The sequence below is a fragment of the Macaca fascicularis genome, chromosome 11, assembly GCF_037993035.2.
Source record: "Macaca fascicularis isolate 582-1 chromosome 11, T2T-MFA8v1.1".
In the NCBI taxonomy this organism is placed as follows: domain Eukaryota; kingdom Metazoa; phylum Chordata; class Mammalia; order Primates; family Cercopithecidae; genus Macaca; species Macaca fascicularis.
Genome location: NC_088385.1, coordinates 62263915 through 62336003, shown reverse-complemented (window position 1 = coordinate 62336003; position 72089 = coordinate 62263915). Strand labels below are relative to the sequence as shown.

Sequence of the window (72089 nt, the reverse complement as noted above, 5' to 3'; positions counted from 1 at the left end):
GAGGCCAAGATGGGTAGATCATTTGAGGCAAGGAGTTCAAGACCAGCCTGGCCAACATAGCAAAACTCCATCTCTACTGAAAATACACATACACACACACACACACACACACACACACACACACACACACACACAGAAAAAAGTTACCCAGCTACTTGGGTGGCTGAGACAGGAGAATTACTTCAACCCAGGAGGCAGAGGTTACACTGAGTCAAGACTGGGCCACTGCATTCCATCCATTAATCTGTTGATGAATGCTTAGGTTGATTCCATCTCTTGGCTATTGTAAATAGTACTGCAATACACAAGGGACTGGAGATATCTCTTTAACATATTAATTTCCTTTCCTTTGAATATATACCTAGAAGCGGGTTTTCTGGATTATATGGTAGTTGCATTTTCAGTTTTTTGAGGTGCCTTCATACTGTTTTCCATAATAGCTGTACTAATTTACATTCCTACCAACAATGTGCAAAGGATTCCTTTTTTTTTTTTTTTTTTTGATAGTCTCACTCTGTCACCCATGCTGGAGTGCAGTGGTGTGATCTCAGCTCACTGCAATTTCCACTTCCTGGGTTCAAGCAATTCTCCTTCCTCAGACTCCTGAGTAGCTGGGATTACAGGTGCATGGCTACCACGTCCAGCTAATCTTTGTATTTTTAGTAGAGATGGGATTTCAGCATGTTGGCTAGGCTGGTCTCAAACTCCTGACCTCAGGTGACTCTCCCACCTCAGTCTCCCAGTCCTGGGACTACAGGCATGAGCCACTGTGCCCAGTCCAAAGGATTCCTTTTATCCACATCCTTGCCAACAATTTTTATTTATCTATCCTTTTTGTTTGTTTGTTTGAGATGTAGTCTTGCACTGTTGCCCAAGATGGAGTGCAATGGTACAATCTTGGCTCCCTGCAACCTCTGCCTCCCGGGTTCAAGTGATTCTCCTGCCTCAACCTCCTGAGTAGCTGGGATTACAGGCACCCATTACCATGCCCAGCTAATTTTTTGTGTTTTTAGTAGAGACAGGGTTTCACTGTGTTGGCCAGGCTGGTCTCGAACTCCTGACCTCGTTATCTGCCTGCTTTGGTCTCCCAAAGTGCTGGGATTACAGGTGTGAGCCCCTGCACCTTACCTTTATCTATCTTTTTGATAATAGCCATTCTAGCAGAAGTGAGGTGATAATGTGATTTTAATTTGTATTTGCTTGATGATTAGTGATGTTGAACATTTTTTCATATGTTTATTGGCCGTTTGTATGTTTTTTTTTTTTTTTTAAAGAAATGTCTGCTGAAGACTTTTGCCTATTTTAAAATCAGATTATTTGTTTTCTTGCTATTCAGTTGTTTGAGTTACTTATGTATTTTGCATGTTAACCTCTTATCATATGTTTAGTTTGCAAATATTTTATCCTATTCTGTAGGTTGTCTCTTCACTCTGTTGTTTCCTTAGCTGTGCAGAAGGTTTTTAGTTTGATGTAATCCCATTTGTGTATTTTTGCTTTTGTTTTCTATGCTTTCGTTGTCATATCCAAAAAATCACTGCCCAGACCAGTGTTATGGAGCTTTCCCTCTTTGTTTTCTTCTAGTAGTTTCATAGTCTTGGTCTTACATTTACGTCTTTATTATGAATTGATTTTGTATATGCTATTAGATAAGGGTGTATTTTCATTCTTCTGTATGCCAGTATCCAGTTTTTCCAACACTATTTATTAAAAAGACTGTCCTTTCTTCATTGTGTGTTCTTGGCACCTTTGTTGACAATAAGTTGGATGTAAATACATAGGTTTATTTCTGGGCTTTATATTCTGTTCCATGGGTTTACATATATGTTTTCATGCCTGTATCATGCTGTTTATGGTTATCATAGCTTTGTAGTATATTTTGGAGGTGGGTGGGGTGGTGTGATACTTCCTTCTTTGTTCTTTTCGTTCAAGATTGGTTTGGCTGTTTGCAGTCTTTTGTAGTTTTATATACATTTTAAGAGTTTTTTTCAATATTCTTTCATGATAAAAACCTCTTAACAAATTAGGTATAGGAGAAAAGCATCTCAACAAAGTAAGGGCTATATACGACAAGCCCACAGCTAATGTTATGCTCAATGGGGAAAAATGAAAAGCTCTCAACATTTTTCTACTTATAATAGCTGTGGGTCTGTCATATATGACCTTTATTGTGTCGAGGTATGTTCCTTCTATACTGAATTTGTTTAGGGCTTTCATCACGAAGTGATGTTGAATTTTATCAAATGCTTTTTCTGCATCTATTGAGGTGATCATGTGGTTTTTATACTTCATTCTCTTAATGTAGTGTATCAGATTTATTGGTTTGCACATGTTGAACCATGATTGCATCCCTGGGGTGAATCACACTTGGTAATCATGAATGACCTTTTTAATATGCTGGTTGGATTTGTTTTGCTAGTATTTTGTTGAGGATTTTTTTCATCTATGTTCATCAAGGATACTTTCATGTAATTTTCTTTTTTTATGTTCTTATTGTGTTTTGGTATCAAGGTAATGGTGACATCCTAAAATAAGTTTGGAAGAATTTCCTTTTTAAAATTTTTTTGGAAGGGCTTGAGAAAGAATGGTATTAATTATACTTATTTATTTATTTTTATTATTATACTTTAAGTTCTAGGGTACATGTGCACAACATGCAGATTTGTTACATAGGTATAAATGTGGTGTGTTGGTTTCCTGCACCCATCAACTCATCATTTACATTAGGTATTTCTCCTAATGCTATCCCTCCCCCACACCCCACCCCTCAACAGGCCCCGGTGTATGATGTTCCCCTCCCTGTGTGCATGTGTTCTCATTTTTAAACTCCCACTTATGAGAACTTGTGGTGTTTGGTTTTGTGTCCTTGTGATATTTTGCTGAGAATGATGGTTTCCAGCTTCATCTGTGTCCCTGCAAAGGACATGAACTCATCCTTTTTATGGCTGCATAGTATTCCATGGTGTATATGTGCCACATTTTCTTTTTTAAATTTTTTTTATTATACTTTAAGTTCTAGGGTACGTGTGCACAATGTGCAGGTTTGTTACATAGGTATACATGTGCCATATTGGTTTGCCACACCCATCAACTCATCATTTATATTAGGTATTTCTCCTAATGCTAACCCTCCTCCAGCCCCCAACTCCCTGACAGGCCCCAGTGTGTGATGTTCCCTGCCCTGTGTCCAAGTGTTCACATTGTTCAATTCCCACCTATGAGTGAGAATATGCGGTGTTTGGTTTACTGTCCTTGTAATAGTTTGCTGAGAATAATGGTTTCCACCTTCATCCATGTCCCTGCAAAGGATATGAACTCATCCTTTTTTTATGGCTGCATAGTATTCCATGGTGTATATGTGCCACATTTTCTTAATCCAGTCTATCATTGATGGACATTTGGGTTGGGTCCAAGTCTTTGCTATTGTGAATAGTGCCACAATAAACATACATGTGCATGGGTCTCTATAGCAGCATGATTTATAATCCTTTGTATATATATCCAGTAATGGGATTGCTTGGTCAAATGGTATTTCTAGTTCTAGATGCTTGAGGAATCACCACACTGTCTTCCACAATGGCTTAACTAATTTGCACTCCCACCAACAATGTAAAAGTATTCCTATTTCTGCACATCGTCTCCAGCATCTGTTGTTTCCTGACATTTTAATGATTGCCATTCTAACTGGTGTGAGATGGTATCTCATTGTGGTTTTGATTTGTATTTCTCTGATGACCAGTGATGATGAGCATTTTTTCATGTGTCTGTTGGCTGCATAAATGTCTTCTTTTGAGAAGTGTCTGTTCATATCCTTTGCCCACTCTTTTGATGGGGTTGTTTGTTTTTTTCTTGTAAATTTGTTTAAGTTCCTTGTAGGTTCTGGATATTAGCCCTTTGTCAGATGGGTAGATTGCAAAAATTTTCTTCCATTCTGTAGGCTACCTGTTCACTCTGATGGTAGTTTCTTTTGCAATGTAGAAACTCTTTAGTTTAATTAGATCTCGTTTGTCTATTTCAGCTTTTGTTCCCATCGCTTTTAGTGTTTTAGTCATGAAGTCTTTGCCCATGCCTATGTCCAGAATAGTATTACCTAGGTTTTCTTCTAGAGTTTTTATGGTTTTAGGTTTAACATTTAAGTCTTTTTTTTTTTTTTTTTGTGAGACAGAGTCTCACTCTGTTGTCCATGCTGGAGTGCAGTGGTGCGACCTCGGCTCACTGCAAGCTCTGCCTCCCGGGGTCATGCCATTCTCCTGCCTCAGCCTCCTGAGTAGCTGGGACTACAGGTGCCTGCCACCATGCCTGGCTAATTTTTTGTATTTTTAGTAGAGATGGGATTTCACTGTGTTAGCTAGGATGGTCTCAATCTCTTGACCTCATGATCCGCCCTCCTTGGCCTCCCAAAGTGCTGGGATTACAGGCATGAGCCACTGCGCCCAGCCACATTTAAGACTTCAATCCGTCTTGAATTAATTTTTTGTATATGGTGTAAGGAAGGGATCCAGTTTCAGCTTTCTACATATGGCTAGCCAGTTTTCCCAGCACCATTTGTTAAATAGGGAATCCTTTCCCCTTTTCTTGTTTTTGTCAGGTTTGTCAAAGATCAGATGGTTGTAGTTGTGTGGTGTTATTTCTGAGGCCTCTGTTCTGTTCCATTGGTCAATATATCTGTTTTAGTACCAGTACCATGCTGTTTTGGGTACTGTAGCCTTGTAGTATAGTTTGAAGTCAGGTAGCATGATACCTTCAGTTTTGTTCTTTTTGCTTAGGATTGCCTTGGCTATTCAGGCTCTTTTTTGGTTCCCTATGAACTTTAAGGCAATTTTTTTCAATCCTGGGAAGAAAGTCAGTGGTAGCATGATGGGGATGGCATTGAGTCTATAAATTACCTTGGGCAGTATGGCCATTTTCACGATATTGATTTTTGTTATCCATGAGTATGGATGTTCTTCTGGCTTGTAGGGTTTGCTGAGAGATCTGCTGTTAGTCTGATGGGTTCCCCTTTGTGGGTTACCATACGTTTCTCTCTGGCTGCCCTTAACATTTTTTCCTTCATTTCAACCTTGGTGAATCTGACAATTATGTGTCTTGGGGTTGCTCTTCTTGAGGAGTATCTTTGTGGTGTTCTCTGCATTTCCTGAATTTGAATGTTGGCCTGTCTTGCTGGGTTGGGGATATTCTCCTGGATAATATCCTGAAGAGTGTTTTCTAACTTGGTTCCATTCTCCCTGTCACTTTCAGGTATACCAATCAAAGGTAGATTTGGTCTTTTCACATAGTCCCATATTTCTTGAAGACTTTGTTCATTTCTTTTCACTCTTTTTTTCTCTAGTCTTGTCTCTAGCTTTATTTCATTAATTTGATCTTCAATCATGGATATCTTTTCTTCCACTTGATCAAATCTGCTATTGAAGCTTGTGTATGATTCACGAAGTTCCTGTACTGTGGTTTTCAGCTCCATCAGGTGGTTTAAGCTCTTCTCTACCCTGGTTATTCTAGTTAGCCATTCGCCCAACCTTTTTTCAAGGTTTTTAGCTTCTTTGCAATGGGTTAGAACATGATCCTTTAGCTCAGAAAAGTTTGTTATTACCGACCTTCAGAAGCCTACTTCTGTCAACTTGTCAAATTCCTTCTCCATCTAGTTTTGTTTCCTTGCTGGCAAGGAGTTGTGTTCCTTTGGAGGAGAAGAGACATTCTGGTTTTTGAAATTTTCAGCTTTTCTCCTCTGGTTTCTCCCCATGTTTGTGGTTTTATCTACCTTTCATCTTTGATATTGGTGACCTACAGATGGGGTTTTGGTGTGAATGTCTTTTTTTGTGGATGTTGATGCTATTCCTTTCTGTTTGTTATGTTTCCTTCTGACAGTCAGGTCCCTCAGCTGCAGGTCTGTTGGAGTTTGCTGGAGGTCCACTCCAGACCCTGTTTGCCTGGGTATTACTAGTGGAGGCTGTAGAACAGCAAATATTGCCACCTGATCCTTCCTCTGGAAGTTTCATCCCAGAGGGGCACCTGCCTGTATGAGGTATCTGTCAGCCCCTACTGGGAGGTGTCTCCCAGTCAGGCTACATGGTGGTCAGGGACCCACTTGAGGAGGCAATCTGTCCATTATTGGAGTTTGAACACCATGCTGGGGGAACCACTGCTCTTCAGAGTTGTCAGGCTGGGACATTTAAGTCTGCAAAAGCTGTCTGCTGTCTTTTGTTCAGATATGTCCTGCCCCCACAGATGAAATCTAGAGAGGCCTTGCTGAGCTGCAGTTGGCTCCACCCAGTTCAAGCTTTCATGCAGCTTTGTTTACACTGTGAGCATAGTACTGCCTACTCAAGCCTCAGCAATGGTGGATGCTCCTCCCTCTGCCAAGCTCCAGCATCCCAGTGGATTTCAGACTGCTGTGCTTATAGCAAGCAATGTTTTGTGTGTGTGTGTCCTGCCGAGCCAGGCACAGGAGGGAATCTTCAGGTCCACTTGTTGTGAAGACCATGGGAAAAGTGCAGTATTTGGGCAGGAGTGTACTGTTCCTCCAGGTACAGTCACTCGTGGCTTCCCTTGGCTAGGAAAGGGAAATACCCCGACCCCTTGTGCTTCCCAGGTGAGGCGACATCCCGCCCTGCTTTGGTTTGCCCTCTGTGGGCTGTGCCCACTGTCCAACCAGTCCCAATGAGATGAACCAGGTGCCTCAGTTGGAAATGCAGAAATCACCTGTGTTCTGAGTCGGTCTCACTGGGAGCTGTAGACCACGCTGATCCTATTCGACCATCTTGGAAGGAGCAGGTATTAATTATTCTTTAAATGTTTGGTAGAAATCAGCACTGACGCTATCAGGTCCTGAGTTTTTCTGTAATGGGAGGCTTTCTGTTACTCATTCAATTGCTTTACTCGTTATTCATGTGTTCAGATTTTCTGTTTATTTATAAATCAGTCTTGGTATGTTGTATGTTTCAAGGAATTTATTTCTTCTAAGTTATCTAATTTATTGATGTATATTTGTTGCAAATAGTCTCTTATGATTATTTATATTTTTGTGGTATTGAGTGTTCCCTTTTTCATTTCTGATTTAATTTATTTGAGTCTCCTCTTTTTTCTTAGTTATTCTAGCTAAGGATTTGTTGATTTTGTTAATCTTTTAAAAAAAACTAACCCTTTGTTCACTGATATTTTTCTCATTCTTCTAGTCTTGATTTTATTTATTTTTCCTCTAATCTTTATTATTTTCTTCCTCTACTAATTTTGGGTTTAGTTTGTCTGTGTTTGTCCAGTTTCTTGAAGTATAATGTTAGGTTGTTTATCTTTTTTTGATGTAGGCATTTATTGCTCTAATGTTTAGTTTTAGAACTGCTTTTGCTGTAACCCATAAGTTTTGATAGGTGGTGTTTACATTTTCCTTTGACAGTCCTGTACTTGGTTATTTATGTCTTTCTCCAGGTTTGGAAATGTTTTCTTGCTATTATTTCTCTATGCAAATTTTCTACTTCTTTGTCTTTCTTTTTGCTTCCTTTAACTCTAATAACTGAAAACACTTGCTGTTTTGATGTGTTCCCATAAATCTTGTAATATTTTCTTTTTTTTTCTTTTTTTCTCCTCTTACTTTATACTTACATATAAACTGTCTTGAAGTTCACAGATATTTTTTCCTGCTTGATCAATTCCACTGTTTATACAATCTATTTTTATTTTATTACATCTTTAGCTCCAGATTTCTGTTTAATTTTTAAATTACTTTAATCTCTCCATTAAATTTCTTGTTCTGGTCATTTCCTGTTTTCCTTGTTTCTTTGAGGAAAATATTTCTCTGCATTTTATTCAACATTTTATCCAAGTTCACTGAGTTTCCTTAAAATAGTTATTTTGAGTTCCTTGTCAGGTCTTTCATATATCTCCATTTTTTTAGGGTTTGTCATTGGCATTTTACTTTGGCCATTTGGGGATTTCATGTTTTCCTGATTGTTCTTGAACCTTCTAGTCATGTGTTGATATCTGTAATTTGAATAAGTAGTTATCTATTTCAATGACTGCAAACTGGCTTTGTCTGGAAACTCCCTTTAACATTAAGCCAGTGCAGAGATTCTGGTCAGGGCATTTAGTGTGGTCTCCATGTCAGAGACTTTTGCAGCCATTGCAGTGCTAGGGGGAACTCTAGGCCCAGGACCTCTGTGGTTAGTATGGTGCTGGGCTGGAATCCTGTGGCCACTGAGGCTGGTGTAGCACTGCTGAATTCCTGAAGGTAGTGGCTGTGGAGGCCTTCCTGCCACGAAGAGCTGTCCAGAGCCTGAGACTATTGTAGTCAGCTAGCATTTATGAGGACTGGAGATCTAGTCTATGACTCAGGTGCCTTGGATTCCTGGATTTCCATCTGACACCAAGGCAGGTCTAGGGGCTTAATCTGTGGGTATTGGCCTTGATCCAGAAACTGTAGAGATTTGCTTGGTACTGAGTTTTACTGTGGCAACTGGTGTTATGGCCCAAGGCTTATTTTCTTCTTTTTATCCCAAGCAGGCTGTATTTCTCTCTGTGGTGTGCTGCCTGGTGTTGGGGGAGGAATGGGCAGATAATGTAAAATTGTCCCTCCTATCCTCTTCAAGTCTTTTTTCCTGTTATTATGCTCTAAATAGGTACTGCAATCTCTTACCTGGTTTCCTTAGCTCTTGTGAAGGCTTTTTTTATGCATGAATAATTGTTCAAATTGGTGTTTCTGTGGAGGAATGGAGATGTCTAATCTGCCATTTTGCTCTGCTCTCCCTAATTTTTATTCTATATTATCTTTCTTTTATCTTACTTTGGTCCTCCTTTGCAACCCTACAATGCATGTTTTCTAAAATTTTAGTTCTGTTTATGAATTACTTTTACTGGCAAAAACTGCAATTACTTTAGCACCATCCTAATAGATTTTTCTTCTTTGAGTGTCACTTTTTGAACAGACAAAATATATTATTTCCTTAAATGGGTTTTCTAAACTATTTGGTTTTCTTTCCCCTCAAGAATATTGATAATTCATAAATTCAGTTGCTTTAAATAGTTCTAATGCATTTTGAAGGCCTTGTTCATTTTTTTTTCTGTTTGTCTGACTGTATTATTTTTAAAGATCTGTCTTAAAATTCTGAAAGGTTTTCTCCTCCTTGGTCCAATCTGTTGTTAAAGCTTTCAAATGTAGTTTGTAATTTCTTCAACAAATCTTTCAGTTACAAATTTTTAAAAAATGTATCTCATTGGTAAATTTCTCATTCATATCCTAAAAAGCTTCTGCACAGTAAAAAAATTAATAGAGTGAAAAGGCAACTTGCAGAATGGGAGAGATTATTTGCTAACTATACATCTGACAGGGGACTAATGTCCAGAATTTACAAGGAACTCAAACAATGCAGCAACAACCAGAGTAAATAATCCTATTGAAAAGTAGGCAAAGGACATGAATAGACATTTTTCAAGAGATGACATACAAATGGCCAAAAAACTCATGAAAAATGCTCGTTGTTACTAATCAGATAAATACAAAAATTCAAGCCCAATGAAATGTCACCTCACACCAGTTAGAATGTCTATTATTAAAAAGACAAAAAATAACAGATGTTGGTGAGGCTGTGGAGAAAAGGGGATACATACACTGTGAGTGGAAATATAAATTAGTACAAGCATGATAGAAAACAGTTGGGATATTTCTGAAAGAACTAAAAATAGAACTACCATTCAATCCAGCAATCCCATTACTGAGTGGCTACCTAAAGGAAAGGAAATCATTATATGAAAAGATACCTGTACTTGTATGCTTATTGCAGCACTATTCACAACAGCAAAGATATGGAATCAACCTAAGTGTCCATCAATGAATGATGGGATAAAGAAATTTTATACACTACACAGCCATGAAACAGAATGAAATTATGTCTTTGCAGCAAGGTGGATGGAACTAGAGGTCATTATCTTAGGTGAAACAAATCAGACACAGAAAGACAAACATCGCATGCTCTCACTTATAAGGGGAAGCTAAATAATGTATATACATGGATGTAGACTGCAGAATAATGACAATGGAAACTCATAAGGGTGGGGGTCAGGAGGAGGGTGGATTAATTAAGGGATACAATGGATATTATTCTGGTGATGGATTCACCAAAAGCCCTGACTTTACCTCTATGCAACATATCCATATAGCAAAATTATGATTGTACCCCATCAATTTATACACAAAGGGCAAAAATATACTTTGTGTTTGATACAATTTATATTATTATTTAAATCTTTCCTATTATTTACATCATGCTTCTGTAGTTATTTCTGTTCTAATTTGTGTATTTCTTTTTAAAATTATTTGTAATTTGTTCTTTGTGTGGTGAGCCTTCTGAGGTGATCTTTTATTTTACCATCACATTTAAATGTCTGATAATCTTCTATTTTACCATCATATTTAAATGTCTGATTTTAGAGGTGCATATTTTCTCTATCTATTCTGTATGATATTTATGATATCTGCTAGTTGCTATCTTTCTATATTGTAGAAAATATATTATTTCCTTCTCTTTTTTTCCTTTTGTTTTCACTCATGGTTCCTATTGTCTATATTTATTTTGGCATTTGCATTTGTCTTTTGTTATCTATCTATCTATCTATCTATCTATCTATCTATCTATCTATCTATCATTTCTCCCTATTTAATCTTTTTATTGTTTTCTTTTGTCTTAATGGAGACTTTATTAGACCTGATCTTCTAGCTCATTATTTCTGCTTTCGTTCTACCTGTCATGGTATTATTCTCATTTGTTTTATTCTTTATTTCTTTTATTATGTTTTTTCTTTCTCTATTTCTCTTTTCCAACCTTTTGTGAATTTGGACACTTTTTATGTTTTTAAACCTCATTATTTTATAATGTTTTGTCCTCAATTTTACCAGTATCTTTTGTATCTTTTTGAAGAAATTATAATTATTTAAAATTCTTGATGTTTCTGCTTTAATTTTTTAGTATCATATATTGTCCAGTATGTAATCTTTTTTTTCCCCTCCAAGTATATCTGTTTCTCAGATGAGTGGTTGCTTTAGCTTTAGAGCATGTGACTCCACTATAGCTTTAGCTATACTATCTAATGATATGTATCAAAAAATGCTTAAGCTCTGGTTTTTGACCTTCAAGGTGAATTTAAAGAAATGGGTAAATATGATTTTCAGGCCAGAGAACCCAAGTCATTACAAACTGTCCCTAATCATCTCTATGTTACATCTTACTTGGCTTCCTAAAAAATTCTCTGTTAAAGATACACAAATGGCCAAGAAACATATTAAAAAAGTTCAATACCACAAATCATTAGGGATATGAGAATTAAAACAACAATGAGATACCACCATATTCCTGCAAGAATGGCCGTTATTAAAAAGTCAAAAAGCAATAGATGTTGGTGTGGATGTGGGGAAAAGGGAAAGCTTATTGATGCTGCTGGGAATGTAAATTAGTACAACCTCTATTAAAAACAGTATGGAGATTCGTTAAAGAGCTAAAACTAGACCTACCGTTTGATCCAGCAATCTCACTACTTGGTATCTACCCAAAGGAAAAGAAGTCGTTATATGAAAAAGACACTGGCATATGTATGCTTATAGAAGCATAATTCACAATTGCAAAGATGTGGAACCAACCTAAGTGCCCAATAATGAAATGGATAAAGAAAATGTGGTATATATACACCGTGAAATACTACTTGGCCATGAAAAGAAACAACATTATTTATTTATTTATTTACTTATTTTTTTATTATACTTTAAGTTGTAGGGTACATGAGCACAACGTGCAGGTTTGTTACATATGTATACATGTGCCATGTTGGTGTGCTGCACCCATTAACTCGTCATTTACATTAGGTATATCTCCTAATGCTATCCCTTCCCCCTACCCCTTCCCTGCAATAGGACCCGGTATATGATGCTCCCCTTCCTGTGTCCAAGTGATCTCATTGTTGAATTCCTACCTATGAGTGAGATCATGCGGTATTTGGTTTTCTGTTCTTGTGATAGTTTGCTGAGAATGATGGTTTCCAGCTGCATCCATGTCCCTACAAAGGACATGAACTCATCCTTTTTTATGGCTGCATAGTATTCCATGGTGTGTATGTGTCACATTTTCTTAATCCAGTCTGTCACTGATGGACATTTGGGTTGATTCCCAGTCTTTGCTACTGTGAATAGTGCCGCAATAAACATATGTATACATGTGTCTTTATAGCAGCATGACTTATAATCCTTTGGGCATATCCCCAGTAATGGAATGGCTGGGTCGAATGGTATTTCTAGTTCTAGATCCTTGAGGAATCGCCACACTGTTTTCCACAATGGTTGAACTAGTTTACCATCCCACCAACAGAGTAAAAGTGTTCCTATTTTTCCACATCCTCTCCAGCACCTGTTGTTTCCTGATTTTTTAATGATCACCATTCTAACTGGTCTGAGATGGTATCTCAATGTGGTTTTGATTTGCATTTCTCTGATGGTGAGTGATGAGCATTTTTTCATGTGTCTGTTGGCTGTATGAATGTCTTCTTTTGAGAAGTGTCTGTTCATATCCTTTACCCACTTTTTGATGGGGTTGTTTGTTTTTTTGTTGTAAATTTGTTTGAGTTCTTTATAGGTTCTGAATATTAGCCCTTTGTCAGATGAGTAGATTTCAAAATTTTTCTCCCATTCTGTAGGTTGGCTGTTCACTCTAATGGCAGTTTCTTTTGTTGTGCAGCAGCTCTTTAGTTTAATGAGATCCCATTTATCAATTTTGGCTTTTGTTGCCATTGCTTTTGGTGTTTTAGACATGAAGTCCCTTTCCATGCCTATGTCCTGAATGGTATTACCTACGGTTTTAGGTCTAACATTTAAGTCTCTAATCCATCTTGAATTAATTTTCATATAAGGAGTAAGGAAAGGATCTAGTTTCAGCTTTCTGCTTATGGCTAGCCAATTTTCCCAACACCATTTATTAAATAGGGAATCCTTTCCCCATTTCTTGTTTTTGTCAGGTTTGTCAAAGATCAGATGGCTGTAGATGTGTGGTATTATTTCTGAGGACTCTGTTCTGTTCCATTGGTGTATATCTCTGTTTTGGTACCAGTACCATGCTGTTTTGGTTACTGTATCCTTGTAGGATAGTTTGAAGTCAGGTAGCGTGATGCCTCCAGCTTTGTTCTTTTGACTTAGGATTGTCTTGACAATGCAGGGTCTTTTTTGGTTCCATATGAACTTTAAAGCAGTTTTTTCCAATTCTGTGAAGAAAGTCATTGGTAGTTTAATGGGGATGGCATTGAATCTATAGATTACCTTGGGCAGTATGGCCATTTTCACAATATTGATTCTTCCTATCCATGAGCATGGTATGTTCTTCCATTTGTTTGTGTCCTCTTTTATTTCACTGAGCAGTGGTTTGTAGTTCTCCTTGTAAATGTCTTTTACATCCCTTGTAAGTTGGATTCCTAGGTATTTTATTCTCTTTGAAGCTCTTATTCATGATTTGGCTCTCTGTTTGTTACTGGTGTATTAGATTGCTTGTGATTTTTGCACACTGATTTTGTATCCTGAGACTTTGCTGAAGTTGCTTATCAGCTTAAGGAGATTTTGGGCTGAGATAATAGGGTTTTCTAAATGTACAATCATGTCATCTGCAAACAGGGACAATTTGACTTCTTTTCCTAACTGAATACCCCTTATTTCTTTCTCTTGCCTGATTGCCCTAGCCATAACTTCCAATACTATGTTGAATAGGAGTGGTGAGAGAGGGCATCCCTGTCTTATGCCAGTTTTCAAAGGGAATGCTTCCAGTTTTTGCCCATTCAGGATGATATTGGCTATGGGTTTGTCATAAATCACTCTTATTATTTTGAGATACGTTCCATCAATACCGAATTTATTGAGAGTTTTTAGCACGAAGGGCTGTTGAATTTTGTCAAAGGCCTTTTCTGCATCTATTGAGATAATTATGTGGTTTTTGTCTTCGATTCTGTTTATATGCTGGATTACGTTGATTGATTTGTGTATGTTGAACAAGCCTTGCATCCCAGGGATGAAGCCCACTTGATCATGGTGGATTAGTTTTTGATATGCTGCTGGATTCAGTTTGCCAGTATTTTATTGAGGATTTTTGCATCGATGTTCATCACAGATATTGGTCTAAAATTCTCTTTTTTTGTTGTGCCTCTGCTAGGCTTTGGTATTAGGATGATGTTGGCCTTGTAAAATGAGTTAGGGAGGATTCCCTCTTTTTCTATTGATTGGAATAGTTTCAGAAGGAATGGTACCAGCTCCTCCTTGTACCTCTGGTAGAATTCGGCTGTGAATCTTTCTGGTCCTGGACTTGTTTTGGTTGGTAGGCTATTAATTATTGCCTTAATTTCAGAGCCCGTTATTGGTCTATTCAGGGATTCAACTTCTTCCTGGTTTAGTCTTGGGAGAGTGTAAGTGTCCAGGAAATTATCCATTTCTTCTAGGTTTTCTAGTTTATTTGCATAGAGGTGTTTATAGTATTCTCTGATGGTAGTTTGTATTTCTGTGGGGTCGGTGGTGATATCCCCTTTATCATTTTTTATTGCATCTGTTTGATTCTTCTCTCTTTTCTTCTTTATTAGTCTTGCTAGCAGTCTATCAATTTTGTTGATCTTTTCAAAAAACCAGCTCCTGGATTCATGGATTTTTTGAAGGGTTTTTTGTGTCTCGATCTCCTTCAGTTCTGCTGATCTTAGTTATTTCTTGCCTTCTGCTAGCTTTTGAATGTGTTTGCTCTTGCTTCTCTAGTTCTTTTATTTGTGATGTTAGGGCATCAGTTTTAGATCTTTCCTGCTTTCTCTTGTGGGCATTTAGTGCTATAAATTTCCCTCTACACACTGCTTTAAATGTGTCCCAGAGATTCTGGTATGTTGTATCTTTGTTCTCATTGGTTTCCAAGAACATCTTTATTTCTGCCTTCATTTTGTTATGTACCCACTAGTCATTCAGGAGCAGGTTGTTCAGTTTCCATGTAGTTGAGCCATTTTGATTGAGTTTCTTAGTCCTGAGTTGTAGTTTAATTGCACTGTGGTTTGAGAGACAGTTTGTTAAAATTTCTGTTCTTGTACATTTGCTGAGGAGTGCTTTACTTCCAACTATGTGGTCAATTTTCGAATAAGTGCGATGTGGTGCTGAGAAGAATGTATATTCTGTTGATTTGGGGTGGAGAGTTCTGTAGATGTCTGTTAAGTCTGCTTGGTGCAGAGTTGAGTTCAATTCCTGGATATCCTTGTTAACTTTCTGTCTCATTGATCTGTCTAATGTTGACAGTGGGGTGTTGAAGTCTCCCATTATTATTGTATGGGAGTCTAAGTCTCTTTGTAAGTCTCTAAGGACTTGCTTTATGAATCTGGGTGCTCCCGTATTGGGTACATATATATTTAGGATAGTTAGCTCTTCCTGATGAATTGATCCCTTTACCATTATATAATGGCCTTCTTTGTCTCTTTTGATCTTTGATGGTTTAAAGTCTGTTTTATCAGAGACTAGGATTGCAATCCCTGCTTTTTTTGTTTTCCGTTTGCTTGGTAGATCTTCCTCCATCCCTTTATTTTGAGCCTATGTGTGTCTTTGGATGTGAGATGGGTCTCCTGAATACAGCAGACTGATGGGTCTTGACTCTTTATCCAATTTGCCAGTCTGTGTCTTTTAATTGGACCATTTAGTCCATTTACGTTTAAGGTTAATATTGTTAAGTGTGAACTTGATCCTGTCATTATGATATTAGCTGGTTATTTTGCTTGCTAGTTGATGCAGTTTCTTCCTAGCATTGATGGACTTTACATTTTGACATGTTTTTGCAATGACTGGTACCGGTTGTTCCTTTCCATGTTTAGTGCTTCCTTCAGGATCTCTTTTAGGGCAGGCCTAGTGGTGACAAAATCTATAAGCATTTGCTTGTCTGTAAAGGATTTTATTTCTCCTTCACTTATGAAACTTAGTTTGGCTGGATAGAGATTCTGGGTTGAAAATTCTTTTCTTTAAAAATGTTGAATATTGGTCCCCACTCTCTTCTGGCTTGGAGAGTTTCTGCTGAGAGGTCTGCTGTGAGTCTGATGGGCTTCCCTTTGTGTGTAACCCGACCTTTCTCTCTGGCTGCCCTTAACATTTTTTCCTTCATTTCAACTTTCGTGAATCTGACAATTATGTGTCTTGGAGTTGCTCTTCTCGAGGAGTATCATTGTGTCATCCTCTGTATTTCCTCAATTTGAATGTTGGCCTGCCTTACTAGGTTGGGGAAGTTCTCCTGGATGATATCCTGAAGAGTGTTTTCCAACTTGGTTCCATTTTCCCTGTCACTTTCAGGCACACCAATCAGACGTAGATTTAGTCTTTTCACATAATCCCATACTTCTTGGAGTCTTTGTTCATTTCTTTTTACTCTTTTTTCTCCACGCTTCTCTTCTCACTTCTTTTCATTCATTTGATCTTCAATTGCTGATACTCTTTCTTCCAGTTGATTGAGTTTGTTACTGAAGCTTGTGCATTTGTCACATCATTCTTGTGTTATGGTTTTCATCTCTATCAGTTCTTTTAAGGTCTTCTCTGCCTTTATTATTCTAGTTATCCATTCATCCATTCTTTTTTCAAGGTTTTCAGTTTCTTTGCGCTGGTTACGTAGTTCCTCCTTTAACTCTAAGAAGTTTGATCAACTGAAGCCTTCTTCTCTCAACTCGTCAAAGTCATTCTCCATCCAGCTTTGTTCCATTGCTGGCAATGAGCTGTGTTCCTTTGGAGGGGGAGATGCACTCTGATTTTTTGAATTTCCAGCTTTTCTGCATTGATTTCCCCCCATCTTTGTGGTTTTATCTGCCTTTGGTCTTTGATGATGGTGACATACTGATGGGGTTTTGGTGTGGGTGTCCTTTCTGTCTGTTAGTTTTCCTTCTAACAATCAGGACCCTCAGCTGTAGGTCTGTTGGAATTTGCTTGAGGTCCACTCCAGACCCTGTTTGCCTGGGTATCAGCAATGGAGGCTGCAGAAGATAGAATATTGCTGAACAGCGAGTGTTGCTGTCTGATTCTTGCTCTGGAAGCTTCGTCTCAGGGGTGTACCCTGCCGTGTGAGGTGTGAGGTGTCAGTCTGCACCTAGTGGGGTATGTCTCCCAGTTAGGCCATTCAGGGGTCAGGGACCCACTTGAGCAGACAGTCTGTCCATTCTCAGGTCTCAACCTCCATGCTGGGAGATTCACTGCTCTGTTCAAAGCTATCAGACAGGGGCATTTACCTCTGCCGAGGTTTCTGCTGCTTTTTGTTTAACTATGCCCTTTCCCCAGAGGAGGAGTCTACAGAGGCAGGCAGGCCTCCTTGAGCTGCAGTGGGCTCCACCCAGTTCGAGCTTCCCAGGGGCTTTGTTTCCCTACTTAAGCCTCATCAATGGTGGGTGCCCCTCCCCCAGCCTCGCTGCCACCTTGCAGTTAGATCTCAGACTGCTGTGCTAGCAATGAAGGAGGCTCCGTGGGCGTGGGACCCTCCAGGTCAGGTGTGGGATATAATCTTCTGGTGTGCCATTTGCTAAGACCCTTGGTAAAGTGCAGTATTAGGGTGGGAGTTACCCGATTTTCCAGGTGTTGTGTGTCTCAGTTTCCCTAGCTAGGAAAAGGGATTCCCTTCTCCCTTGCACTTCCCAGGTGAGGCAATGTCTCGCCCTGCTTCAGCTCTCACTGGTCGGGCTGCAGCAGCTGACCAGCACCGATTGTCCAGCACTCCCCAGTGAGATGAACCTGGTACCTCAGTTGAAAATGCAGAAATCACCCATCTTCTGTGTCACTCATGCTGGGAGCTGGAGGCTGGAGCTGTTCCTATTCAGCTATCTTGGACGTGCCCCCAGATTCAACAACTCAGAAACAACATTTTTTATTATTTGATTTTATCTTTTTTTGAGACAGAGTCTTGCTCTGTTGCCCAGCCTGGAGTGCAGAGGCATGATCTCGGCTCACTACAACCTCTGCCTCACTGGTTCAGGTGATTCTCATACCTTAGCCTCCCAGGTAGCTGGAACTACAGGCTTGTGCCACCACACCAGGCTAATTTTTATATTTTTAGTAGGGACAGGGTTTCACCATGTTGGCCAGGCTGGTCTCGAATTCCTGACCTCAAGTGATCTGCCCTCCTCGGCCTCCCAGAGTTCTGGGATTACAGGCATAAGCCACTGCACCTGGCCTGGAAAGGAACGAAAGAATGTCCTTTGCAGCAATTTGGGTGGAGTTGGAAGTCATTATTCTAAGTGAAGTAATATGGGAGTGGAAAACCAAAAACTGTATGTTCTCACTTGTAAGTGGGAGCTAAGCTATGGGTATGCAAAGGCATACAGTGTGGTATAATGAACTTTAGAGAGTCAGAAGGGGAATGATGGGAGGGGGCTAGAGATAAAAACTACACCTTAGGTCCAGTGTATACTACTTGGGTGACAGGTGCACTAAAATCTCAGAATTCACCACTATTTAATTCATTGATGTAACAAAAGGCCACTTGTACTCCAAGTGATTCTCGTGCTTCAGCTTCCCCAGTAGCTGGAATTACAGGCACACATCACCATGCCTGGCTAATTTTTGCATTTTTATTTGGTTGGTGCAAAGGTAGTTGCGCTTTTTGCCATTATCTTTAGTAGCAAAAACCACAATTAGTTTTGCATCAATGTAATAGTAGAGGTGGGGTTTCCCTGTGTTGGCCAGGCTGTTCTTGAACTCCTGACCTCAAGTGATCCACCTACCTCAGCCTCCCAAAGAGCTGGGATTAGAGGTGTGAGCCACTGATCCCAGCTGAAATAAAAAAATTAAAAAATTATATTTTATTGTTTTGAATTTTATTTAAAACTCTTTGCAAGAAATGATGCTGGAAGACTACCTCTTTAGAGTTGTAATCCATACATCCACAAGCTCTGGCGACTTTAAAGACAGGCAATGGAAGAGTGAGCACTCAAATGTAGCAGATTGGCTCTTACTCATTTTCATAATCTGCTCACCCTAGCACTGATATAATATTATTCTGAGAATGTTAGTTAGCTAAAGCTGTTTCTTTTAATTCTTGTCCACATTGGTGACATGAGGAATAAAACTCACCATTTCATAAATTTAGATACTGAATATTCTGGTAGCTCAGCACCAGACTCTGTGAAGTCATTCCTTTTGTTTATCTGTGACTTGGATTACATTCCAAGTATGAATTAACATAAAGCCAGACTAGATGAACAGTTTTAGAAGAATATGACTTTTTTTTTTTTTTTGACGAGCTCATTTAGAAGGTGATACATTCTTTTCCATATTCATTTCCAAATGCTTATATAAAGAATGCTGAGTGACGTCTTGCCTAGTGATCTTAAACACTGACTTACACAAAGTACCTTGCTTCCTTGTCTCAGCATATTAATACATCCCCTTTCCCCCATAGATATCTAGGGCAATGAAGTTGATGCTAGCCCAGTTCTTATAACCTGCTGCCAAGTATTTTGATGGCATTATCTGAAGTGTAGGTAAGATCTTTGCTGACCCAGCTACCTAGCATGCAACTGGATGTGTGAAGAGTAGGAATATGCTGGCCTTGTGTGGATGGATTTCAAGTGCAATGGCCAACATTTTTACAGTCCCAGCTATATTAAACCAACCAATTTAATACCTTCTTTCTAGTTAAGCTCCAGTTCCTTGAAAAAGATATTGTTTATAATTATCATATAGCTATATTAGATATCATTTATTAAACACAATAAATACTGGCTGTTTTTAAATATTTTACATCTATTTTCTCACTGAATGCTCAAAACTATAAGATAGACACTATTATTGTAAACATTTTAGAGTTGACAGAGGTGAGCCTTAGAGAGATAAAGTAACTATCCCCAGGTAACTTTGGCAGAAAGTTGAAAAGCTGGAATTTGAAATAAAGGCTATGTTTTAAGCCACTCTATGACATTTCTCCCACTGTACCATTGGTTTTGGTAGATGGATGTAGGGGAACTTAATGATTCAGATGTGGCTATTCAAGAACACTTGTTGTTCTTGTAGTGCATTAAATTTGGAATATATTGAATATTATCACTAATCTCTAGCTAGCAACCAAAGAAAACAAGATATTAAAGATAGCAACAGCTTTACATAGAATATTTTTTCAAAAATATTATACATTCTCCAATATTTTCTGTGGCTCTGAGAATTTGCTGTCATAATCAGTTCAATCTAGCTTGTTCCTTAAATGCTTGAGAAGTACCTCATTCTACTCAACACATTACCACATATAAAGCGTGTGACAATACCAGATTATGTTCCACTTCTACCCCAAATAGTAACAAAACTCCTGCAATTTGTTAAGATATTATTAAACTGTGTACAGGTGCTCAGATTAAAAAAAAAGTCCCTTCTTCCATTGAAGTTGGACACTACCACTACCTATTCAAATTCAAGTTGTCATGGCCTCGAATCCATGTGTAAAGTTTTTGGTAGGATAGTCTATTTCTAGTTGTTTTTTCAAGACTCATAATTTGGAACATTCTAGATATAAAATTGCATTGACATTTTGTATTCTTTTTCACTTTATAAAAAGGTCATTCATGGTTTATGTTAAAAACAAAAGCAAAAATTTGGAGGAAAGTTAAAGAAGTAGAGCCAGATAACAGAATTTTCTTTTCTAATATCTAATAAAGTGAAACAAAAAGATGAAAATAAAATCACAATAGGAAGGAAAAGATCACCAGAAACTATCAAAGAGAGAGAAAACAGATCTCACACCATTAACTTAAAACATGTCACCTAAGAAAAGAAACAATAGATTTTGTCTAGGAGAATGAAAGTCTTCTAAACTTGCCTCTAGAAACCTGTTTTAACCATAAACTAGAAAATGGACATGTAAGTTGACAAAAATCTTAAGAATTTTCTCCTCATTTGGAGAAAAGTAGACTAAATGTATATTTTTTCTTTTATTTTCCTCTTATGAAAGGATGGAAGTTGCAATGGTTACATTTGAAATATAAATGAAAAATGGGTGGAGAATCAAAATTATTCACTCCTAGATGGAAACATAGTCTCCAGGGCTCCATGCTGAAGAACAACGCTGATACTACATTCTCCTCAAAACAATTCTGAAAATTTTTCTTGACTCATGAAAGCCAACTAACTCAGTAGTTGTAATTACATACTTTTATGATCTGGTTTCCTTTTTCACTCTAAATTCTTATCCTCCTAATCTTCTAAATAAGCAGTATGTTTTGCTTCTTAAATTTCAAATAATTTATGGAAAACAGAACTAATTCTTTCTAGCTGTTCCTTTTTGGATCCCCATTCACTCTCTTCTAATAACAATTAAAATGTCATTTTGTTTTTTGTAAATTTATTACATAAATTTACCATTTATATATCTTTCCTTCATTCTAGACTATAATTAAGACATATACTTTTCCTATTTTTATCTTCAAGGGCCAATTTAGCACTGGAAATACAGACATTCAATGCATATTTGTTAAGTGAAAATATATTTTTTATTGAAGTGTAATCTCCTTTTTTAAAGTTTCACAATCTTTTTGACCGAGTCCTTGAAAGCTTGTTTCACTTGCTGATTTCTTAAAGTATATATGAAGGGATTCAACAGGGGAGTAACTGAAGTAATGAGTACAGCTATTCCTTTGTTGAAAGCACATCCTTCTTTTGCAGAAGGATTAATGTACATAAACATGCAGCTTCCATAAGAGAGCGAAATGACAATCATGTGGGAGGAACAAGTGGAAAAGGCCTTTGTCCTTTGCTGGACAGAAGGGATCATCAGAATAGTCCTGATAATGTATATGTAAGAAAGTGTCACCAGTACCAGAGTAACCACAAGAGTCACAACAGCCAGGAGAATGACCATCAGTTCTAAGAGTCTTGTGTCTGAGCAGGCAAGCTCCATGAGAGGCCCATAGTCACAGTAATAGTGATTCAGAATGTTGGAGACACAGAAATATACCTGGCTCATGAGGATGATTGGTGGTAAGATTGCTAGGAATCCCCCCAGCCAGGAGTAGAACACTAGCTGTATGCAGACTCTGCTGCTCATAATAGTCATGTAATGGAAGGGTTTGCAGATGGCCACATAACGATCATAGGACATGGAGGCCAGGAGGTAAAACTCGGTAGCTCCAAGAAATATGGCAAAAAAATACTGAGTCAAGCAACCAGCAAAGCTGATAACTTTATTTCCTGTTGTTATGCTGGTCAGAAATCTGGGAATAAAAATGGACGTGAAGGAAATTTCTAAGAAGGAGAAATTCCTGAGAAAGAAATACATGGGGGTCTGGAGGTGGGGGTCTAGTAAGGTGAGGGTGATAATAGTCAGATTTCCTAGGACACTTAGCATGTAGGTGAGGGACAGAAAGATGAATATCATCACTTGGAGTTCAGGTTGATTTGTAAGGCCCAGCAGAATAAACTCACCAAACATCGTTCTGTTTTTCATTGTTGACCTTCGGAAAACCTAAAGGCAAAAGGTGAGAATGATGAAAATTGAAGAGTTTCTTAGAGTAGGAGAGATAAAATTTATTTTAACGAACAGAATCGGGTCATACATTGCTCACCATCCAGATGGCCCAAACCAGTGTCCCATTGGGCTACACTTGGCTTCATGTAAGCCCCATATCTTTTGTGTAAGTGGCCTTTTTCATTTCTCAAGTTGACCTGTTCATGGGCACTTAAGGAAATTTATTATAGAATAACTACTCATGATTTTTTTTTCAGAAAAATAGAAGTTTTTGAACCTGTTGTTTCCTTTCAAATGTTTATAAAATCTTCACATGTAAAGTACTTTCTCTTGACTGTATTATAAGCTCTCCTACTTCTGTGCTTTTGGCACACATCTCTCTACCTCATTCTGTTTTCTGTGCTTTTCTGTTTCTTTCTTTCCTTTCTCTGCACTATTTGATGCTTCAATGGATATCTGCTATAGATCCTTATCTCCATTACTGTCCAAAACTCTGACATCCTTGTTTCAGAAACAAGTAGGAATTTCCCTACACAGGCAATGCTGAAGATCATCTCATTTCATATTGTGAGCCTTTTCCTCTACATGAACAAGGCTCAAGCATCAATAAGTCATGTTATTTAATATTTTATTATATGTTTCTCTGCCACATTCAGAGTCTTCCAGGCACTGATTTGAGATATGTCTCTGAGAAATTTTGAGAGCTCTGTAAGCAGCATCACAGAATGGATTTTGCTCAGTCTTAGAGTCCTCAAAGGCAACTAAGGATGACAGTTTATCATGACCCAGACTCTCCTGTTTTCTATTCTTGTCTTACAGAAACCAGAAAAAGTTTTTGACAGTACAAGTTCTTTGTGGATAAAGTGGTAATTCTCAGGGAAGGAAAATTTGGTGGTAGTATCGTGAATGCATCTTTAGATTTTTCTGATTAAGAGGCAAATATAATATAAAGGGGTCCTTCTAATTTACATGCATATGGATTAGAAAAATTATATTACAATCATTCTTGTCAACCTTCCCATCTTTCCATACAGTTTTTGGAGGTCCTAGATGATGTTAAACATTGGCCTGGATCTCCCACAGCCCTCTTTTCCTTGTTTATACTAATCTGTGGTCTTTGGCAAGTACTGCATTTTCTTCCAGATTTTCACAGTTGATCATTTCATTATCCACATTTATAGAATGATAAAATCAGTGACTTTAAAAACATATGATGCTCATACCTTTGACAATCTGAATGACTATAGTATACTGTTTACCTTGTTGTTCCTAAGAGGTAAATCAAAGATGAGATGTGCCACGTGGATCTTTGAGTGGTATAAACTTTAACATGTTTTCCATTGGCTTCCATCCACATTTTACCTTTCTCTTAAGAAAAGTATCTAAGTTTGTGTAACTTAACCAAGAAAAAGAGGATATTATTTTCCATTCTAGGAATCCAATCCAGAATCAAATCACAGTTCCTGAGAGACATAGACCTTCACATGTGTAATAAAAAAGTAAAACAGAGTCCATAGCAGTTATTGAATTAGAAGAAAATACTTTGAGAGGCAGCAAATTTCTTTTTTTTTTTTTTTTTTTTTTTTGCAGCTCCAAATCAACAGGTCTTTTATTGCATCATTTAAATATCACAAGTAGGTCTTAGGAGTCATCTGGCATCTTCTTTCTGTAGCTGGATAACTCTTAGATCTTATTCATCAGCCTGCTGAACAGTTCCTTTTTCAGAGACATAGATACCATCCAAAAATTTCCTGATATCCTTGTTTTTAACTGTTGTGGCTTGCTGAATCAAAGCCGCTGAATTTGAAACAAGTTCAATGTCATTTCCTTCAAGGATTAATTAATCTTTCTGGGCTTGAGATACTGAACAAGCAACACCTGGTCTCATCCGAACCCTGCGGATGTATTTTTCACCCAAGAAATTTTGGATTTCAACAAGAGACCCATTCTCCTGGATAACAACGTTGATGGGGAAGTGAGCATACACAGACCTCATCTTGTAACGGAAGCCCAGTGTAACACCCTTGATCATGTTCTGTACATGACTACAAATAGTCCGAACGGTAGCCAGTTCCTTTCTGTTACCCCACCATTTGTCAACCCGAAGCCTCTTTTTTTTCTTTCCAAGAAGACTGAGTTCTACATTGATGTGATTGAAGTCCCTCCGCAGAGTTCCTCTGGGGCCCTTCACGATAACTGTGCGTCCCTTCAGGGTAATGTCGACATTTTCTGGAATGTCGACAGTCTGATTGCTGAGAATGGTCTTCATTCTTGCAGTAGACGCAGCAAAGAAAGAACGTCTCGCAAATTTCTTAAAATTTATGTTCTAAGAAAGATTATGAAGTTCTTAGATGGCAGGGGATGGGCATCTTTGCAGTTTCTTTGTTAGCTACAGTAACACAGGTTTTATCTGCTCTTTTTAGAGCAGGCACATGGGATCAATTTCCTGAAGAAGCTAAAGAAGCCCTGTGGACCCAAGTTCAAAAGGGGCTAATGAACCTCAATTGTTGGCAATTTTGAGAACAAACTGTAAACATATGGCTGAGAAGAGAGGTTTCAGAGAGACCATTGAGAAAAAGGTTCCATGAGAGAATCTGCTACAGCCATGAAATTTGTGGGGAAATGTAGAGCAGTGGACGAACACTCCCTTGGGATGGGTGTGGCTGGCCTTGTCATTGTTTCTATTATCTCTCCTTTAATAAACCGATTTGGCCAGTGCTTAAACATGATATAAATGAATGACACTTCACAGTAAATCACCATAACCTAAATGCTGTGGTATCCTCCATGAATCTCCCATGTCTAAATTACCAAATTACTGACTCCATCAAACCAACAGCTAGAAAATAGTTTGCTGTTTGCATATTTTGCTAATATGTTCAATTCAATGCATAGTTCAAACAGCCTCTCAGAAGCAATCAGTCTTCACTTTTGAAACAAATATACTTTCACTCATTTCCCCATGGGATATCTCAACAGGTCTGCCAGCACACAGTCTTTGCAGGCAAGATCTTAACCACATTCAACTTTTTCCAGGAACACACATGTTGCTAATTACAAACCCTCGAAAATGTGGAAGCAGCTTTAAGAGTCAATACTGGGCAGAAGCTGAAACAATTTGGAGGAGTAGGCTAGAAAAAGCCTATATTCTGGTGGGGGCCTAGAATACAACAAGACTAGGGAAAACATGGAACTTCTTAGAGATTGGTTAAGTGGTTATGACCACAATGCTGATAGAAATATGAAAAAAACTACCATCAGAGTGAACAGGCAACCTACAGAGTGGGAGAAAATTTTTTGCTATCTAACCATCTGACAAAGGGCTAATATCCACAATCTAAAAAGAACTTAAACAAATTTACAAGAAAAAAAGCAAACAACCCCATCAAAAGGTGGGCAAAGGATATGAAAAGACATTTCTCAAAAGAAGACATTTATGCAGCCAACAGGCACATGAAAAAGTGTTCATCATCACTGGTCATCAGAGAAATGCAAATCAAAACCACAATGAGACACTATCTCACGCTAGTTAGAATGGCGATCATTAAAAAGTCAGGAAGCAACAGATACTGGAGAGGATATGGAGAAATAGAATGCTTTTACACAGTTAGTGGGAGTGTAAGTTAGTTCAACCACTGTGGAAGACAGTGTGGCGATTCCTCAAGGATCTAGAACTAGAAATACCATTTGACCCAGTGATCCCATTACTGTGTATATACCTAAAGGATTATAAATCATTCTACAATAAAGACACATGCACACGTATGTTTATTGCAGCACTATTCACAATAGCAAAGACTTGGAACCAACCCAAATGTCCATCAATGATAGAATGGATTAAGAAATTGTGGTACATATACACCATGGAATACTATGCAGCCATAAAAAAGGATAAGTTCATGTCCTTTGCAGGGACGTGGATGAAGCTGGAAACCATCATTCTCAGCAAACTATTGCAAGAACAGAAAATCAAACACTGCATGTTCTCACTCTTAGGTGGGAACTGAACAATGAAAACCCTTGGACACAGGACAGGGAACATCACAGACTGGGGCCTGTCAGGGGGTGGAGGGCTGGGGGATGGATAGCATTAGGAGAAATACCTAATGTAAATGATGAGTTGATGGGTGCAGCAAACCAATATGGCACATGTATACCTATGTAACAAACATGCACACTGTGCACACGTACCCTAGAACTTAAAGTATAATAATAATAAAAAAAGAAATATGAACAGTAAAAGCCTTTCTGATAAAATTTCAGATGAAACTGAAGAGCAAGTTTTTAGAAACCAGTGGAAAGGCCATCCTTGTTATAAATTGACAAGAACTTGGCTGAGCTGTGTTAATACTTGAGAGCTTTTTCATCAAACCTGAGATTGATGAACTAGGGTATGTAGCAGAAGAAATGTCTAAGCAAAATAGAAGGAGCATATGGTACATCTAGTTCTAGATCCTTGAGGAATCGCCATACTGTTTTCCATAATGGTTGAACTAGTTTACAATCCCATCAACAGTGTAAAAGTGTTCCTATTTCTCCACATCCTCTCCAGCACCTGTTGTTTCCTGACTTTTTAATGATTGCCATTCTAACTGGTGTGAGATGGTATCTCATTGTGGTTTTGATTTGCACTTCTCTGATGGCCAGTGATGATGAGCATTTTTTCATGTGCCTGTTGGCTGTATGAATGTCTTCTTTTGCGAAATGTCTGTTCATATCCTTTGCCCACTTTTTGATGGGGTTGTTTGTTTTTTTCTTGTAAATTTGTTTGAGTTCTTTGTAGGTTCTGGATATTAGCCCTAAAGGATTATAAATCATGCTGCTATAAAGACACATGCACACGTATGTTTATTGCGGCACTATTCACAATAACAAAGACTTGCAATCAACCCAAATGTCCATCAGTGACAGACTGGATTAAGAAAATGTGGCACGTATACACCATGGAATACTATGCAGCCATAAAAAAGGATGAGTTTGTGTCCTTTGTAGGGACATGGATGCAGCTGGAAACCATCATTCTTAGCAAACTATCGCAAGAATGGAAAACCAAACACCGCATGTTCTCACTCATAGGTGGGAACTGAACAATGAGATCACTTGGACTCGGGAAGGGGAACATCACACACCGGGGCCTATCATGGGGAGGGGGGAGGGGGGAGGGATTGCATTGGGAGTTATACCTGATGTAAATGACGAGTTGATGGGTGCTGACGAGTTGATGGGTGCAGCACAGCAACATGGCACAAGTATACATATGTAACAAACCTGCACGTTATGCACATGTACCCTAGAACTTAAAGTATAATAATAAAAAAAAAAAATAGAAGGAGCTGCATGGTTGCTTTTGGCCACTTTCATTGAGATTTAGGAACAAAGAAACAATTAAAAACAATTTACAATTAAAGGAGAAGCAGAGTAGAAATATTTGAAAAACTTTCAGCCTGGCCATATAGAGTGAAAAATCATGTTCAGGAGAGGAAACCAAGAGTGCAGGGCTATTTGCTAAAAAGATTAGTAAAGGCAAAAAAGAGTCAGGTACTGTTTCTCAAAACAATGAAAAAATAGCCTAAAGACATTTCAGAGATCTTCAATGCTGCCTCTATCATCACAGGCCCAGAGGTCGAGGGCAGAATGCTTTCAGTGGATTGGCCTGGAGTGATCTTCATGGGTTCACTGCCCAGGGTTGCCTCAGGATTCTGCTCCCTACATTTTAGCACAGTGCTCCATGGCTGCCTCAGTCATGGCTCAAGTTGCCCCAGGTGAAGCTCATGTTGCAGCTCTGGAAGGCACAAGTTATAAACTTTGGTAGTGTCCATGTGGTGTTAATTCTGCAGGCTTTCAGAAAATGAGAGCTGTGGAGGCTTGGCAGCCTCCACCCAGATTTCAAAGAATGGCTTCAAAAGCCTGGGGCTCTCAGCAGAGATGTGTTACAGGGGTGGAGCCACCACAGAGAGCCTTAATTGTCAAGCAATACTGAGCAGAAATGTGGGGTGGGAGCTGCTACAGAGTCCCCACCATGGGGCTGGTGGGGCTGTGGGAGTGAGGCCACTGCAGAGAGTCCTCACTAGGGCCATGCTTAGTGGAGTCATGGGAGTAGAACTGCTGCTGAAACTCCAGAACTTTAGAGCTACCAATGTGCAATGCCATCCTGGGAGAGTTGAAAGGACTAAGCCTAGGAAAGTCATAGGGGCAGGCCTGCTTGAGGCTTTGGGGGACCAAATCATCAAGCCAAAGTGCAGAGAGTGCCAGACATGGAGTCAAAGGAGATTATTTTAGAGTCTTAGTATCTAATATCTACTTTCTTGGGTTTTAAACTTACTTCAGGCCTGTTATCTCTTTCTTCTTGCCTATTTTCTCCCTTTTGGAATGGGAGTGAGTCTTTCACAGGCTCACAGTAGAGACTTTGGGCTTTGGCCTTCTGAGTTGGTGTGGGAGCAAGTTAAGACTCTGGGGCTTTAGGGGTGGAATGAACGTATTTCTATGTGAGAAGAACACAAGCTTAAGGAGCTCAGGGGAATAATAGTATGGTCTGAATGTCTCCTCCAAAACTTGCATTGAAACTTAAATTCCAATGTAGCAATATTGAAAGGTAGGACCTTTAAGTGGTGATTGGATCATGAAGGCTCAGTCCTTATAAATAGACTAATCCATTCACAGATTAATGGATTAATGGGTTATCATGGGTGTGAAAATACTGGCTTTATAAGAAGAGGAAAAGAGATCTGAGCTAGCATGTCTGCATGCTCAGCTCCCTCACCACATGATGCCCTGTGCCACCTTGGGACACTGCAGGGCCCCCAAGAGTAGGAAGACCCTCACCAGATACATCTCCTCGATACACACTTGTCAGACTTCATAACTGTAAGAAATAAATTTCGTTTCTTGTTAGAGGTTCCAAGATGGCCAAATAGGAACAGTTCCAGTCTACAGCTCCCAGCATGAGTGATGCAGAAGACGGGAGATTTCTGCATTTCCAGCTGAGCATTGAAGAGAGTAGTGATTCTCCCAGCATGGAGTTTGAGATCTGAGAACGGACAGATTGCTTCCTCAAGTGGGTCCTTGACCCCCAAGTAGCCTAACTGGGAGGCACCTCCCAGTAGGGGCTGACTGACACCTCATACGCCTGGGTGCTCCTCTGAGACGAAGCTTCCAGAGGAATGATCAGGCAGCAACATTTTCCATTCTACAATATTTGCAGTTCTGCAGCCTCCACTGATGATACCCAGGCAAACAGGGTCTGGAGTGGACCTCCAGCAAACTCCAACAGACCTGCAGCTGAGGATCCTGACTATTAGAAGGAAAACTAACAAACATAAAGGACATCCACACCAAAACCCCATCTGTATGTCACCATCATCAAAGACCAAAGGTAGATAAAACCACAAAGATGGGGAGAAACCAGAGCAGAAAAGCTGAAAATTCTAAAAATTAGAGTGCCTCCTCTCCAAAGGAATGCACCTCCTCGCCAGCAATGGAACAAAGCTGGATGGAGAATGACTTTGACGAGTTGAGAGAAGAAGGCTTCAGATGATTGGTAATAACAGACTTCTCCGAGCTAAAGGAGGATGTAAGAACCCATCGCAAAGAAGCTAAAAACCTTGAAAAAAGATTAGACGAATGGCTAACTAGAATAAACAGCATAGAGAAGACCTTAAATGACCTGATGGAGCTGAAAACTATGGCACGAGAACTATGTGACACATGCACAAGCTTCAGTAGCCAATTCGATCAACTGGAAGAAAGGGTATGAGTGATTGAAGATCAAATGAATGAAATGAAGCAAGAAGAGAAGTTTAGAGAAAAAAAGAATGAAAAGAAATGAATAAAGCCTCCACGAAATATGGCACTATGTGAAAAGACCAAATCTATGTCTGATTGGTGTACCTGAAAGTGATGGGGAGAATGGAACCAAGTTGGAAAACACTCTGCAGGATATTATCCAGGAGAACTTCCCCAACCTAGAAAGGCAGGCCAACATTCAAATTGAGGAAATACAGAGAATGCCACAAAGATACTCCTCGAGAAGAGCAACTCCAAGACACATAATCGTCAGGTTCACCAAGGTGGAAATGAAGGAAAAAATGTTAAGGGCAGCCAGAGAGAAAGGTCAGGTTACCCACAAAGGGAAGCCCATCAGACTAACAGCGGATCTCTTGGCAGAAACTCTGCAAGCCAGAAGAGAGTGGGGACCAATATTCAACATTCTTAAAGAAAAGAATTTTAAACCCAGAATTTCATATCCAGCCAAACTAAGTTTCATAAGTGAAGGAGAAATAAAACCCTTTACAGACAACAAATGCTTAGACATTTTGTCACCACCAGGCCTGCCCTACAAGAGATCCTGAAGGAAGCACTAAACATGGAAAAGAGCAACAGGTACCAGCCACTGTAAAAACATGTCAAAATGTAAAGTCCATCGATGCTAGGAAGAAACTGCAACTAGCAAGCGAAATAACCAGCTAATATCATAATGACAGGATCAAGTTCACACATAACAATATTAACCTTAAAGGTAAACGGACTAAATGGTCCAATTGAAAGACACAGACTGGCAAATTGGATAAAGAGTGAAGACCCATCAGTTTGCTGTATTCAGGAGTCCCGTCTCACATGCAGAGACACACATAGTCTCAAAATAAAGGGTTGGAGGAAGATCTAGTAAGCAAATGGAAAAAAAAAAAAAGCAGAGTTTGCAGTCCTAGTCTCTGATAAAACAGACTTTAAACCATCAAAGATCAAAAGAGACAAAGAAGGCCATTACATAATAGTAAAGGGATCAATTCAACAGGAAGAGCTAACTATCCTAAATATATATGCACCCAATACAGGAGCACCCAGATTCATAAAGCAAGTCCTTAGAGACTTACAAAGAGACTTAGTCTCCCATACAATAATAATAGGAGACTTCAACACCCCACTGTCAACATTAGCCAGATCAACAAGACAGAAAGTTAACAAGGATATCCAGGAATTGAACTCAACTCTGCACCAAGCAGACCTAACAGACATCTACAGAACTCTCCACCCCAAATCAACAGAATATACATTCTTTTCAGCACCACATCACACTTATTCCAATATTGACCACATAGTTGGAAGTAAAGCACTCCTCAGCAAATGTACAAGAACAGAAATTATAACAAACTGTCTCTCAGACCACAGTGAAATCAAACTAGAAGTTACGACTAAGAAATTCAATCAAAACCACTCAACTACATGAAAACTGAACAACCTGCTCCTGAATGACTAGTGGGTACATAATGAAATGAAGGCAGAAATAAAGATGTTCTTGGAAACCAATGAGAACAAAGATACAACATACCAGAATCTCTGGGGCACATTTAAAGCAGTGGGTAGAGGGAAATTTATAGCACTAAATGCCCACAAGAGAAAGCAGGGAAGATCTAAAATTGACACCCTAACATCACAATTGAAAGAACTAGAGAAGCAAGAGCAAACACATTCAAAAGCTAGCAGAAGGCAAGAAATAACTAAGATCAGAGCAGAACTGAAGGAGATAGATACACAAAAAACCCTCCAAAATATCAATGAATCCAGGAGCTGGTTTTTTGAAAAGATCAACAAAATTGATAGACTGCTAGCAAGACTAATAAAGAAGAAAAAAGAGAAGAATCAAATAGATGCAATAAAAAATGATAAAGGGGATATCACCACCGACCCCAGAGAAATACAAACTACCATCAGAGAATACTATAAACACCTCTATGCAATTAAACTAGAAAACCTAGAAGAAATGGATAATTTCCTGGACACTTACACTCTCCCAAATCTAAACCAGGAAAAAGTTCAATCCCTGAATAGACCAATAGGAGGCTCTGAAATTGAGGCAATAATTAATAGTCTACCAACCAAAACAAGTCCAGGACCAGAAAGATTCACAGACGAATTCTACCAGAGGTACAAGGAGGACTTGGTACCATTCCTTCTGAAACTATTCCAATCAATAGAAAAAGAGGGAACCCTCTCTAACTCCTTTTATGAGGCCAACATCATCCTGATACCAAAGCCTGACAGAGATACAACAAAAAAAGAGAATTTTAGACCAATATCTCTGATGAACATCGATGCAAAAATCCTCAATAAAATACTGGCAAACTGGATCCAGCAGCACATCAAAAAGCTTATCCACCATGATCAAGTGGGCTTCATCCCTGGGATGCAAGGCTGGTTCAACAAACGCAAGGCAATAAACGTAATCCAGCATATAAACAGAACCAAAGACAAAAACCACATGATTATCTCAACAGATGCAGAAAAGGCCTTCGACAAAATTCAACAGCGCTTCATGCTAAAAACTCTTAATAAATTCGGTATTGATGGAACATATCTCAAAATAATAAGAGCTATTTATGACAAACCCACAGCCAATATCATACTGAATGGGCAAAAACTGGAAGCATTCCCTTTGAAATCTGGCACAAGACAGGGATGCCCTCTCTCACCACTCCTATTCAACATAGTGTTGGAAGTTCTGGCTAGGGCAATCAGGCAAGAGAAAGAAGTCAAGGGTATTCAGTTAGGAAAAGAAGAAGTCAAATTGTCCCTGTTTGCAGATGACATGATTGTATATTTAGAAAACCCCATTGTCTCAGCCCAAAATCTCCTTAAGCTGATAAGCAACTTCAGCAAAGTCTCAGGATACAAAATCAATGTCCAAAAATCACAAGCATTCTTATACACCAGTAACAGACAAACAGAGAGCCAAATCATGAATGAAATTCCATTCACAATTGCTTCAAAGAGAATAAAATACCTAGTAATCCAACTTACAAGGGATGTAAAGGACATCTTCAAGGAGAACTACAAACTACTGCTCAGTGAAATAAAAGAGGACACAAACAAATGGAAGAACATACCATGCTCATGGAAAGGAAGAATCAATATCATGAAAATGGCCCTACTGCCCAGGGTAATTTATAGATTCAATGCCATCCCCATTAAGCTACCAATGACTTTCTTCACAGAATTGGAACAAACTGCTTTAAGTTCATATGGAACCAAAAAAGACCCCGCATTGCCAAGACAATCCTAAGCAAAAAGAACAAAGCTGGAGGCATCATGCTACCTGACTTTAAACTACTACAAGGCTACAGTAACCAAAACAGCATGGTACTGGTACCAAAATAGAGATATACACCAATGGAACAGAACAGAGCCCTCAGAAATAATACCACACATCTACAGCCATCTGATCTTTGACAAACCTGAGAAAGACAAGAAATGGGGAAAGGATTTCCTATTTAATAAATGGTGCTGGAAAAATTGGCTAGCCAGAAGTAGAATGCTGAAACTGGATCCTTTCCTTACTCCTTATACAAAAATTAATTCAAGATGGATTAGAGACTTTAAGGTAGACCTAAAACCATAAAAACTCTAGAATAAAACCTAGGTAATACCATTCAGGACATAGGCATGGGCAAGGACTTCATGTCTAAAACACCAAAAGTGATGGCAACAAAAGCCAAAATTGACAAATGGGATCTAATTAAACTAAAGAGTTTCTGGACAGCAAAAGAAACTACCATCAGAGTGAACAGGCAACCTACAGAATGGGGGAAAGTTTTTGTAATCTACTCATCTGAGAAAGGGCTAATATCCAGAACCTATAAAGAACCCAATCAAATTTACAAGAAAAAAACAAACAACCCCATCAAAAAGTGGGCAAAGGATATGAACAGACACTTCTCAAAAGAAGACATGCATACAGCAAACAGAACATGAAAAAATGCTCATCATCACTGGCCATCAGAGAAATGCAAATCCAAACCACAATGAGATACCATCTCACACCAGTTAGAATGGCAATCATTAAAAAATCAGGAAACAATAGGTGCTGGAGAGGATGTGGGGAAATAGGAACACTTTTACACTATTAGTGGGACTGTAAACTATTTCAACCATTGTGTAAAACAGTGTGGTGATTCCTCAAGGATCTAGAACTAGAAATACCATTCGACCCAGCCATCCCATTACTGGGTATATACCCAAAGGATTATAAGTCATGCTGCTATAAAGACACATGCACATGTATGTTTATTGTGGCACTATTGACAATAGCAAAGACTTGGAATCCACCCAAATGTCCATCAGTGACAGACTGGATTTAGAAAATGTGGCACGTATACACCATGGAATACTATGCAGCCATAAAAAAAGGATGAGTTCGTGTCCTTTGTAGGGACATGGATGCAGTTGGAAACCATCATTCTCAGCAGACTATCACAAGAACAGAAAACCAAATACCGCATATTCTCACTCATAGGTGGGAACTGAACAATGAGATCACTTGGACACTGGAAGGGGAGCATCACACACCAGGTCCTATTGTGGGGAGGGGGTGGGGGGGATAGCATTAGGAGATAAACCTAATGTAAATGATGAGTTAATGGGTGCAGCACACCAACATGGCACAAGTATGCATATGTAACAAACCTGCATGTTGTGCACATGTACCATAGAACTGAAAGTATAATAAAAAAAGAAAAAGAAAAATAGAAAAAAATATTTTGTAGAATAAACTTTCAGACTTTTATAAATTTTTAATATATATTGTTCTTTTATATATTTATAATTTTAATTTTTGCTTTTTAAATTTATATTTTTATATTTATGTTTATCATTTATATAAAGAAATGTGTGTATATTTATACACAAATGTAGTATATATACATATATGTAGTATATATATGTAGTATATATGTAGTATATGTACATATATACATATATATACATACACACACATTTCTTTTTATATATATCTACTTGAGACCTAGTGTCACTCTTGCCCAGGCTGAAGTGCAGTGGCGTGGTTTTGGCTCACTGCAACCTCTGCTTTGTGGGTTCAAGGGATTCTCGTACCTCAGCCTCCCGAGTAGCCCAAGTAACTGGGATTACAGACGTGCACCACCACGCCCAGCTAATTTTTGTCTCTTCTAGAGATGGGTTTTCCTTGTCTTGGCCAGGCTGGTCTCAAACTCCTGGCCTCAAGTGATCCACCCATCTTAGCCTCCCAAAGTGCTGGGATTACAGGCATGAGCCACCGTGCCTGGCTCCTTATATTTTATTTTATAGGTCACATTTTTAGTACTTTTTCTATGCTTTGATTGTATGTCCAGATCTGATTTTCTTTGTATTTGTCATGCTGGGAGTTTGCCAAGCTTCTTTAAAAACATTTTTTTTTTTTTAGTTCAATAACTTTAGTGGTACAAGTGGCTTTTAGTTACGTGGATGAATTGTATACTGGTGAAGTCATGGCTTTTAGTATACCTATCACAAAAATAATGTCCATTGTACCCAATAGGTAAGTTCTCAATCCTTATCCCCTTTCCACCTGTGTTAGTTAGGGTTTTCTGGAGGGACAGGATCAATAGGATAGATGTATTTATGAAAAGGAGTTTATTAAGGAGAATTGACTCACATGATCACCAGGTGAAATCCTACAATAGGCCATCTGCAAGCTGAGAAGCAAGGAAGCCAGTCTGAGTCCCAAAACCTCAAAAGTAGGGAAGTCGACAGTGCAGCCTTCAGTCTGTGGCCAAAGGTCCAAGAGACCCAGGCAAACCACTGATGTAGATCCAAGAGTCCAAAAGCTGAAGAACTTAAAGTCCGATGATTTAGGGCAGGAGGCATCCAGCATGGAGGAAGATGGAAGCCATAAGACTTAACCAGTCTAGTCCTTCCACGTTTCTCTGCCTGCTTTTATCCTAGAGGTGCTGGCAGCTGATTAGATGGTGCCCACCCAGGATGATGGTGGGCCTGCCTCTCCTAGACCATGGACTGAAATGTTAATCTCCTTTGGCAACACCCTCACAGACACACCCAGGAACAATACTTTGCATCCTTCAATCCAATCAAGTTGACACTCAATATTAACCATCACAAGTTCACCCGTGTCACCTTGAACCCACACACATCTCCTGAAATCATACATAATCTTCAAATAAAGACAGTAATAAGGTCATAATTATACCTAACATAATACAGCTATCCTTCATACAACTGGAAACGCACCAATCCCCAACCCAAATACTATTACATAAAGTTGACAACACTTAAATGCTGATATGATGTTAACAAATTTTATGTCACAAGATAAACGAAAAAGAAGGAAACCAAAATGAAGATATTTTCTTAGTAAAAATGTATACATGTACAAATATGTTCTTATCAAACTAAGGAGGAAATGCTCATGACAATTACAGTCCTCATTTCTGCAACTGGTCACATGGTCATAGCTGGTATTGATGACTACCTTCTTCTACTACCCATTCTGTATTCCCTTTGCCTTCAACAAGCACCTCAGCATGTCATGGTTTTTTACCTGGTGGAGTGACCCAAACCTTCATTCCTGAAGGGTCTGGGCCTTTTATAGTCTCGCCTGAATAGGGCTGTTGTTTCCATTTACCTTAATCACAGGGCATGGTAATATTAAGAGATGTCCTAAGGGATCTCCTGTATTCCATGCCTACCCTTCCTTACCTCCATTGTGGAGAAGTAGCCTGATTTCATCTTGATAGACTGGGTCAGTTACCCCAGCCAACACCATAACTCCCATTGTAGTCTGTTGACTTAGAGATAGGAGGAGCCCATAGTATCCGGGTGACAATCTTGACTTCCAGTTTAATGGAATCATTGTTGTGTTTCCTGGTGATAGCATTCCTCCCTCTGGAACTAAGACCTCTAAGCCAGCACAATATAATGTTGCAGGAACAGGAAGAAAAAATTTTGGTGAGTGGTGAGTGGTGCCACTTCTGCTTCCACCTGGGCCTGTGAATCCTGACTATGGGAGAGACAGTACCATATATTGGGCACTGATTCAGAGAATACACAGCTTTCTGGAGAATTTTGCCCAGCCTTCCAAGGTATTGTCACCTAGTTAACATTGTAATTGTGACTTCAAAAGGCCATAGACAGTGGTTCTATCAATTCAACTGCTTCAGGATAATGTGGAACATGGTAAAACTAGTGAATTCCATGAGCATGGGCCCACTGCCACACTTCTTTAGTCATAAAGTGAGTGCCTTAGTAGGAGGCAATGCTGTGTGGAATACCATGACAGTAGATAAGGCATTCCATGAGTCCACGGATGGTAGTCTTGGCAGAAGCATTGAGCACAGGATAGGCAAACCCATATCCAGAGTAAGTGTTCATTCCAGTGAAGACAAACTGCTACCCTTTCCATGATGGAAAAGTCCAATATAATCAATTTGCCACCAAGTAGCTGGCTGATCACCCTGAGGAATGGTGCCATATTGAAGGTTCCGTGTTGATCTGTGCTGCTGGCAAATTGGGCACAGCTGCAGCACTATAGCTCCCTTCTAGGATACACCCGAAGGACAGTGACAAAGGGAAATGGTCAGATATACGATTATATACTGCCTGGAAAAGCTGAAGACACTTAACGTCAGCCCTTGAAAGCAGCCAGGAGGGGGACTATACCCTGCAAAGTCTCAGGGTCAGAGCTGCCCAAGCCCATGGGAACCCACCTCTTGCATCAACGTGACCTGGATGTAAGACACTGAGGTAATGTTGGGAAGGCATGATTGGTTTTGAAATGTGAGGACATGAGATTTGCTAGTATCAGGGGTGGAATGATATGGTTTGGCTGTGTCCCCACCTAAATCTCATATTGAATTGTAACTCCCACAATTCCCACATGTTGTGGGAGTAATGCGGTGGGAGCTGTGATTAAATTATGGGGGCGGGTCTTTCCTGCACTGTTCTCACAATAGTGAATGAGCTTCATGATCTGATGGTTTTCAAAACAAGTGTTTGCCTGCACAAGCTCTCTCTTTCTTTGCCTGTTGCCATTCATGTAAGACATGACTTGCTCCTCTTTGTCTTCCACCTTGATTGTGAGGCTTCTCCAGCCATGTGGAACTCTTAAGTCCAATTAAACTTCTTTCTTTTTTAAATTGCACAGTCTCGGGTGTGTCTTTATCAGCAGTGTGAAAATGGATGAATACATGCCACTTGGCTCCTGCCACATCGATTCCCATTGTGTTTAAATTTTGTAGTTGAGTGATTGTGACTCCCACTGTAAGATCTGGCCTACAGAGAAGAGCAATCACAGAACTCTTCAAGGATGCAGGTGCTGCCCTCACAAATCTATTTTGCAAAGTATTGGTCAAGGGTGTGTCTTCTGGACCAGCTGGGATGAGTGTGTCTAAGGTGACTAATCCACTCTAGCATCCCAATCTCCCTAAGCCTTTGATTCCCTTCCTCTACATTCAACAAAGGGAGATCAGGCATTTCCAGCTTGCTCATAGTGGGCCATCTTTTAGTTCATATTTCAGCTAACCAAGCAAATATACCATTAGAACATTTTTTTTTTTTAAACTCCCCAAGCTGCAACATTAAATGCGGAATGCCTACTTAGTGGGCCCAAACCAATACATTCAGCTTGATCCAACTTTATGTTCCTTCCACCATTATCCCACACCCTTAATATCCATTCCCATCCCTGTTCTCCAGATTTCTGCTTATATAAATTAGAAAACGTTAGCAGTTCTTTTGAAGTGTAGTGCACCTTATCATGGGTTACACCAGAACTTCACCTCTAGGGGTCTGCTGAACTTTAATTATAGGTCTAGAAGCAGTCAGGGGTGTTGGGGGTGGGTACTGAGGAAAATCAGCAATATCTTGCCTGGCAACTGCCTCAGGGGAGGCCATTACTATTGCCTCAGGCAGTGCAGGGTTAATCTTCTCAGACAAAGGTGGAAAGGCTGATGGCAGCATGGGGGGCGGGGGTGGGGAGGGGATATTGCCACCACTGGGGGTGGGGAGGCTGTTTCCTCTGGCAAAAAAGGCTCATCAGAATTCAGGAGCTTCGGGCCCTCAGCCTCACCAGGGTCCTCCCATACGTCCCCATTCCAAGTTGCAGGGTCCCATTTTTTTTTCCCAACCAATGCCCTCATTTTAACAGTAGACACCTGGTGAGGCTGTGCGTGCACCTTTTGTTGCAGATCAGCCACTGGCATGATAAAAGCTTGTGTCTGATTTTCCATAATTTCAACTCTTTCTCTATCAGAGATAAGACCCTAATTCAGGGCAATCTTAGAATTTGAGGCTCAATATGTGCACCTGTAGACAGGAGATAGAATCTGAGTTCATTGTTTTCTTTCATCACTTTGTCCATTGAACTTAGGAACAACCAACCAACTTCATTATATTCCTTGGTTCTCCACATATGGTCAAAGGCATTATGTGTAGAGTCGCTAAACTCCTTGTCTCTCACGAGTGGTGAGTCAGGAGTATTAAATGTGTTTATTTTGCATAACTCTCTCAACAGTTCACACACCAAGGACTATCAGTATTTTTCATACTGTTAGAAATAGAATCCTTAGCATTTTTGGGTCTAATCATATTAAGCGGCCAACTCCAGAAACTCCAAAACCAATGAAAGAACTCCATCCTTAATATTCTGTTCCTCTAGAATCACTCCTGGTACCAAAATCTATATTAGAGTTCTCTAGAGGGACAGGACTAATAGGATAGATGTATATATGAAAGGGAGTTTATTAAGGAGTATTGACTCACATGATCACAACGTCAAGTCCCACAATAGGCTGTCTGCAAGCTGAGAAGCAAGGAAGCCAGTCCGAGTCCCAAAACCTCAAAAGTAGGGAAGCTGACAGTGTGGCCTTTAGTCTGTGGCCAAAGGCCCAAGAGACCCTGGCAAACCACTGGTGTAGGTCCAAGAGTCCAAAAGCTGAAGAGCTTGGAGTCTGATGCTCAAAGGCAGGAAGCATCCAGCACTGGAGAAAGATGGAAGCCAGAAGTCTTTTACCAGTTTAGTCCTTTCAAATTACTGTGCCTACTTTTAAGAGGTGCTGGCAGCTGATTAGATGGTACCCACCCAGATAGATGGTGTGTCTGCCTCTCCTAGATCACTGACTGAAATGTTAATCTCCTTTGGCATCACCCTCACAGACACACACAGGAACAATACTTTGTGTCTTTCAATCCAATCAAGTTGACATTCAATATTAACCATCACACTACTCCCCCACTTCTGTGTCTCCAGTGTCCATTATACCACTCTGTATGCCTTTGCACATTTATAACTTATCTCCTACTTATAAATTAGAGCATGTTGTATTTGGTTTTTCATTCTTGGATTACTTCATTTAGAATAATGACTTTAGTTCCACCCAAGTTTCTGCAAAAGACATTATTTCATTCTTTTTTATGGCTGAGTAGTATTCCATGGTGTACATATATCATATTTTCTTTATTGACTCATTGGTTGATGGAGACTTAGGTTGGTTCCATATGTTTCCAATTGTGAATTGTGCTGCAATGAACATGTGTGTGCAGATGTCTTTGTTAATATAGTGACTTCTTTTCCTTTGGGTAGATACCCACTAGTGGAATTGCTGCATTGAGTGGTATATCTACTTTTAGTTCTGTGAGAAATCTCCATGCTGTTTTCCATAGAGGTTGTATTTATTTGCATTCTCACCAGCAGTGTGTAGATGTTCCCTTTTCACCACATCCATGCCAACATCTATTGTTTTTTGACCTTTTAATAATGGCCGTTCTGGGGGTGGAGAGTCGGTAAGGTGGTATCTTATTGTGGTTTTAACTTGCATTTTCTTGATGATTAGTGATGTTGAGCATTTTTTCATATAAGTTTTGGCCATTTGTATATCTTTTTTTTTTGAGAAATATCTGTTCATATCATTTGCCCACTTTTTAATGGAATTATTATATTTATTTATTTATTTATTTATTTATTTGCAGAGCTAGCTGAGGTTTTATTTTGTTAAAAAAAAAAAAAAAGAATTGTTTTGTAGCTGGAGGTATGGGCAAAGGGGGTCCCCCAGGCAGTAAACTTGCCCTCGTGGGTGAGCTGAGGGCTAGGGCTGAGGCTCAGGGTGGGTCTCCCTATCCCTGTGCTCCTCTGCACAGCAGCCTCCCCTCACAGACTCTGGTGCACCTGCAGGAGGGGCAGGCTGGGAGGGGCTACCATGGCTATTCACTTGGGCAGCAGGTCAGAGGACTTGGACACCAGCTTTCCATCGCAGGTCTCGATCTTCTTCACAACAACGGCCCTGGGGAGCTGGTGCAGCTGAACGAGCTGAAGCCCAGGCCATAGCTGAGGCCGGGGCTTGTGAGGCCCCCATAAGCCGAGCTCAGACCATCTGCATAGCCACTAGTACTAATGGTCTTTGTATAGACACTCCTCTTCTGCATTCCAGACTCCAGCCGGCTCTCTTCGCCTGCCAGCAGCTTCCTGTAGGTGGCGATCTTGATGTCCAGGGCCAGCTTGACTTTCATCAGCTCCTGGTACTCACAGAGCTACTGTGGCATGTCCTGCTTAGCTCACTGCAGGGCGGCCTCCTGCTCGGACAGCTTGGTGTTGGCATCCCTGAGGGCCAGCTCCCTGCGCTGCTCAGCATCTGTGATGGTGGCCTCCAGGGAAGCCCTCTGGCCTTTCATTAGGTGCATACTTCGCGAATATTTTCTCCCATTCTGCAGGTTGTCTGTTTACTCTGCTGATTATACACCAACCTTCTTAAATCTATACATTTACTTATTTCCCAAGATACGGAAAGTTTCTAGCCATAGTTTACTTAAACAATTTTTTTTGCCCCATTTTCTCTTTTATCTCCTTCTGGGATTCAAATTACACTTAGGCTAGACTTTGACATTGCATCTAAATCCAAGAATATCTGTAATTTAAAAAAAAATCAATTTCCCTCTAAGGATTAGATAATTTTTATTCTTCTAATTTCAAGATCATTGCCTTTTTCTTCTGTAATCTCTTTTCTGTTAATAAGCCGAAAGAGTTAATTTTATAGATATATATTGTATCTTTCATTTCTAATACTTTCATTAAAATTTTTATCTTCTGAGATTTCTTAATATTTTATTTATTTTGAGTATCTTATTGTATCTCACAAAGTGTAATTGTATAAACTGATTTAAACTTCTCCTACTATACCAATATCTTGGTCATCTTTGACTTGGTACCTACCAATTGTCCTTTCAGTAAGTGCTTGCCTTTTGGATGGTCTACATTTCACTAGTTCTTTGCATATCCAGTAATTTTGGATTAGATCTTGTACATTGTGAATATTACATTGCTTAAACTCTGGGTTATGTTATATTCTTCTGGGAGATGTAAACCATTTTTTTTTTAGCCAGTAATCAACCCTGTTAGTCTCAGACTACAAACTCAGTGTTGCTTTCTGCAGTGTTGGCTCAAGTATCAGCTGAATATTTTAAGCCTTTGCTAAGGCTATTTTTGTTATGAACCATGGCTATGTGTTTCAGAGTTAAGCCTGGAATTTGTTCACACCTGTATACATTAAGGGATCCTTCAGAAAGGCTGTACCATGTATATTTTACACATGGATGTATAAAATGCTTCTGCATATGTGCTTGATTTAAAGTAAGAAAAAAAAGTAAAGTCATCTATGTATTCAGAAATGTGATTTGGAGTTCAGGAATAAGAATAACCAAAAGTTAGCTTCAGAGCAGTGATACTAAGAGGCATGATGATAAGAGAGTTTATCTGAGGAAAGAATATTAAAAAATAATTTGATGGTGCCTGAGGAAAACTATAGAAACAACCTCATTTAAGGTATACATGAATGAAGATGGTTAGGAAGAAACCTAAATAGAAGAAGAGAAATCAAGAACATGTGGTATTATGAGAACCACAGAAGGTGCACACTTCATGAATGCATGTTAACAACGTCAATTCCCACCTGAATATGAGTTATAGCTGAGACCTTCGATGAATTAACTGCAATAGCTTGGGGGACAATCCATTATTAATCTTTATGATTCTTTTTTTTTTTAAACTGTATGTTGTAAAATGTGTTTTCCATGCACTATAAGGTTTGTGGATGATTAAATAATAGAGTAAATCATACCATGAACCCACAAAAAGTGAGGAATTAGTTAATTTGATCTCCATAGTGTGTTTCTATATATTTTATAGCTGTAACCTATAATCTACTCTTGTTCTAAGCTTTCAGAAGTGTGTCTGAGTATACCCTCCTAGGTAATGACACTCATATCAACGTTATAAAAATCAGTCTGGCTGAGCGCATAATTGAGGGTTAAGAATGAGTTAGTAGCAAGCCTACTGTTTATTTTATACCTTTCCTAGGGATGTCTGAGAAAGAAAGGAAAACATGACCCCATGAAATTCCTTTTACTAGGTATTTAATTAATAACAGACCTCCTGAGGAACATACTTAGCCAAGAGATCTTTTCAATGAGGTGTTTCTAACAGGATTATACAGTTTTTCAATGTTGGTTATTGTTAATAAACCTGGAATTTTGGACTTAAGGGTCATGGGGCTTACTGGGAAATGATTTGTAAGTGATGTAACTAATAGTGCATAAATATGAGATGCTTTATTGGCTCCTTTTTTTCAAACAATGCTCCAAATGCATCACTGAAATCTTTAATGTCAGATCCAAATCATATCAAATTCTTCATAGGAATATATGGACATTTTATGAAAGCTGCACCTGTGAATCCCGAGCCTTTTCAAAGGAAAATGCTTGACCTATAGCTTGCTATCACCAGTGTCTTTGGAAACAATGAACAAAGGTTACAATTCATGTTGAATCTGATTTAACAATGCAACATTTCTGGTATGTAAGATTTCTTTTATGATCAGAATGGTGATTTAGATCCATGAATCATAACAGCTAATGAGGTTTTGGCAAGGGTTGAAGAGCAGAGAGACAGAAGGAGGATGGAAAAACGTAATGAATATTTAATGCCATGATGGCTAACAAATCATCGTTGGTATGAAGTGATGAAAATCTTTAGGAGACTGAGGTTGCAAGTTTTACCAATGGAAATTGGATTAAATAGAGGCCCAGAGGAAATAGGTAAGTAGAAAAACAGATAATACAATGCATAATGCAAATTAGAGGAATATTCTATTCTTTTATCTGAAGGAAGAAACTTGAGTTATAGGAGAAAACGAAAGGCTTTCTTGTTGGAAAGCCTTCACATGCTCGTCTGGCCACCTGGGAAGAAATTCTATCACTCTCAACTCAGATGAACTCAGCTGAGACCACTGATTAACCTGAATGACTGGACAAATAGAGGCAAAGATAATGCTGTCAAAGAACTAGAATATTTTATGAGGAAACAGCAGCAAGAACCTACTGAATCCTTAACTGGTGTTATTATTGTTTATTCTTAAAATGAATAGTAAGGGAGCACTTCATTAATAGTAGGTACTGCTGAATAGAAGGAATAATTTAGACTGATGACCTAAGTGACTTTAAACTCTTGTGAGGGGATATGGCCAGAGTGATAACAGTGACCAGTGACCTTATTCCAGTGGGTAAAGGTAGAGGTTATGCAGACTCACCCTGAGAGAGATATGTTTCCATCCCCTTCTTGACCCATAATTGAAATATTCCTTCTTATATGGAGATATCTCACTAATCAGGCAACTCTAGAAAGAACTTATGATGGCAAGAAAGGCAGACTTAAGTTAATATTGTTAATGCACACCATTAAGGATACTGTAATGGATGAGGCCAACTCTGGACACCCTTCATCACTTTATTCTCAGAAGGTCAAAAAGATATTTAGGAGGCTGTATGTGAATGGTTAATTTAGTTATCATGCATGGGGTTACATGATGAAAAAATTATGTTATGTAAAAGAGAGGTCAGTCAAGGGAAGAAATGAAAAGATGCGGCTGTAAGTTATAATTAAATAACTGAGTTGTTCGGACAATTTTTGGGGGAACAATATTGTAAAAAGAACAATTGATAGGATGCCACCAAAGTGTTAATAGTAAAAAATCAATTTTAGTGTCTTAGAAAGCCCCTTTAGCCTACAGGCTCATTCAAATTTGTTCAATTTATCCCAGCCTGTTAGAATCCATATCTACCAGAGGATGGTGATCTAGCGTGACACATTTTTGAACAGGATGTTAAATTTACTCCCTCAGTTAAACTATGGAATCTGACAGAGATGGACTGAGGGACCAACATCTATATGCCCAAACCTTTGTAGGGTATCTTGTAACTATTCAGAAAAAGTTATGTGTTTTACTGCTACTAATGCATAAAAAGGGAAAAGTAAAGAAATTATGTAAACATATATCCCATAATGCCTTTAATGCAATGGGCTTATAAAAAATTGGAAAGGGCAGTTATTCGAAAGCAGTGGTTGATAAATATTGAAAAGCTAGAATTTTATTTAAATAATTACTTCCCACAGTGCTTACAAGTGGAAGTAAGACAGACACCTTACTGGAAAGGTTTATAGAACAGGAGATGTGAACGAAGGTTGGGTGGTTTTATAACTTCACAACTTTGTATATATTACTTTTAGTTCTGCTTTTTCTTTTCAAATGGTGGTCCTGGGCCAGTTTTGAATTCACGGGTGCCTGGGCAGAGGGACACCAATAGTTAAGGCTTAATATCCATACCATTACATTTAGCTGCATGTATTTCTAGTGATACTTTAAGGTCGGTTGTAATTTCACTCATGTAGCCAATTTAGAGCTAACTGTCAATGTGGCCCCCTTACTAAATGGCAGGGGCAGGTTAGTGATAGTTTATATGTCATATCTGGAGACAGCTACTTGGAGGGAGAGCAGAAGAGAAGCATTACCAGCCTTCTGTGACTCCCTGTCCTTTAGGTGAAAACTATTGCTGAGATAGAAAAACCAGACCACAAGGCATAAGTATTATCGAAACAGGTAATAAATGAAAACTGGTGGAGGTCATGGCAACTGAGGAGAACACTCATAAGTAGTTCACAATGACAGAGTAAAATTTCCATGAAAGCATCTCAGAACAAGAGCATAACTTACATCTGGTGCTGAGTAATGACCAAAGCAGGCCTAAAAATTCCACTGAAAATTTGGAGAAAAGAAGTAATGCAGTAATCCTCTGCCCTGAACCTCACTGTTACCTGGCCAGAGGCATTATTATATTCACTTCATGGTTCAATTGGCTCTATCTGTCATTCTAGTTGTTTGTCAGATGATTTCTTAGGATTAATATTAATGGATTACTTAAAGCAGGGACTTCCTTTTGTGGTTGAAAAAGAAAATGATGTCGTGTTGAAAAGACATGTGTCTGCATATGATTGGAAAGCGTTGTCTGCTATCAAATATGAATATGAATGAAATAATTTTAAGCAAAACAAAGGAACCTGGTCAGACTGAAGAGAAATGAATTTGGGTGTGGTTATACAGATCAGTAACAATAATCACCCTCTTGGGATATGCAATGGCCTTATATGAGCAGCATTATGGCATCCACGGACTGAGTTTTGTATAGGAAGATAATATAATTGATTCACAGTTTCCTAGAGTGCACAAGACTTACAAATGCACATAATATATCTCTCAGTTGTACTCATTTTACTATCCAGTTGGGAGCAACATGTGTAATAGCTTGATCAGCAGTCTCTACTTTGCCGTATATTCTTTGTAAATATTAGGAGCAAGTCTTGCAGTACCAAGTCAGGTGAAAATAACATTTTTGTGGGCTCATTATCATAAGAACAAAGACTTGCCAAATCAAACAGAAACATTAAGGAAGCTCTCTTCTAGGAGACTCTGGATATCAACTTGGGAGGAAAATGAAACTACTTGTAACTGGCTGATCAAATAATAGCACAGTGAAACACCATATTTGTCAAGTAAGCTTGGAGAAACCTTATATCCTCACCCAGGAAGGACTGTGAATCTTCTTGTCATTTAGAATCTGATAGTTAAGTTTGTGGTCACAAGTACCACCAGCCTAGGAAGGAGATGGGGATGGTGCATTTGTGTTCATATAAGTCTAAATTGTAGTAGAACATGACTGGAAAATAAAGGAGAAATAATGTATTCTTCCCATTGGGAGGGTAGATGGGGTATTGTTACAGATTGAAATCAGTTTCTGTAAAGGCCTATAATGATATCTGGGACAAACCAGAAAAAAACCCAAGATTTACTGAAAAATCTCCTAGTTACTGGGAATATGTTATATAAAACAAAAGGTCATTAAGGTAAATAATAAAGAAGGATACCATACTTGTAATTGATGTATGATGTATCAAACATTAGTGTCTTTACCATAGCTGCCAGATGTAACAAATTCTTAGTAAAGTTATTGATAGAATTAAATGAAAATCAGACCTGTGCAGATGATGTATATTTTAAAACCCTAAATTATGTAAACCTTTGGGAACAGATCGGCCAGAAAAAGCTGTAAATGAAGCTGTAGGAAAATTACACACACCATTAAACACCTCCATCAACACCTGAAGGATTAAAAAATTCTCCATACCATGACTTTAGAGAGAGCAAGTCATTTCAGTTCTTAAGGTCTCTTTACCCAAAGAGTAAATTTAAGTATTTTTGTCAAATTCCAAGTGGCTCTTTTTTATTTTTAATTTATTCATATTTCAAAAGTGGAATATCTTGTGGGGTTAGTTAATGGATATAAGAAATAATTCTGTAATGTCTGATATATGGTTTTATATTCCTTGGACCAGACTATTTTATTAATATACAGCCCAGTAAAAAATGAGTTAAAATTATTTTCCATCTCCTTATGCAGATATGCAGATTTTTTTCTAGTTTGGGTTTTCCTTGGGCTTGTAGGCATTTTATGTTCTAGGCTTTATGCTAGCGTTATGTGTTCAGATTCTTCACCTGAGACCTCCTATCTCCATGCAGATGTTCAAACCTAAGCTTCCTAGTTTCATAGTTTGACAATCTCCTCACCCTTCCCCTCTATACTCTGTCTCTACTCACTCTCTTGATCTGTTTCAGGCAACTTGGGATTTGCTTTTATTTTCTGAGTACAGTAATGCACTTAAATGTGTGTGTGTGTATGTGTGTATGTATACATATATCTCCATATATCCAAATGGACATATGCATGTTTGTAAGTATATGTATATATTTGTATCTTTATTTATAACTTCTAGATGATTCTAAACAATATCTTGTAACCTATCTTCATCCACCGTAGTTGTAAAATAAAGTGCTATATTTATAATTTTGCTATTGTATTATATATTTTTCATCCTGCTAATTATTTTTAGCCTTAAAATCTTCTTAATATTTCAAAATAAAAATCATTGCTTAGTGCATTGGTTTGGAAGAGACTACTGTGAGAATTGCTTCTTCATTTTCCTGTGAGTTTACACATATAATTTTTCTTACTCTTCAAAATATATTATGTGGCTTTTGTTCATCACAGATTGAGTTTTTAGGAAATTGATTTTCATCATCTTTTAATATATGCTAATTATGTAGGATAACATATTAAAGAGGGCATGGATGTATAATTGTAGATGCATTCTTCTCATGAATGGCTGATGATCTCTGCCACCTACAATCTGTGACTTCAGAGGCTACCCTGCAAATTAGCATCTACAGGCAAGACAGAAAAGAACATGAAAATTTCCTCAAATTGAACTTTGAAAACTTCTGATTTGATTCCAATAAGTTTTATGTGCTAGAAATCCCAGACAAATTTTCTTTCTAGGCATATTATTAAATTTTCTCGTTTCTTTACCTTCTTTTCTTTTTGTAAATAAATGGGGACCAATTTATGCCTATCTGAAACAAAATCCTAGCTAGAAAAGAAAAGATATACTCATAAAATGATTTATGCATAGAATTGAATCTCTTTAACTGAGAAGTCATACTTTTTTTTCTTAAAGTCTTTTTAGTCTTATTTATTCATTTTAATTCTTATTGTTTAGGATTTGGAAACATTGGATCTTCTGAATTTATTATACTACGGTTTTCTGCATCCTGTTTAATCCGTTTAATTTCTGCTCTCACATATGCCAGCTTTAGCTCAGGCTCATGCCTATTCTTCAGTATCTTTCCAAAAAGTAGCAAATAATACCCCCCCTCCACACTACTGGCTTTATCTAACTACTTCCCATGAGCTATTACCTTAGCAGACTCTTAGTCTGCCTTCCAAATTCAGGTAACTACCTACCTTACTACATGTTTTCCCAGGACATTACAATAATTTTCATGTTTCTAGTCTTTTGTCAGTTTCCTCACTGCTTGCAAATGCCATATATGTTAAGTTTTTGTTATAATAGCTGACACATTTAAGATATATCCCATGGACAATAGCTCAAACAGAGCTGAAATTTATTTCTTGCAGAAATGGTTTACGGAGATTTCAGTTTGGTGGTGACCGAGGAGGTCTCTTTATAGGTCTTTTCACAAGCAGGCTTTCTCAAGCTCACTCATCATTAACATGAAGCTTACAAAGTCATTTTAGCTTGGGTATCTGGCCGGTAGGTGGAGAAAAGTGAGAGGGTGTCACATGTTGGGTATTTTTATAGGCCACTTTTAGAAATGCTGCATATTACTTCTACATCCACTCTATTATTTATAACTTAAAATAAATAGCCATATCTATTAGTGTGGGAAAAGATGGTGGAAAAAATGTGATCTACCGTGTTTCCAGGGTTAACAGCTAAATAGCAATTTCAGCTAGATCGTAAAAGTAAGCATCCTGAAGAGAGTTTGGTTTTAATGGGGATAAAGAATGGAATAGTCAGTTCACAGTAAACAAGTTTAAAGAGAAATTGTGAATATCAATATGAATGGAGAATAAATTATATGGTGAAACAGTATCAAAAGCTCCAGATTTTGTGCTCATTCTTCCTTCCTTTTAGCTGGATTTATCAACTCGTTTTTCCCTTTACACCTTTGAGAGAAATGCTATTTTTTTAATTGAGTCATTGAAAGCTTGCTTCACTTGCTTGTTTCTTAGTGTGTAAATAAAGGGATTCAACATTGGTGAAACAGAAGTAATAAGGAGTGAAATCCCTTTATTAATAGCCACCTCATCCTTTGCTGAAGGCTTGACATAAATGAAGATGCAACTACCATAAGTAATGGAAACAACAATCATGTGGGAAGAACAAGTGGAAAAGGCCTTTTTCCTTTGCTGGGAAGAGGGTATTCTCAGAATCGTTTTGATGATATAAATGTAAGAAAGTACTATGCACATGAGGGTGATGATGAATGTCAGCACGGCACACACTATCACCATCTGCTCTATCAACCATGTGTCTGAGCAAGAGATCTTTAGAATAGGAGATGCACCACAGCAAAAATGATCAATAATATTTGAGTCACAGAATTCCAGGCCCAAACCCAAACTAATTGGTGGGAGAATGATGATCAGTGCTGCTACCCAACAGAAAAGGATGACGTTCTTGCAGATTCTGCTGTTCATGATGGTCATGTAATGCAGTGGTTTACAGATGGCCACATAGCGGTCATAGGACATGGTAGCCAGGAGAAAAAACTCTGTTACTGCAAAGAGGTCTGTAAACAACAGTTGACTGGCACAAGCATCATAGGTAATGGACTTGTCCCCAGAGGATATGCTATACAAGAATCTGGGAACACAAGCAGTTGTGAATGAAATTTCTAGGAAGGAGAAATTTTGGAGAAAAAGATACATAGGTGTTTTAAGGTGAGAATCAATCAGTGTGAGGGTGATGATGGTTAGGTTTCCAGATAAACTCAAGGTGTAAGAAAGAAATAGAAAGACAAAAAGCAGAGTTTGTAGCTGAGCGTCATCTGTCAGTCCCAGCAAGATGAAGGTTGTTATTGCTGTTTGATTCTTCATCCTTAATTGTTGTCTCTTGCCCAAGCTGCTGGAAACAGTAAGAAAGGCTTTCTATGAGGAGTTCCAGAGTTCTAGTTAGCTTCTAACCTCAAGAAAAGTGAACTTGAGAGTGATTCCTGTACAACTGACTAGTGGAGAAGCAAACATACAACACATGCTGATGTTTGATCACCTCCTCTTTGTGTCACACAAACTATTTGTCTTTGAATCACATATTTTATACTGCTGCATCTAATGAATATACAATCTAGCTGTAATTGGTATCAGCTCAACATATTATCTTATAAACGTCATTGAAAAAAGTCTCCTTTTAATCAGTTGCTTTTGAATCACAATTCTGCCTTCCCTAACTTCTTATCTGCAGACATGCTTTTGGTAGATAAATCCCCAAATAAGCTAACAATGGTCTTTGTCAAAGAATCCTAATATTCAAGTTCAGATGTGCATTAATTATTAAACTGACAGTGAATACTTACCATGTAGTTGCAGTCCAGCTCCTTTGAGGTGTGTTTGAATCAGTTTTTACTGGATACATTTTCTTTAATATCCATTTAAATGTGTTAAGGTCAAGGTAGAAAATGATTTAAATGTGTTTTATATTTGTATATTTTTCTTTGGCTATATTTTCCTCCTAAGGTTAGAATAAAATGTCAATGTTGTATATTTTTATGCTTTCTAGGATATCCTCATACTACAAAGAATTTCTCCCCTGTTTATAAGAGGAAGTCTGGAATTGTATCATCTGGTTAATTACTTTCCTTTTAGATTTCTTTAACAGTGAAAACCTATTGCCCTCTTTAACGAGCTGCTATAGTTCCATATTCTCTAGATCTTGAGGATTCTCCTCCTTTTTTCAACCAAAGGGTTATCAATAAGAGCAGATTTTTAGTATTACAATTCTTTTTTTAAAAAATTATACTTTAAGTTCTCGAGTACATAAGCAGAATGTGCAGTTTTGTTACATAGGTATACACGTGCCATGGTGGTTTGCTGCACCCATCAACCGGTCACCTATGTTAGGTATTTCTCCTAATGCTGTCCCTCCCCTAGACCTCCACCCCCAACAGGCCCCAGTGTATGATGTTCCCATCCCTGTGTCCATGTGTTCTCATTGTTCAACTCTCACTTATGAATGAGAACGTGTGGTGTTAGATTTTCTCTTCTTCTGTTAGTTTGCTGAGAATGATGGTTTCCAGTTTCATCCATGTCCCTGCAAAGGACATGAACTCATCTTTTTTTATGACTGCATAATATTCCATGGTGTATATGTGCCACGTTTCCTTTATCCATTCTATCATTGATGGGCATTTGGGTTGGTTCCAGGTCTTTGCTATTGTGAATAGTGCCGCAATAAACATGAATTTTCCATGTTTCTTTTAAACGCATCTGGCAGTGGCATATTTCAACTTCTTGTATGAATTCTATAGTGATAGTTTTGATTTAGAGTTTATTACATGGAATGTTAGGAGTATGTTTATAGACCTGAAGAGCCACATCCCTGAATTTTTCTGGTTTTGATCAGCCTTGTTTCAGTTTGAAATACATTCTGTCACCTTACTATAAATGACAATAACATTTTGTAATATCATGTTTAAAAAGCTAAGCTATTTCTTAAACATACTTCCACTTTTTACTTCCTTTTAAATTTCATCTACTTGATAATTGCCTCCACTTTTCTGTTTCCCACTTAAACATCAACTCATTTGATTTTAGGACCATTGAAACTACTCTGGGCAAGGTCACCAATAGCCTCCACTTGCTTCATTAATTAAATGCAATTTAGTGTTCACTTAACTCAAACTCTCTGTTGCATGTAAGACTGTGAACTGTAAACTTCATGAAAGATTTTATAGTTTAATTTCCAGTATCTCACATTTTCTTTTTTTTTTTTTAAGACTTAAAAAGGCGTAAGCCCCCAGGCCTCAGTCTTTCTCATCTTTAATATGATAAAATTATATTAGATGATCTCTAAGAATCATCCCAGCTCTAATATTCTAAATTTATGATTTATTTCCCTGGGTGGGAATAAATTTTCATCTTAAATAAGGCACCATTTGGATGTTGAAAGGTTAAACTCTGCTTTTGAAAATGTTCCTTTTTTTTTTTTTTAAACTTTTAAGTTCAGGGGTACATGTGCAGGTTTGTTATATGTGTAAGCTTATGTCATGGGGGTTTGTTGTACAGATTATTTCATCACCTGGGTATTAAGCCTAATACCCATTAGTTATTTTTCCTGATCCTCTCCCTCCTCCAACTTTCCACCGTCTGATAAGGCCTCAGTGTGTGTTATTCCCCTCTACGTGTTCATGTGTTCCGATCATTTAACTCCCATTTGTAAGTGAGAACATACAGTATTTTGTTTTCGGTTTCTGTGTTAGTTTGCTTAGGATAATGGCCTCAAGCTCCATCCTTGTTCCTGCAAAGGACATGATCTTGTTCTTTTTATGGTGGCAGAGTATTGTATGGTATGTATGTACCACATTTGCTTTATTCAGTCTACCACTGACTGGCATTTAAGTTGATTCCATGTCTTTGATATTGTGAATTGTGCTGCTCCTAAATTTTTTCTTAACACTATGCTCTTTTCTATTCTCCTTTGTGGCTTATTTTTCTTGAACAATCTCTATAGTTGTTGGTGCACCTGAAATCTCTTTTCTAGGCCGTCCGTCCTTTCACTCAGCTCTCTAACTCTGGGAAATTATTATGAATGGTGACTAGTAATAGGTCGATGATTCTCACATTTATATCTGTAGGAAAATGTATCTTATAGTTTCCTGACTTCAACAGTAAACTTATTTTTGGTCATTTAGATCATACTTAGGAGGTCTGAATTAGGCGTTTCCTTTTCCTTTTCCTTTTTGAATGTCCTTGAACAATTTGCTTAATTTCTTTATCCTGTGTTTTTTCTCATGTACAAAATTCAGGTACAAATCATATGTGCATTTTTTGTTACACTGGTAAGTTTAGATAACAGAGATAAAATATCTCTACTACTTACTATATTAAGCATTTTTATTTTCTCTTATTATCTTCTATTGAGAGTCTTCTAAATGTGCACATTTCAAGATTTTAAATGAGGCACTCATTATTATGTTTCTTTTCCGGTTTATACTAAATCTCTCATAAGGACATGTTTGCTTCTTTTTTTCCCCCATTTTTAGTTGATAACCAGGTCCTCTCATTTCTGTATTCTTAATATTTTGTTAATTTGTTTCCTTCATTTGCTTACTCACTACACTGGCTTTACTGTGGTGTTTTTAACTCTTAGCTGAAATGCCACAAATGCACGTTAACATTTGCTGACATTTTCGCTTGTCTCATTCAATCTTTTAAAATCAGTGGAATCAAAATTATTTTTCCAAAGCCCTGATGAGACTAATCTTCCCCTGTGTATCATGGAAAAAGTTTGGATCCACTGTTAACTAACATTCTATCCATACTCTGCATTTCCTTGAAATCTTTGGTTCACTTTGTATTCACTCATATGTTAATTTGTCTTGGCTTTAGGGAAGAAGTGTGGAGAGGAGAAGAAAGAGCACATTCATTGTTTGGAGTTTCAAATGCATCAAGTGTTGTGATTAATAAAACATTTTCAGGTAATAATATCTTTATGCAGGAGAATAAATAATGACAAAGCTTCTCATCCTTACATAATTTATAAAATCTCTTTAGCAGAGGATAAAAGAACTAGAGAATAGTTTAGAGAGTTTGGTGACTCTGAGTGAGGTCTCTCACTGACCCTCTGTCACCTTCCACTAATATGAGACCAGAAGAGTAGAAGGAAGGAAAAAGGAGACATATTTATGTAATTCCTTTTCCTTGTAGATATCTAAGGTGAATAACAGTGGGAAATAATTAACTGCTTCTTGGATATAGACTAAAAGGGCTTTAGGAAGTCATATACAGTTTTCTCATTTTCAAGATCACACAGCATTAGCAGAAGGACATTCTTATGCCTAGCAGTGACATGAAAGTAAAGAAGAACTTTAGATATTTCACAGGTTTTCTTGTATTGTAGTTTGCCACAGGAATAATAAAAGTGTTTTAAACCTAACATAGAGAACACCAATACTTGAAGAGTATTATAGGCCAGGGGAGAAAGAGATCCCACAGCAGTGATGCACATAAGTAGGTGTCTGAGAACAAGAAGAGTTGATGGATGTTCCTGTCAGTGTCAGTCCTGATGAAAACTGACATTTCTGTACATTTTAACACACTGGAACTATGTAACTGTACCAGGATTAAGAGAAACTTGGGTTGAGGGCAGCAATGCAGATATACAGATATAATCCACTAGTATGAGGTGGTGAGGTTTGATAGGGAGGGATGAAATAGATATTAAGTTAAACTTTAAAATGTTTTATTTATATTTTCAGAGCTTCTAATTGAAGATTTTGTTAACTGAAACATTAACTTTAATGTTATAAATTATTTCCTTTTGCCCTCATCAAAAAACTTAAGCTCCTTAGTTAGCATATGAAGATCTTTCTAAATTTTCAGTATTGATTCATACAATTTACCTAATTTCTCATCCTGTTGTTTAGTGCAGTTGCTATGGCTGCTAGCAAGATAACATATTCAACCCAAATGCCCATCAACAATAGACTGGATAAAGAAAATGTGGTACCTATACACCATGGAATACTATGCAGCTGTAAAAAAGAATAAGTTCATGTCCTTTGCAGGGACATGACTGAAGCTGGAAGCCATTATCATCAGCAAACTAATGCAGAAACAGAAAACCAAACACCACATGTTCTCACTCATAAGTGGGAGCTGAACAATGAAAACACATGGGCACAGGAAGGAGAACAACACGCACAAGGGCCTGTCAGGAGGTGAGGTTGAGGGAGGGAGAGCATTAGGAGAAATAGCTAATGCATGCTGGGCTTAATACCTAGGTGATGGGTTGATAGGTGCAGCAAACCACCATGGCACACGTTTATCTATATAGCAAACCTGCACATCCTGTACATGTACCCCAGAAAAAAAGAAAATAAAAACCAAAACAACAAAAAATATAGTCTACGGAGTCAGGTAGTTAGTTTCATGTTTCTGGGTTCAATTTGATTCACTTATCTACTAACTGTAACCACAAGAGCCCGTTCTTCAGATTATCTGTGGAAGTTCCCGTCTCTCTGATCGTGCTAAACCTCCCCATCCCTCTTTCAAGTTTGAGCTTAGGTATCAGTTCCACCAGAAATTCATCTGTAATTATTTTATTTAATTTTTTTACAATAACATTTATAATTCTTCAAGGCGAGGTTAATTTTTCCTCTTACTACTCACAAAATAGCTTCTAATTATTCTTGTTAAAGCACAATACTAGATTGTCAAATTATGTTGACAAATTTTATTTTGAACATTGCTGTGTTCCCAGAAACAAGCTTATTTCCAGAAGCATAGTAAGTGCTCTTGAAAAATTTGTGAAAATAAGAAAAGAATGAATGTCATATTTGTCTTGTATACCAAAAACAAAGTATCTTTTAAAAGGTTTAGTAGGCCTTTAGCATGAACTTTAATAATATTTTTTATATGAGTCTAGTAGTAAAAATCCACTGATTTTTGAGGCTGCCTTTAATATTACACAGGTTTGACTCAAACTCTCTGTAATGCTTTCCTGTGGAGTGATGTGAGAGGAAATGTATTTCCTGTGTTTTTCATACAATCTCTGGAAACAGACTGTGGGTGCTCTCAACCTACTTGTCTCTTTTAACTTCAGTTTCCTCAGTAATATCTAGTTATGGAATTATTGTGAGAATTGACTTGAGGTAATCCATGCCAAATGCCTAGCGGATAGTGAGTTAATTACTACCCCTACCTCTTTCTTCTTGGTTTTCTTTTTCCTATTTTTCCTCTTCTTTTTGCTCCAAAACTTGTTTTAATTCTTATGCTAATGCATGACACCACTAATCAATGGTCACTGTGCCTACTCTGCTTTCTCTCATACATTCTTTATAAAGTTTGTGAATTTTGATGCCTCTAATAACTGTTCAATGTTCTGCTAATGAAATGTTAAGGGCAGGGTGCAGGGACTCGAAAATTTAGGACACAATAGGTATTTCACATTTCTTTCTCAATGATAATTAATTAGTTAACTAATTATATGGGCATCTATTTCCTTTTGTAAATAAGGAGCCTATTTTGTAAATAAAGAGCTCTATTTTTTTCCATTCCAAGGTAGAAAAAATCTTCCATGAGAAAATTAATTGGTTTGATACATTGTGGTTTCACTTATTTCCAATAAACTACATCCCGCAAGAAACTTAGAGGTATTTTTTCCTTAGGTTGGTGAATTGAGGCATGCTGTTTTTATTAATATGATAACAAATGACAGCATTAGATTACTATAGACAGGAAAATAGAGATGCTTTACAGGCATATCTATAGGAAAAGATCATTAGTCCAGGTTCAGGGGAGAAATAATTAGCTGTTAATTAGTAGCCTTTTAGGTAGAATCACATAGGAATGGAGCTTTCTGAACCAAATTGAGAAACTTCTTAAGCTCTCAGTGCTTACCTGTAGCATTTTGCCTCAAAGCAACATCCAAAATAGCAAAAGTCTCCTCTCTTTCTAATAACTAATAGTTATTTTCTGTGACACCCAAATATTAAATGAATGTTTTGGTAAACCAATTTAATTTAGGTGTGTTTTCAATTTAGTGTACTTCAGAGAATATTTGCATTATAATTATCTGAGTGATATTAATGAAAGCATTGCAGGTAATTTGGCACTCTAATGAAGGATGTTGTAGTAATATTTTGATTTAAGATGTGTATGGATTGTTGAGAGTGACATTGCGGAGCACTTCACTTCTGTTTGCCCTTCAAATTATCTTGTTTCTGTGAGCACTCATGAATTCATTTAACACATATTTCCTGAGCACCTGTGATATGACTGGTACTACTGCAGATACTGAGGATAAACAGTGAACAGGAGCTCACCTATCTCTTACTCATGCTTGTAATAAATATTTCCGTTAGTCCAATTTCTTCACATTTAATTTTTGTAGAACAAAATGACATCAGAAATGACTATTTTCTTTTCTAGAGATACCCATATTAACTTACTGTCATCTCTGATTTTTAAACAGATAAGTACGACATTTTACAGAGACCAAGGAAATTGAATGTTGGAAGAAGAAAGAAACTGAAGTTACCAAACAAAAGCATACTTACTCTTATGGAAAGTAATCATGACTTTAGTTGATGGTGTAATCCTGGTAGGCCCAAAGATACAATTGAAAATATAAGTGGAATCAAATGTGTGCACAAATGCCTCTCTCATGAAGACATACACATCCACAGACAATTTTTTTGCAGTAGTTGGTCTGAGTTGACAGCAGACTCTCCTTAAACATACCATTCCACTTGAAGCCTGGGAAACAATTTCTTATATCTCTAAGCTGAAATAAACGGACATGTATTTTGAATGTCTGAGAAATGTGAGGTGATTATCAGATTTAAAAGAGATGATTTCTGTTATCTGTGGGCAAGTATAGATTTTTACCTGTGACTAAAGATGACCGCTTTATTATGTTAGTCTCTTATGTTAGTCTCTTAGCTTCATCTCTGAAGACAAAGAGTCCTTTGTGACCAAATTCAAACATAAGTGACGAACCTAACATTCACTGAATTTTGGCAAAACACCTAACAAAGGTAGCAGTGGGAACAGTGTCCTCGGAGACAGTAAGATGCGTCGATTTGATTAGACACATTCCAAATGCAAAACAATAGTTGCCTGATGAAAAGACATTTCTGGCTATTCTTCAAACCATAGATAACAAAGTGTTGATGAAAGATAACAAAATCACTTTATGCCTAAATTTTTAGTGAAAAAAATGTAAATATACTTGAAAGAAGTCAATTTCTAAGTGAAAAATGTTAAAAATATAAAGTTACATTATTATGTTTCTGCATTGTATTCTTCTTATGTAAAAAGTATATTGTAATTGTAATAAAATAATATATTAAAATTCCCCAATAATTATTTTGTAAAAACATCATCTGTTTCCTTAGTATAAATCATCAAGTGTGGAATTTCTGAGGCAAAGTTCACTCACATTTTAGAATTTCAATGTACTACCACATTTTGCTTCCAATGTATAATACCACGTTATACTCACATGATTATATAGGTCTCTAATGCATCATTTTTAAGTTAGTAGGATGTGAAGGAACTTCACCCTATTCTTTGCTTGAGTTCTGGGTCAACTAGAGACAGAAAGTAGGCAAGCGAATGGGTCATTAAAATATCAGTTTTATTATGGAGATAGTGAAAACATGCTTTTGGACATCTAAATGAGAAATCCATAAGTTAATATATCTACTGGATTGGCAGTGCTGGAAATCCAAATCTATTCCACAACCTAGGGCAAAATGTTTTACCATCTGCAGAAGGACAATATAAAAGGGGCAAGGAACTAGAAAACCTGTATTCTTGTTAAAAACTCACTTAGAACCAATCCAAATGCCCATCAGTTAGACTGGATAAAGAAAATGTGGCACATACATACCATGGAATACTATGCAGCCATAAAAAAGAATGAGTTCATGTCCTTTGCAGGGACGTGGATGAAGCTGAAAACCATCATTCTCAACAAACTAACGCAGAAACAGAAAACCAAACACCACATGTTCTCACTCATAAGCGGGACTTGAACAATGGGAACACATAGATGCAGGGAGGGAAACATCACACACTGGGGCCTGTTAAGGGGTGGAGGGCAAGGGGAGGGGGAGCATTAGGACAAATACCTAATGCATGTGGGACTTAAAATCTAGGTGATGGGTTGATAGGTGTAGCAAACCACCATGGCACATGTATACCTGTGTAACAAACCTGCATATTCTGCACATGTATCCCAGAACCTAAAGTAAAAACAACAACAACAAAAAACTCACTTGTCAGGTATGCTGCTTATCAACACCAGGGGAAAAAATACAAAGGAGGGAAGCCAGGAGAATTGCACAAATTAATTGAGAAAAACTTTCCAAATCTTAGAAATAAAGCAGGAGAATGACATCCTATTTTTACAATGCTATTATTATGATTTTTTATTATACTTTAAGTTCTAGGGTACATGTGCACAACATGCAGGTTTTCTACATATGTATACATGTGCCATGTTGGTGTGCAGCACCCATTAACTCATCATTTACATTAGGTATATCTCCTAATGTTATCCCTCCCTCCTCCCCCAACCCCATGACAGGCTGTGGTGTGTGATGTTCCCCTTCCTGTGTCCAGGTGTTCTCATTGTTCAATTCCCGCCTATGAGTGAGAGCATGTGGTGTTTGGTTTTTTGTCCTTGTGACAGTTTGTTGAGAATGATGGTTTCCAGCTTCATCCATGTCTCTACAAAGCACATGAACTCATCCTTTTTTAAGGCTGCATAGTATTCCATGGTGTATATGTGCCACATTTTCTTTTTTTTTAAATTAATTAATTAATTTATTATTATTATTATTATACTTTAAGTTCTAGGGTACATGTGCATAACGTGCAGGTTTGTTACATATGTATACTTGTGCCATGTTGCTGTGCTGCACCCATCAACTCGTCAGCACCCATCAACTCGTCATTTACATCAGGTATAACTGCCAATGCAATCCCTCCTCCCTCCCCCCTCCCCATGATAGGCCCCTGTGTATGATATTCCCCTTCCCGAGTCCAAGTGATCTCATTGTTTAGTTCCCACCTATGAGTGAGAATATGCGGTGTTTGGTTTTCTGTTCTTGTGATAGTTTACTAAGAATGATGGTTTCCAGCTGCATCCATGTCCCTACAAAGGACACAAACTCATCCTTTTTTATGGCTGCATAGTGTTCCATGGTGTATTGTGCCACATTTTCTTAATCCAGTCTGTCACTGATGGACATTTGGGTTGATTCCAAGTCTTTGCTATTGTGAATAGTGCCGCAATAAACATACGTGTGTATGTGTCTTTATAGCAGCATGATTTATAATCCTTTGGGTATATACCCAGTAATGAGATGGCTGGGTCATATGGTACATATAGTTCTAGATCCTTGAGGAATCGCCATATTGTTTTCCATAATGGTTGAACTAGTTTACAATCCCACCAACAGTGTAAAAGTGTTCCTATTTCTCCACATCCTCTCCAGCACCTGTTGTTTCCTGACTTTTTAATGATCGCCATTCTAACTGGTGTGAGATGGTATCTCATTGTGGTTTTGATTTGCATTTCTGTGATGGCCAGTGATGATGAGCATTTTTTCATGTGTCTGTTGGCTGTATGAATGTCTTCTTTTGAGAAATGTCTGTTCATATCCTTTGCCCACTTTTTGATGGGGTTGTTTGTTTTTTTCTTGTAAATTTGTTTGAGTTCTTTGTAGGTTCTGGATATTAGCCCTTTGTCAGAGGAGTAGATTGCAAAAATTTTCTCCCATTCTGTAGGTTGCCTGTTCACTCTGATGGTAGTTTCTTTTGCTGTGCAGAAGCTCTTTAGTTTAATGAGATCCTATTTGTCAATTTTGGCTTTTGCTGCCGTTGCTTTTGGTGTTTTAGACATGAAGTCTTTGCCCATGCCTATGTCCTGAATGGTACTACCTAGGTTTTCCTCTAGGGTTTTTATGGTATTAGGTCTAACATTTAAGTCTCTAATCCACCTTGAATTAATTTTCGTATAAGGAGTAAGGAAAGGATCCAGTTTCAGCTTTCTACTTCTGGCTAGCCAATTTTCCCAGCACCATTTATTAAATAGGGAATCCTTTCCCCATTTCTTGTTTCTCTCAGGTTTGTCAAAGATCAGATGGCTGTAGATGTGTGGTATTATTTCTGAGGACCCTGTTCTGTTCCATTGGTGTGTATCTCTGTTTTGGTACCAGTACCATGCTGTTTTGGTTACTGTAGCCTTGTAGTATAGTTTGAAGTCAGGTAGTGTGATGCCTCCAGCTTTGTTCTTTTGACTTAGGATTGTCTTGGAGATGCGGGCTCTTTTTTGGTTCCATATGAACTTTAAAGCAGTTTTTTCCAATTCTGTGAAGAAACTCATTGGTAGCTTGATGGGGATGGCATTGAATCTATAAATAACCTTGGGCAGTAAGTCCATTTTCATGATATTGATTCTTCCTCTCCATGAGCATGGTATGTTCTTCCATTTGTTTGTGTCCTCTTTGATTTCACTGAGCAGTGGTTTGTAGTTCTCCTTGAAGAGGTCCTTTACATCCCTTGTAAGTTGGATTCCTAGGTATTTTATTCTCTTTGAAGCAATTGCGAATGGAAGTTCATTCCTGATTTGGCTCTCTGTTTGTCTGTTACTGGTGTATAAGAATGCTTGTGATTTTTGCACATTAATTTTGTATCCTGAGACTTTGCTGAAGTTTCTTATCAGCTTAAGGAGATTTTGGACTGAAACAATGGGGTTTTCTAAATATACAATCATGTCATCTGCAAACAGGGACAATTTGACTTCTTTTCCTAACTGAATACCCTTGATTTCTTTCTCTTGCCTGATTGCCCTAGCCAGAACTTCCAACACTATGTTGAATAGGAGTGGTGAGAGAGGGCATCCCTGTCTTGTGCCAGTTTTCAAAGGGAATTTTTCCAGTTTTTGCCCATTCAGTATGATATTGGCTGTGGGTTTGTCATAAATAGCTCTTATTATTTTGAGATACATTCCATCAATACCGAATTTGTTGAGCGTTTTTAGCATGAAGGGCTGTTGAATTTTGTCAAAAGCCTTTTCTGCATCTATTGAGATAATCATGTGGTTCTTGTCTTTGGTTCTGTTTATATGCTGGATTATGTTTATTGATTTGCGAATGTTGAACCAGCCTTGCATCCCAGGGATGAAGCCCACTTGATCATGGTGGATAAGCTCTTTGATGTACTGCTGAATCCGGTTTCCAGTATTTTATTGAGGATTTTTGCATCGATGTTCATCAGGGATATTGGTCTAAAATTCTCTTTTTTTGTTGTGTCTCTGCCAGGCTTTGGTATCAGGATGATGTTGGCCTCATAAAATGAGTTAGGGAGGATTCCCTCTTTTTCTATTGATTGGAATAGTTTCAGAAGGAATGGTACCAGCTCCTCCTTGTACCTCTGGTAGAATTCAGCTGTGAATCCATCTGGTCCTGGACTTTTTTTGGTTGGAAGGCTATTAATTATTGCCTCAATTTGAGAGCCTGCTATTGGTCTATTCAGGGATTCAACTTCTTCCTGGTTTAGTCTTGGAAGAGTGTAAGTGTCCAGGAAATTATCCATTTCTTCTAGATTTTCTAGTTTATTTGCGTAGAGGTGTTTATAGTATTCTCTGATGGTAGTTTGTATTTCTGTGGGGTCGGTGGTGATATCCCCTTTATCATTTTTAATTGCGTCGATTTGATTCCTCTCTCTTTTCTTCTTTATTAGTCTTGCTAGTGGTCTGTCAATTTTGTTGATCTTTTCAAAAAACCAACTCCTGGATTCATTGATTTTTTGGAGAGTTTTTTGTGTCTCTATCTCCTTCAGTTCTGCTCTGATCTTAGTTATTTCTTGCCTTCTGCTAGCTTTTGAATGTGTTTGCTCTTGCTTCTCTAGTTCTTTTAATTGTGATGTTAGAGTGTCAATTTTAGATCTTTCCTGCTTTCTCTTGTGGGCATTTAGTGCTCTAAATTTCCCTCTACACACTGCTTTAAATGTGTCCCAGAGATTCTGGTATGTTGTATCTTTGTTCTCATTGGTTTCAAAGAACATCTTTATTTCTGCCTTCATTTCGTTATGTACCCAGTAGTCATTCAGGAGCAGGTTGTTAAGTTTCCATGTAGTTGAGCGGTTTTGATTGAGTTTCTTAGTCCTGAGTTCTAGTTTGATTGCACTGTGGTCTGAGAGACAGTTTGTTATAATTTCTGTTCTTGTACATTTGTTGAGGAGTGCTTTACTTCCAATTATGTGGTCAATTTTGGAATAAGTGTGATGTGGTGCTGAGAAGAATGTAGATTCTGTTGATTTGGGGTGGTGAGTTCTGTAGATGTCTATTAGGTCTGCTTGCTGCAGAGATGAGTTCAATTCCTGGATATCCTTGTTAACTTTCTGTCTCGTTGATCTGTCTAATGTTGACAGTGGAGTGTTGAAGTCTCCCATTATTATTGTATGGGAGTCTAAGTCTCTTTGTAAGTCTCTAAGGACTTGCTTTATGAATCTGGGTGCTCCTGTATTGGGTGCATATATATTTAGGATAGTTAGCTCTTCCTGTTGAATTGATCCCTTTACCATTATGTAATGGCCTTCTTTGTCTCTTTTGATCTTTGATGGTTTAAAGTCTGTTTTATCAGAGACTAGGATTGCAACCCCTGCTTTTTTTTGTTCTCCATTTGCTTGGTAAATCTTCCTCCGTCCCTTTATTTTGAGCCTATGTATGTCTCTGCGTGTGAGATGGGTCTCCTGAATACAGCAGACTGATGGGTCTTGACTCTTTATCCAGTTTGCCAGTCTGTGTCTTTTAATTGGAGCATTTAGTCCATTTACATTTAAGGTTAATATTGTTATGTATGAACTTGATCCTGCCATTATGATATTAACTGGTTATTTTGCTCATTAGTTGATGCAGTTTCTTCCTAGCCTTGATGGTCTTTACATTTTGGCATGGTTTTGCAATGGCTGGTACCGTTTGTTCCTTTCCATGTTTAGTGCTTCCTTCAGGGTCTCTTGTAAGGCAGGCCTAGTGGTGACAAAATCTCTAAGCATTTGCTTATCTGTAAAGGATTTTATTTCTCCTTCACTTATGAAACTTAGTTTGGCTGGATATGAAATTCTGGGTTTAAAATTCTTTTCTTTAAGAATGTTGAATATTGCCCCCACTCTCTTCTGGCTTGTAGAGTTTCTGCCAAGAGATCTGCTGTTAGTCTGATGGGCTTCCCTTTGTGGGTAACCCGACCTTTCTCTCTGGCTGCCCTTAAGATTTTTTCCTTCATTTCAACTTTGGTGAATCTGGCAATTATGTGTCTTGGAGTTGCTCTTCTCGAGGAGTATCTTTGTGGCATTCTCTGTATTTCCTGGATTTGAATGTTGGCCTGCCCTACTAGGTTGGGGAAGTTCTCCTGGATGATATCCTGAAGAGTGTTTTCCAACTTGGTTCCATTTTCCCCCTCACTTTCAGGCACCCCAATCAGACGTAGATTTGGTCTTTTTACATAATCCCATACTTCTTGCAGGCTTTGTTCATTTCTTTTTCTTCTTTTTTCTTTTAGTTTCTCTTCTGGCTTCATTTTGTTCATTTGATCTTCAATCGCTGATACTCTTTCTTCCAGTTGATCGAGTCGGTTACTGAAGCTTGTGCATTTGTCACGTATTTCTCGTGTCATGGTTTTCATCTCTTTCATTTCGTTTATGACCTTCTCTGCATTAATTACTCTAGCCATCAATTCTTCCACTTTTTTTCTAAGATTTTTAGTTTCTTTGCACTGGGTACGTAATTCCTCCTTTAGCTCTGAGAAGTTTGATGGACTGAAGCCTTCTTCTCTCATCTCGTCAAAGTCATTCTCCGTCAAGCTTTGATCCGTTGCTGGCGGTGAGCTGCGCTCCTTCTGGGGGAGATGCGCTCTTATTTTTGGAATTTCCAGCTTTTCTGCCCTGCTTTTTCCCCATCTTTGTGGTTTTATCTGCCTCTGGTCTTTGATGATGATGGTGACGTACTGATGGGGTTTTGGTGTAGGTGTCCTTCCTGTTTGATAGTTTTCCTTCTAACAGTCAGGACCGTCAGCTGCAGGTGTGTTGGAGATTGCTTGAGGTCCACTCCAGACCCTGTTTGCCTGGGTGTCAGCAGCAGAGGCTGCAGAATATAGAATATTGCTTAACAGCGAGTGTACCTGTCTGATTCTTGCTTTGGAGGCTTCCTCTCAGGGGTGTACTCCACCCTGTGAGGTGTGGGGTGTCAGACTGCCCCTAGTGGGGGATGTCTCCCAGTTAGGCTACTCAGGGTCAGGGACCCACTTGAGCAGACATTCTGTCCCTTCTCAGATCTCAACCTCTGTGTTGGGAGATCCACTGCTCTCTTCAAAGCTGTCAGACAGAGTCGTTTGCGTCTGCAGAGGTTTCTGCTGCTTTTGTGGTTGTTTACTGTGCCCTGTCCCCAGAGGTGGAGTCTACAGAGACAGGCAGGTTTCCTTGAGCTGCTGTGAGCTCCACCCAGTTCGAGCTTCCCAGCGGCTTTGTTTACCTACTTAAGCCTCAGCAATGGCAGGCGCCCCTCCCCCAGCCACGCTGCTGCCTTGCCGCGAGATCGCAGACTGCTGTGCTAGCAATGAGGGAGGCTCCGTGGGCATTGGTCCCTCCCAGCCAGGTGTGGGATATAATCTCCTGGTGTGCCTGTTTGCTTAAAGCGCAGTATTGGGGTGGGAGTTACCCAATTTTCCAGGTGTTGTGTGTCTCAGTTCCCCTTTCTAGGAAAAGGGATTCCCTTTCCCCTTGCGCTTCCCAGGTGAGGCGATGCCTCGCCCTGCTTCAGCTCTCGCTGGTCTGGTCGGGCTGCAGCAGCTGACCAGCACCGATTGTCCAGCACTCCCTAGTGAGATGAACCCAGTACCTCAGTTGAAAATGCAGAAATCACTGGTCTTCTGTGTCGCTCGCGCTGGGAGTTGGAGACTGGAGCTGTTCCTATTCGGCCATCTTGCTCTAGATCTGTGCCACATTTTCTTAGTCCAGTCTATTATTGATGGACATTTGGGTTGGTTCCAAGTCTTTGCTATTGTGAATAGTGCCACAATAAACATACGTGTGCATGTGTCTTTATAGCAGCATGATTTATAATCCTTTGGGAATATACCCTGTAATGGGATGGCTGGGTCAAATGGTATTTCTAGTTCTAGATCCTTGAGGAATCGCCACACAGTCTTCCACAATGGTTGAACTAGTTTACAATCCCACCAACAGTGTAAAAGTGTTCCTATTTCTCCACATCCTCTCCAGCACCTGTTGTTTCTTAACTTTTTAATGATCGCCATTCTAACTGGTGTGAGATGGTATCTCATTGTGGTTTTGATTTGCATTTCTCGAATGGTCAGTGATGATGAGCATTTTTTCATGTGTCTGTTGGCTGCATAAATGTCTTCTTTTGAGAAGTGTCTGTTCATATCCTTTGCCCAATTTTTGATGGGATTGTTTAGTTTTTTTCTTGTCAATTTGTTTGGGTTCTTTGTAGATTCTGGATATTAGCCCTTTGTCAGATGAGTAGATTGCCAAATTTTTCTCCCATTCTGTAGGTTGCCTGTTCACTCTGATGGTTGTTTCTTTTGCTGTGCAGAAGCTCTTTAGTTTAATTAGATCCTATTTGTCAATTTTGGCTTTGTTGCCATTGCTTTTGGTGTTTTAGACATGAAGTCCTTGCCCATGCCTATGTCCTGAAAGGTATTGCCTACGTTTTCTTCTAGGGGTTTTATGGTTTTAGATCTAACATTTAAGTTTTTAATCCATCTTGAATTAATTTTTGTATAAGGCTTAAGGAAGGGATCCAGTTTCAGCTTTCTACATGTGGCTAGCCAGTTTTCCCAGCACCATTTATTACATAGGGAATCCTTTCCCATTTCTTGTTTTTGTTCACAATGCAATTTTGACACTCCTTCCAAGAAGTGGAGTCTAAGTTTCCTTTCTTTGAATTTGGGTGAAAATAAGCTCAATCTACTAGAGTATGGAAGAAAAGATGTCTTGTGATTTCAAAGTTAGGTAATAAAGATGTTATAGCTGCTTTCTAGATCCCTATGTTTTGGGACACTTACCTTTGGAATTCAACCATCATGCTGTGAAAAAGCCCAAAGCAGCTCTAAGGAGAGACCATGCAGAGAGGAGCATATGAAAAATAACTGAGGCCTCAAACAGCCGGATGCCAACTACCAAACGTGTGAGGGAAGGTGATTTCAGCTCTTCCTCATATGGAAGACTGGAACATTTTCTGCTTATTATCATGACTGGAGGAATAGCAGCTTAAAAAAAGTAACACTCTTAATATATGAAAATCAATGTCCAACTGAATGATGTACTTTGTTTTTCTCATAAGATTACAACTTACCAAGAAATTGTAATGACCATCTTCTTATTTGCATGCTTGCAAATATTTCCACAAATGATATCAATTTGCTTCAGTTTCTCACAAAATTCATTTTTGTTGCTTTGTTCAAAGTCTAGGTCCACTCATGGAACCGCATTGCATGTGGAAACATATTGAGCACTTGGTATAGAATTCAGCATTAAATGTCTTGGGTATATTGAGTAATTTTAAAAAGGACATGATGTCAACTAAAGGGACTCCAGCTAAACAAATCTGGAAGAAATTTAGAGTCATATAATAAAGAGAGCAACACATTATAACTCATAGAATAAAATTAAAACCTATACTATATGTACTTATATAGAATAAATAAAGAAAAAAAGCTCTTTCATATAGTCAAATGGTGAGTAAGAAGTATAGAAAAAAATTGAGTTATAAAATGTTAAAAGATGTCAAGATAGTCAGTGAGCATTTAATGAGAAAAGTATATATATATATTCTCAAGTTATTACTTAACTATAAAGGAAAAGAGTAACTTTACAGTGGCAAGACCTGACAGATACCTCCTGAACGAAGTAATCCAAATTAGCCTTAGCACTAAAATAATGACAAAATATTTAGTTAAATAAGTCAACAGAAACAAAACAAGAATGTATTTAATTAAAACTAAATTAGGTAAGAAAGGAAAGCAATGGAAAATAAAAGATGTGGGATAATTTTAAATGATGGTAGGAGAAAAGACATAAAGTAAACCACAGTAAATACAATACCAATAGACTTAATACCCAGTGAAAGATTTTCAGGTTACAAGGGAAAAATAGCTTATTTACATGCTGGTTAACAAAAACATACCTTAGGTACAAAGACACAAGTGGGTTCAAGGTTTTTAAAAGGATAGAAAAAGAAAGCCTGCACAAATTAATTTTTTGTCCCTTCTACATGCACTCTACTATACTGTCCAACAGAGTCACTTAAAACTGTAATTTTGGTAATAATTTGCTCTGCATTTTCTCTTGGCATACTTTTCTATGGAATTTAATTCTCTCTCAAAAGTCCAGTTTTGAAAGAATTGATTTACTGAAAAGTGTAACATTTTTCATTTCATTAAAATCCCCAGCTAGGGTTGTGGATTTGCATGTGCTTCTTCTTTTCCCTGTTGATCTTTGCCTAGTATCTGTTGGTGTTATCATTAGGAATATACGTGCATAAGATTTGTTTGTCAAAGTTTAATTGACCCTTTCATCATTATGAAATTTTACTTTTCATCTTCATCAATATTTTTTGCCTTAAAATTTCATTTGTTTGATATTAATATAGCCACACCACTTTGTTTGCCCTTTAAAATTTTGTTTTAGTTTTCCCCTGAATACCTTTTAATTCCAGCTTCTCACTTTCAATTGCTCTGTGCCCTTATATTTGAAATTTTCTCTTGTAATAATAAAAATTTAAAATTGGTTCTGATAATGCTTATCTTTTCATTATAATGTTAAGTCTAGTAACTTTATATATATATGTATATATACATATATATATTATTATACTTTAAGTTCTAGGCTACATGTGCACAACATGCAGATTTGTTACATGGGTATACATGTGCCATGTAGGTTTGCTGCACCCATCAACTCATCATTTACATTAGGTATTTCTCTTAATGTTATCGCTACCCCAGCCCCCACCCCACAACAGGCCCTGGTGTGCAATGTTCCCTGCCCTGTATCCAAGTGTTCTCATTGTTCAATTCCTACCTATGAGTGGGAACATGCAGTGTTTGGTTTTCTGACCTTGTGATAGTTTGCGTTGAATGATGGTTTCCAGCTTCATCTATGTCCTTGCAAAGGACATGAACTCATCCTTTTTTATGGCTGCATATTATTCCATAGTGTATACGTGCCACATTTTCTTAATACAGTCTATCATTGATGGATGTTTGGGTTGGTACCAAGACTTTGCTATTATGAATAGTGCTGCAATAAATATATGTGTGCATGTGTCTTTATAGTAGCATGATTTATAATCCTTTGGGTATATACCCAGTAATGGGATTGCTGGGTCAACCGGTATTTCTAGTTCTAGATCCTTGAGGAATTGCCACACTGTCTTCCACAATGGTTGAACTAATTTATACTCCCACCAACAGTGTAAAAGCATTCCTATTTCTCCACATTCTCTCCAGCATCTTCTGTTTTCTGACTTTTTAATGATCGCCATTCTCACTGGTGTGAGATGGTATCCCATTGTGGTTTTGATTAGCATTTCTCTGATGACCAGTGGTGATGAGCATTTTTTATGTGTCTGTTGGCTGCATAAATGTCTTCTTTTGAGAAGTGTCTATTCATATCCTTTGACCATTTTTTTGATGAGGCTGTTTGTTTTTTTCTTGTAAATTTGTTTAAGTTCTCTGTAGATTCTGGATATTAGCCCTTTGTCAGATGGGTAGATGGCAAGAATTTTCTCCCATTCTGTAGGTAGCCTGTTCACTCTGATGGTAGTTTCTTTTGCCATGCAGAAGCTCTTTAGTTTAATTAGATCTCATTTGTCTATTTTGGCTTTTGTTATCATTGCTTTTAGTGTTTTAAGTCATGAAGTCTTTGCCCATGCCTGTGTCCTGAATGGTATTGCCTAGGTTTTCTTCTAGGGTTTTTATGGTTTTAGGTCTAACATTTAAGTCTCTAATCTATCTTGAATTAATTTTTGTATAAGGTGTAAGGAAGGGATCCAGTTCCAGCTTTCTACATATGGCTAGCCAGTTTTCCCAGCACCATTTACTAAATAGAGAATCCTTTCCCCATTTCTTGTTTTCGTCAGGTCTGTCAAAGATCAGATTGTTGTAGATCTGTGGTGTTATTTCTGAGGCCACTGTTCTGTTCCATTGGTCTATATCTCTGTTTGGGTTACTGCAGCCTTGTAGTATAGTTTGAAATCAGGTAGTGTGATGCCTCTAGCATTGTTCTTTTGGCTTAGGATTGTCTCAGCAATGCGGGCTCTTTTGTTGGTTCCATGTGAACTTTAAAGCAGTTTTTTCCAATTCTGAGAAGAAAGTCATTGGTAGTTTGATGGGGATGGCATTGAATCTATAAATTACCTCGGGCAGTATGGCCATTTTCATAATATTGATTCTTCCTATCCGTGAGCATGGAATGTCCTTCCATTTGTTTCTATCCTCTTTTATTTAATTGAGCAGTGGTTTTTAGTTCTCCTTGAAGAGGTCCTTTATATCCCTTGTAAGTTGGATTCCTAGGTATTTTATTTTCTTTGTAGCAATAGTGAAAAGGAGTTCACTCATAATTTGACTCTGTATTTGTCTCTTATTGCTGTATAGGAATGCTTGTGATTTTTTGCACACTGATTTCGTACCTGAGACTTTGCTGAAGTTGTTTATCAGCATAAGGAGATTTTGGGCTGAGATGATGGGGTTTTCTAAATATACAGTCATGTCATCTGCAAACAGGGACAGTTTGACTTTCTCTTTTCCTAATGGAATATCCTTTATTTCTTTCTCTTACCTGATTGCCCTGGCCAGAACTTCCAACACTATGTTGAATAAGAGTGGTGAGAGAGGGCATCCCTGTCTTGTGCCAGTTTTCAAAGGGAATTTTTCCAGTTTTTGGCCATTCAGTATGATAATGGCTGTGGGTTTGTCATAAATAGCTCTTATTATTTTGAGATACGTCCCATCAACACTTAGTTTGTTGAGAGTTTTTAGCATGAAGTGCTGTTGAATTTTGTCAAAGGCCTTTTCTGCATTTATTGAGATAATCATGTGGTTTTTGTCTTTGGTTCTGTTTATGTGATGGATTATATTTATCAATTTGTGTATGTTGAACCAGGCTTGCATCCCAGGGAGGAAGCCCACTTGATCATGGTGGATAAGCTTTTTGTTGTGCTTCTGGATTCAGTTTGCCAGTATTTTACTAAGGATTTTCACATTGATGTTCATCAGGGATATTGGTCTAAAATTCTCTTTTTTTGTTGTGTCTGTCAGGCTTTGATATCAGGATGATGCTGGCCTCATAAAATGAGTTAGGGAG

General features: G+C 38.2%; 2 protein-coding genes and 2 pseudogenes across 2 annotated transcripts; all 4 read right to left on the bottom strand.

The window, feature by feature from the left end:
* Window positions 1–21485: 21485 nt before the first annotated feature.
* On the bottom strand, window positions 21486–22415 carry LOC102126880 (olfactory receptor 6C4). The gene has a single exon (XM_005571116.4). The coding sequence runs from the start codon at window positions 22413–22415 to the stop codon at window positions 21486–21488; it is 930 nt and encodes a 309-aa protein (XP_005571173.3).
* A 1579-nt stretch (window positions 22416–23994) lies between these two features.
* LOC135964435 (large ribosomal subunit protein uL6 pseudogene) lies at window positions 23995–24731 on the bottom strand (annotated as a pseudogene).
* A 16708-nt stretch (window positions 24732–41439) lies between these two features.
* LOC141408100 (keratin, type II cytoskeletal 8 pseudogene) lies at window positions 41440–41912 on the bottom strand (annotated as a pseudogene).
* Window positions 41913–50135: 8223 nt separating this feature from the next.
* Window positions 50136–51074, bottom strand: LOC102125977 (olfactory receptor 6C2-like). The gene has a single exon (XM_005572752.4). It carries the CDS (start codon window positions 51072–51074, stop codon window positions 50136–50138), a length of 939 nt encoding a protein of 312 aa, XP_005572809.3.
* Window positions 51075–72089: the final 21015 nt, after the last annotated feature.

Excerpts from the sequence above, each read along its gene's own strand:
- LOC102126880 (XM_005571116.4), bottom strand. The coding sequence starts at position 22,415 with ATGAAAAACAGAACGATGTTTGGTGAGTTTATTCTGCTGGGCCTTACA.
- LOC102125977 (XM_005572752.4), bottom strand. The coding sequence starts at position 51,074 with ATGAAGAATCAAACAGCAATAACAACCTTCATCTTGCTGGGACTGACA.